Source organism: Coregonus lavaretus (genome assembly GCF_964263955.1).
Source record: "Coregonus lavaretus genome assembly, contig: HAP1_SCAFFOLD_487, whole genome shotgun sequence".
In the NCBI taxonomy this organism is placed as follows: domain Eukaryota; kingdom Metazoa; phylum Chordata; class Actinopteri; order Salmoniformes; family Salmonidae; genus Coregonus; species Coregonus lavaretus.
This window is the reverse complement of record NW_028165751.1, coordinates 287955-360043: the sequence shown is the minus strand read 5'-3', so window position 1 is coordinate 360043 and position 72089 is coordinate 287955. Positions and strand designations below refer to the sequence as shown.

General features: G+C 41.1%; 3 protein-coding genes across 3 annotated transcripts; all 3 read right to left on the bottom strand.

Annotated features, from left to right (window-relative positions):
- Positions 1 to 3884: 3884 nt before the first annotated feature.
- LOC311115521 (NLR family CARD domain-containing protein 3-like) lies at positions 3885 to 11988 on the bottom strand (the record flags this gene model as incomplete). The annotated part of the gene is made up of 5 exons (XM_084190677.1): positions 11787 to 11988; positions 6833 to 6949; positions 6507 to 6700; positions 4356 to 6120; positions 3885 to 4074 (listed from the first exon to the last, which is right to left on the bottom strand). The coding sequence occupies exons 1-5, from the start codon at positions 11912 to 11914 to the stop codon at positions 3885 to 3887; spliced, it is 2394 nt and encodes a 797-aa protein (XP_084046803.1). The 5' UTR covers positions 11915 to 11988.
- Positions 11989 to 26634: 14646 nt separating this feature from the next.
- LOC311115520 (ribonuclease inhibitor-like) lies at positions 26635 to 39232 on the bottom strand (the record flags this gene model as incomplete). The annotated part of the gene is made up of 7 exons (XM_084190676.1): positions 26635 to 27982; positions 31056 to 31229; positions 35137 to 35310; positions 37505 to 37678; positions 38068 to 38241; positions 38651 to 38824; positions 39219 to 39232. 7 exons carry the CDS (start codon positions 39230 to 39232, stop codon positions 27952 to 27954), a joined length of 915 nt encoding a protein of 304 aa, XP_084046802.1. The 3' UTR covers positions 26635 to 27951.
- Positions 39233 to 39293: 61 nt separating this feature from the next.
- Positions 39294 to 54306, bottom strand: LOC311115519 (NLR family CARD domain-containing protein 3-like; the record flags this gene model as incomplete). Its single annotated transcript, XM_084190675.1, has 7 exons — positions 54223 to 54306; positions 49206 to 49310; positions 47404 to 47547; positions 42244 to 42360; positions 41814 to 41898; positions 41456 to 41684; positions 39294 to 41089 (listed from the first exon to the last, which is right to left on the bottom strand). The coding sequence occupies exons 3-7, from the start codon at positions 47529 to 47531 to the stop codon at positions 39294 to 39296; spliced, it is 2355 nt and encodes a 784-aa protein (XP_084046801.1). The 5' UTR covers positions 47532 to 47547; positions 49206 to 49310; positions 54223 to 54306.
- Between the last annotated feature and the right edge of the window lie 17783 nt (positions 54307 to 72089).

The following is a 72089-nucleotide window of genomic DNA, read 5'->3' as shown; positions in this document are numbered from 1 at the left end:
GAGAGAAACATGTATAGTACAAATATTTGAGTAGACTGACCAGAGCAGTTTAAAAAGCAGTATCAGTCAAAAGACAGACAGTGAGGTATCAGATTTAGATTGTATTGAGTATACAGTCCACACCATATCTATTTTGACAGTGAAGATAACATTTTAAATGTGGCTCTATAATCCAGCATTTTGGATTTGAAATCAAATGTTTTATATGAGGTGACAGTATATAATGTCACTTTTTATTTCAGGGTATTTTCATACATATCTGTTTCACCGTTTAGAAATGAAAGCACTTCATGTATCTAGTCCCCTATTTGAAGAAGCCATAAGTATTTTGACCAATTCACTTACAGTGTATTAAAGTAATCAAAAGTTGAATATTTGGTTGTAAACTCGTTGGTTGCATTTGCAGTTTGTTTTGGTTGTGTTTTGGGTTATGTTTTGCCCAATAGTAACTGAATGGTGGATGATGACTGGAGTAATTTTCTGTCTAAGTGAGTAGATAACATGTTTCTAAACACTACTGAATTAATCCTGAGGATGCCATGATTAATACAAATCATGAATGAATCATGAATAATAATGAGTGAGAAAGTTACAGAACCTACAACAAAACATGCTAACCTCTCACCATTACCAATAACAGAGGGGGTATGATCCTTGTTCCTCTGTAACTTTCTCATTCATCATCATTCACAATTCATTTCTGATTATTCATAATCATGGTAGCATCCACATGAATGTAGAAGTGTTCAGAAACATCTTCTATTCTTACTGACAATTAAAGTGAAGTGACTCCAAAATGACAGGACATTATTCACCATTCAGTTTCTACTGTGAATAACATCATCCAAAACACAACCAAGACAAACTGCAAATGCATTAAACCACTGTGGGTAAGGAATATGGGACCAAATACTAAACTTATGACTACTTTAATACAATATAAGTGAATATGTCCAAATTATTAAGACTTTTTCAAATGGGAGAACTAGATACATAAAGTGCTTTCATTTCTAAACAGTAAAACAGATATGTATGAAAATACTCTCAAATAAAAGATGACATTCTGTACTGTTGCCTAATATGAAACATTATATCTCAAATCCAAAATGCTGGAGCATAGCACCAAATGAAAAACTGTAAGCTTCACTGTCCAAACACATATGGTGTGGACTATGTGTGCCTGGTAAACACATGTGGATCTGGTGAACAGTTATCACTTGTTGACCAACTACAGGAATACTGACCTCAGAGTCTCCAGTTTACAGTGGGGATTCCCCAGGACAGCAGAGAGCAGCTTCACTCCTGAATCCTTCAGGTCATTGTTACTCAGGTCCAGCTCTCTCAGGTGTGAGGGGTTTGACTTCAGAGCTGAGACCAGAGAATCACAGCCTTCCTTTGTGACTAGACAGCCTGACAGCCTGCAAAGAGTCAAATCATATTAAAACCACACTGCTATTCTTTGGTGGTGAAAATATATTTTTTCAACATTTTCAGATACATCAGAGTCCTGAAACCTGCCATATCTATTCATATATGTATATATACACTATCAGTCAAAAGTTTGAACACACCTACACATTCAAGTTTTTGTTTAATATTTTTAAAACTATTTTTTTCATTGTAGAATAATAGTGAAGACATCAAAACTATGAAATAACACATATGGAATCATGTAGTAACCAAAAAAGTGTTAAACCAATCAAAATATATTTTAGATTTTAGATTCTTCAAATAGCCACCCTTTGCCTTGATGACAGCTTTGCACACTCTTGCCATTCTCTCAACCAGCTTCATGAGGTAGTCACCTGGAATGCTTTTCAATTAACAGGTGCGCCTTCATTTGAGCCAATCTGTTGTGTTGTGACAAGGTAGGGGGGTATACAGAAGATAGCCCTATTTGGTAAAAGACCAATTCCATATTATGGCAAGAACAGCTCAAATAAGCAAAGAGAAATGACATTCCATCATTACTTTAAGACATGACGGTCATTCAATAAGGAACATTTCAAGAACTTTTAAAGTTTCTTCAAGTGCAGTCGCAAAAAATATCAAGCACTATGATGAAACTGGCTCTCATGAGGACCGCTACAGGAATGGAAGACCCAAAGTTACCTCTGCTGCAGAGGATAAGTTCATCAGAGTTACCAGCCTCATAAATTGCAGCCCAAATCAATTCTTCACAGAGTTCAAGTCACAGACACATCTCTACATCAACTTTTCAGAGGGGACTGTGTGAATCAGGCCTTCATGGTCGAATTGCTGCAAAGAAACCACTACTGAAGGACACCAATAATAAGATGAGACTTGCTTGGGCCAAGAATCAGGAGCAATGGACATTACACAGGTGGACATTTGTCCTTTGGCCTGGAGTCCAAATTTGATATTTTTGGTTCCAACCACCGTGTCTTTGTGAGAAGCTTTGTGGGTGAACGGATGATCTTGACATATGTAGTTCCCACCGTAAAGCATGGAGGAGGAGGTGTTATGATGTGGGGTTGCTTTGCTGGTGACACTGTTTGTGATTTATTTAGAATTCAAGGCACACTTAACCAGCATGGCTACCACAGCATTCTGCAGCGATACGCCATCCCATCTGGTTTGGGCTTAGTGGGACTATCATTTGTTTTTCAACAGGACAATGACCCAACACACTTCCAGACTGTGTAAGGAGAGGGATTGAGTGCTGCATCAGATGACCTGGCCTCCATATTCACCCGACCTCAACCCATGTGAGACGGTTTGGGATGAGTCGGACGGCAGAGTGAAGGAAAAACAGCCAACAAGTGCTCAGCATATGTGGGAACTCCTTCAAGACTGTTGGAAAAGCATTCCAGGTGAAGCTGGTTGAGAGAATGCCAAGAGTGTGCAAAGCTGTCATCAAGGCAAAGGGTGGCTATTTGAAGAATTTCAAATATAAAATATATTTTCATTTGTTTAACACTTTTTTTGTTACTACATTATTCCATATTTGTTATTTCATAGTTTTAATGTCTTCACTATTATTCTACAATGGAAAAAATAGTAAAAATAAAGACAAACCCTTGAATGAGCAGGTGTGTCCAAACTTTTGACTGGTACTGTATATACATGAATTAATGTATCATTATTAACAGTAGATAACATGTTTCTAAACACTACTAAATTAATCCTTGTGTGTGTGTGTGTGTCCAGTGAATGTGTGTATGTGTGTGTGTGTGTGTGTGTGTGTGTGTGTGTGTGTGTGTGTGTGTATGTGTGTGTGTGTGTGTGTGTGTGTGTGTGTGTCCGTGTCCAGTGTGTGTGTGTGTCCAATGAGTGTGTGTTCATTGAGTGATACAGGAATACTGACCTCAGAGTCTCCAGTTTACAGTGGGGATTCCCCAGTCCAGCAGAGAGCAACTTCATTCCTGAATCATTCAGGTCATTGTTACTCAGATCCAGCTCTCTCAGGAGTGAGGGGTTTGACTTCAGAGTTGAGACCAGAGAAGCACAGCCTTCCTCTGTGAATAGACAGCCTGACAGCCTGCAAAGAGTCAAATCATATTAAAACCACACTGCTATTATTTTGTGTTGAGTAATTGTCTTTCTGTGAGTAGATAACATGTTTCTAAACACTACTGAATGAATCCTAATGATGCCATGATTGAGAAAGATCATGAATGAATCATGAATAATAATGAGTGAGAAAGTTACAGAGGCTACAGCAAAACATGCTAACCTCTCACCATTAACATCAAATAAAAGGTGACATTCTATAATGAAACATAACATCTTAAATCCAAAATGCTGGAGCATAGCACCAAATTTAAAACTGTAAGCTTCACTGTCCAAACACATATGGTGTGGAATATGTGTGCCTGGTAAACACATGTGGATCTGGTGAACAGTTATCACTTGTTGACCAACTACAGGAATACTGACCTCAGAGTCTCCAGTTTACAGTGGGGATTCCCCAGGACAGCAGAGAGCAGCTTCACTCCTGAATCCTTCATGACATTGTTACTCAGATCCAGCTCTCTCAGGTGTGAGGGGTTTGACTTCAGAGCTGAGACCAGAGAAGCACAGCCTTTCTCTGTGAGTCCACAGAATGAAAGCCTGCAAAGAGATCATCATGATTTCACAAACACACTGTTAATTTAACACCAGTAGTGTAGAAGGACAATGGCAGATGCATTTGGTTTATTCTCTTAAACAACATATAGATTCATCTTCCGTCTCCTAGAATTGTATGGACATATTGTTATACAAATGTGAACACCAATGCACTGATTCAGTAAGTTTTTCAATATAATATAATATATTATAATATATATTTTTCTCTAAACTGAATATTTCTTCCTGATGATCAGTACTTAAATGTAATTTGATGTACTCACAGAGCAGCTCTGGAGGCTTTGACCACTGGCAGCAGCCTCAGAAGACCTTCCTCTGATCTGGAGTATTTCTTCAGGTCAAACACATCCAGCTCCTTTTCTGAAGTCAGCAACACAAAGACCAGAGCTGACCACTGTGCAGGTGACAGTTTGGCTTCTGAGAGACTTCCTGATCTAAGGAAGCTTTGGATCTCCTCCACTAGAGAATGGTCATTCAGTTCATTCAGACAGTGGAACAGATTGATGCACCTCTCTGGAGAGGGATTCTCCCTGATCTTCTCCTTGATGTACTTGACTGTTTCTTCATGGCTCTGTGAGCTGCTTCTTGTCTTTGTCAGGAGACCTCGTAAGTGCTTCTGATTGGACTCCAGTGAGAGGCCCAGAAGGAAGCGGAGGAAAAGGTCCAGGTTTCCCGTCTCACTTCGTAAGGCTTTATCCACAGCACTCTTGTAGACAGTAACTTCAGTAACTTGCGGTTCGGCCATTAGATTCTCATTGTTGTTGATGAATGAGAGGAACACATATACAGCAGCAAGAAACTCCTGAATGCTCAGATGCACGAAGCAGTACACCTTGACCTGGTACAGCACACATTCCTCTTTAAAGAGCTGTGTGCACAATCCTGAGTACACAGAGGCTTCATTAACATCAATGCCAGCCTCTTTCAGGTCTTCTTCATAGAAAATCAGATTGCCCTTCATAAGCTGTTGAAAAGCCAGTTTTCCCAGTGACAGAATGCTCTCTTTATTCCAGTGTGGACCTGTCTCTTCTTTCCCAAGATACTTTTCATTCTTCTGTTTGGTATGAAACACCACAAGGTGTGTGTACATCTCAGTCAGAGTCTTGGGCATCTCTTCTGTCTTGTCTGTACTCAACATGTGCTCAAGGACTATTGCAGAAATCCAACAGAAGACTGGAATGTGGCACATGATGTGGAGGCTCCTTGATGTCTTTATGTGTGAGATGATTCTGCTGGCCAGGTCCTCATCACTGAATCTCTTCCTGAAGTACTCCTCCTTCTGTGGGTCATTGAACCCTCGTACCTCTGTCACCTGGTCAACACACCCTGAAGGGATCTTATTGGCTGCTGCAGGTCGGGTAGTTATCCAAAGGAGAGCAGAGGGAAGCAGATTTCCCTTGATGAGGTTTGTCAGCAGAACATCCACTGAGGTTGACTCTGTGACGTCACAACAAATCTTGTTCTTCTGGAAGTCTAGGGGCAGTCGGCACTCATCCAGACCATCAAAGATGAACAGAACTTTGTACTTGTCGTAGTTGGAGATTCTTGATTCTTTGGTGTCCATTGAGAAGTGATTGAGAAGTTTAATCAAAGTGTTTTTTTCCCCGTTCATCAAATTCAGCTCCCGAAAAGGGAATGAAAATACAAATTGGACATCCTGATTTGCTTTTCCTTCAGCCCAGTCCAGAATGAACTTCTGCACAGAGACTGTTTTTCCAATGCCAGCGACTCCCTTTGTCAGCACAGTTCTGATAAGTTTGTCTTGTCCAGTTAAGGGTTTGAAGATGTCGTTACATTTGATTGCAGTCTCTGGTCTTGCTTGTTTCCTGGTTGTTGTCTCAATCTGTCTCAGCTCATGTTCATTATTGACCTCTCCTGTTCCACCCTCTGTGATGTAGAGCTCTGTGTAGATCTTATTGAGAAGTGTTGGGTTTCCTTGTTTAGCGATCCCCTCAAATACACATTGAAACTTCTTCTTTAGATTAGATTTGAGTTCACGTTGGCAAATTACAGCAAGCTCATCTGAATCTAGAAATAACACAGAGGATATTAATATTACATCTGATTTAATGCCTACAGTTTTGTAAAACTGTGTTATAAAGTTTAAATTATAATAATTTATTCTCTTAACTGGAGTGACTTATTATATTATTATTATTATTATTATTATTATTATTTGGTATTACTGATGGTATCATTAATGTTGTCTCTCTCTCTCTCTCTCCTCTGTCTCTCCTCTTCTCTCTGTCTAAATGAATCAAAACAACACATTCTGCTGCTACCTGATGAGGTCACTAGGTGTTGTGTTAAGGCTGCTACAATATCACTGAGTTACACAGCTACTTTAGCTGTACTTTAGCTACAGCTTTTAAATGTTCTAAAACAGCATTCAACATGAGGCAGACAGCTCTTACTTTTCTCCAGTGCGTCAGCAAGCTCCTTCTGGTTCATTTTCCTCAGGACGTGCAGTGTGATCTTCAGAGCCCCTTCTCTGGCACTGCTCTCCTGCCTCTCATCTTCAGCATCCACCACTTCCTTATCCTGCTTCTGACTCTCAAAGCCTTCTGGGAGTTCTGGACTAAGAACCCTCTTTAATATTGTTTTAGGACTATTAAAATGGAAAAAAGGTTTAGCCTATGGATTATGAAAACAACAAAAATAAATGGTAAAATGGGAGAGGAGAAATGACTAGAGACAGTGTTGTTTAACTCACTGACCATGACACATGAGTTCTTCTTACCTTTGTCCACTAGAAAAGTCTCCCTCTCTAAAATCTATAGGTTGACCCATAGACTTGTCACTCTTCATGGACTCACAGCTGGGTACAGGGGAGGCTGGTCTCTCCTGCTTGATTGGACTTCAACACAACAGAGACAAACATTACATCTCTCATCTACTCTGAGCTCAGATGGAGAAACATAAGAAGAGTTTCATTCCAAAACGCTATATATTTCCATTTTCAGAAATATTCGTAAATTAGCTTTTATTGTTTGAAGAAATTCTGAAAGAGATTGGTGTGTTTTTTCACTAGCTAATCATGGTATGGGGTTGTTCAATGACAGACATGTATTTGTTTAAAATCTATCACTTGATGGTTTCATTTCATAGAGACAAATAATCATGTTTTTTTGCAAAATGCTATATATCTGCCTCACTCTCAGAGAAATAAGTAGTACTACTAGGTTTTACACAGTAATAATATATCTGCCTCACTCTCAGAAAATAAGTAGTACTGCTAGGTTTTACACAGTAATAATATATATATCTGCCTCACTCTCAGAGAAATAATTAGTAATACTAGGTTTTACACAGTAATAATATCTATCTGCCTCACTCTCAGAGAAATAAGTAGTACTACTAGGTTTTACACAGTAATAATATATCTGCCTCACTCTCAGAGAAATAAGTTGTAACACACAATAACACACAACTACAAAACTTAACACAGGGAAACTTATAGGTGACATAATCATGATAGAATACGAAACAGGTGCACTTAACTAGACATGACAAAACAAACATCGAAAACATCAAACGGTGGCAGCTAGTACTCCGGGGACGACGAACGCCGAAGCCTGCCCGAACAAGGAGGAGGAGCAGCCTCAGCGGTATTCGTGACATAAATAGTATTGCTAGGTTTTACACAGTCAAATGTGGCCGACCGGCTCGATTCGATCTTATGTAGCAAAATTTGAAATGGTATTGGAAATATTTAGCAATTAAAAGTTATTAATTCACGTACAGACATTGGTGAGGCAGCTGAGAAATAAAGTGCATTAGATCAGTCTCAAACCTGCCCCACGCCAATTGCTGGACTTTCACACAGAGGTTACTAGGTCACCCAATTCAAACCACATTTGAAAAATAAAACAAATGTGTCTTATTTATCAAGTGTTCTGTCTTGCAATTATACATATAATAAAATAACAACAAAATAATCAAAATGCTATTTAATACTATAATTGTATTTACTAAGATAATATTATTACTAAAATAGTTTCTAAAAGTGTTCTAGGCTACCCTACCCTAGAATTAGGGGTTAGGGTTACGGCTAAAATAAGTTATAAGTAGGGTAAGAGTTTCTGTATAGCACTTTGTGACATCTGCTGGTGTAAAAAGGGCTTTATAAATACATTTGATTGATTGTTAGGTTTATGGTTTATATGGCAAAAACAGTATGGGTTTATGGCACTCTTGCTCCTCCTTGTGGCCGTATGTGGGTACTATATAACTCATTCATGACACTTGCTAGGCTCATAATCTGTGGTAGCAACTGCGTCAGATCTACAAATCCATTAGCTAGACCACCCGAATAGACAACAATCACCCCATTATACCCATTTGATTTGAAACTTAGTGAACCTGCGCAGCATTCGCTCAATTTGATGCCTACGAACAAAGATTTCGATGCATATCAAATTACCCGGCAGCCATTTAGAAACCACAAGTCGTCCAAAAATGTGTTATTTCTTAATTAAAAAATGCTTTCTGGCTGTTTAAATCGGCCACATCTTGAAAAAGAGGACAGGGTCATGCGTTTTGTTTAGATTGTACACTTTTTCTTAAAACAAATATGGTTAACCATGACCAGAAAATGTTTAATGTTTGATGGCTATCTGCCAGCCATCGCCTCTTAAACTTTGTCTCACCTCATTATAGCTGACCACAACATGCACTCAGATGAACAGTGCGTGCACTCACCAAGTAGCCGTAACCTTGTTAATAATAAGTTACCTGAGTCGGTGTCACAGAGCTCAATAGAACTAATAGGAGCTGGTAGGGTGAAAAATGCCCTAAAATAAGGTATGTTGTTTCTAGATTACTTCATAACCAGGGACAGAAGGTAATATTATGAAACTGGGCTCCATGGCGGATGCAATAAACTAATTTTATCAGAAATAAACGTTGTAAAAAAGGTCACTTGAGGCGCCCCGAAAATAATATTCAAAAGTTCAGTCCTTGGACACAGAGGGGTTAAACACTAAAGTTACCGTCCATCTAGTGAAGAGGAGAACCGGACAGAGGGAGCGTAGGAAGCCAGCATCCGTCAACGAGAGAGGGAGAAGCCCTCCACGGTATTTAACAGGTGGAAGAAACAACCAGGGAGCTCCATCGGTCCACAAGAAATGCAGGCAGCCGGTGATGATGTAGTGGTAGCTAGGATAACTAGGATGCTGCTGGTAGAGTAGCTAGCTTAGCTAGCTGTACCGACCATCTTGGCTAGCTAGCAGGTCGTTTGTCTGTCCCTTGAGGATGATGACGAATCCGGTGAACCACACAATTAAACAAGGATAGCGAGTGAAAAGGATCTGGCTACACTCATACTGTCACTGACCATTACGCAAAAAAGCAAATTGAACAATAAACTTCTGCGTCTCAACACTGTAACGAACTCCGTTGTTGTTCCCCAAGATCACCTCAGTCCACTCTGCGCGTAACTGGACAATATGCTTGGCGCCAAACCGTACGTGGACGCTGACAGTTCTGTACGTGGACGTGGACAGTTTCAGAACGTGGACATGAGCAGTGCAACACAATAAACTAAACTAAGGCTTTACAGTGGCTTACATTAGTAAAATTCATTTTTTATTATGTAAAACAAAAATGATTTGTTTTTTAAAACAATGTTGAGATCTGGGCCCATATCCAAAAAGCGTCTCAGAGTAGAAAATGTGTCATATACAGTTGAAGTCGAAAGTTTACATACACTTAGGTTGGAGTCATTAAAACTTAAACTTAAACTTCCGACTTCAACTGTAAGTGCTGAGAATAAATACATTTTAGTCCTACTCTTATGGGTATAAATTAAAGCTATGCATGAAGCCTCTTTATTCATAAGTGTCCCACCTAGTTGGCAGATATTTAGGACACCTCATGAGCTGTACTAACCAGTTAAGAGGTACCAGCAGGTGTCTTGATAATAGAAACATGCAGCGAGTCCGTGGTTCCTGTGCCACATGTAATTGCTTTGGAGCAGAGCCCCACCTGTTTAGCTTTTTGTTGTTGTCTGTTTTGCATGTTATTTTGACATTAATAGGTGTCACACATCAGTTTGCAAACAATGTCAAAAAATTAAATCGTTGAGTTAATAAAGCTGCATACAAACATGGTCTCTTTTTTGTTTTCTTGAGTAAGGCAGCTCCAAAATGCAGGTGTTTCAGCCTAGCTCAGTGCTTTCTGTGGTGGTGGGGCAGCCAGCGGAAAATACAGAGCGTAGGGGTTGGTAATGTTCTCTAGTTGCGCCGTGATTGGCTCAGTGTTCTGTCACTCATGGAGACTCTACGTCACCGTAACATCTACAGGGAGAGCTCGAACATTCAAGCCTCTTGGGTGCTGCCATAGAGTTATATTAGAAGTGCCCATCCAAAAGGCTCAAGGTCATTGGCCACAGATAAAATGACGTCAAGTCACGTTATATCTACCGCAGATTTGATTGGACTGATCGTGTCAACGTCATACTTTCAAAATCTTAGGTGCAAGCTAGACAAGCAGTCAGCATGAATTAAGTCGACAATCTACTGGCGAATCCTTTTCAATCCTTGTCATATGAAGAGAAATGATAGATAGAACGTATCAGTGCTCATCGGCCATTGGACATAAACATTAAACAACAAGTTGGAAATAGCTAATTCAACAATGAGTGGTTTGGAAGGAATCAGTGGCTAACTGCAAGCGTTGCAAAGCAATCACTAGCCTGCTATTCAGTGGAGAGGGTGTGTGGTCCAAGTCTGTGTTTAAGATTCTCTTTTCCAAGCTTAAAAGGATAAACATTCACATGCAACACCATGGTCCAGAAAAGGTTGAATACATTGGCCATGCTGTTAATCCAGCATGACTTCTGCTGCTTTCAAAAAAACTGGAAACTGGGAAATCTCAGACTTCAGTGAGTTCGAGACAACTGGGAACTCTGAAAAAAACGAGCTCTGACTGAGAAAATGCATTTTGAACAGTCATTCAATTCAACATTCCAAGTCGGGAACTCAGGCCTCTTTCTAGAGCTCCGACATGAAGATCACTGACATCCATGTTTCGACTTTGTTTTTTTCTGAGTTCCCAGTTGTCATGAAAGCACCATAAATCCAGAGAATGCCAGACTTAGATGACAAAGTTTGATGACAAAATTTGTCCACAAGAACTGCCGCGCCACCCCACCCTACACGAAACACAGCCCTTATTTTATGTGTTTCTACAATTCCCTCTGGGAAAAATGTATGGTGGAAAAACTAGTGGAACCATTTCCCTGTTTGACCACTAGGTTTTCTGGGTATTATGACACCTCCACTGTGGGGCAAATGAAATGAGAGAATCTAAAGAATGCAACAATATTTGTTTCATCTTGCTGTGATATTCTAAGCTGGATTTAGAGCCCCCAAAATGAAAAAAATACGATATAATTTCATAGAATTTAACTAAGACAACTTTCTCTTGGTCACAGATGGACAAAATCACTTTGTGTTTACAGCTGAAGTTGTAACGAGTCTGCACACATTTGAATGGTGACTGCGCTGCTCAGTGGACGTTTAGGAGAAAATGTCATACACTAAAATCTATGAATTAAAAATCTTAGAACAGTAATATTTTACACACCCATAAGCCTTCATTTCTGATGGAAAAACACAAACGTGAAGAAATGGTGGATATAGCATTTTGGATATAAACTCTTCATAAATTCTTAAACAAAATTGTCATCTCACCTCTTAGATTTGGTGTCATGTTCCCCAGAGAGACTCATTTCAGAGGCAGGGCCTCCCTCCTCTCTCTCTCCAGAGAGACTCATTTTAGAGGCAGGGCCCCCCTCCTCTCTCTCTCCAGAGAGACTCATTTTAGACCACTGACCCCTAAACAGAGATCCAGCATGTTGGTTGTGGTGAACACAGTGACAACTAATTATTGAAGGTCAATTGTTCTCTTTTATTCATGATCTCTTACAAATAAAATATTTACTAACATTCTAGTGTGTTGCTTTGTTCAACATTCTAGTGTGTTGCTTTGTTCAACAGGTCTGCAATTATTATGCTATTATTGAATTCAGTTCATAATATCAATGTTAAGAAAAGTATGTTCAGTGGTTTCATCCCAAATTACACAGGAAGCAGGAGCTCATTGTAATTTTGAAAACAACAATTTTTCCGATATTCTGAAAGACGATTTATGACGAACAATGATACATAAAAAAATATACAAATTGTAAAATAACCACAATATACGAATATATGAACAACATGTTTTTGAATTTGACTTGCCTACGCCCAGTTAGCGCCATTTTGTATGATTGAACTGTCACGTAGCTGTCCCGGTGAAATGGACTGTTAGATTTGAGTGTTTTACTTCCATTCACTATACTAAAATTACACAGTGGTGTAAAGTACTTAAGTAAAAATACTTTAAAGTACTACTTAAGTCGTTTTTTGGGGTATCTGTACTTTACTATTCATATTTTTGACAACTTTTACTTATACTTCACTACATTCCTAAAGGAAATAATATACTTTTTACTCCATACATTTTCCCTGACACCCAAAAGTACTCGTTACATTTTGAATGCTTAGCAGAACAAGAAAATGGTCTAATTCACAAATTTACCAAGAGAACATCCCTGGTCATCCCTACTGCGTCTGATCTGGGGGACTCACTAAACACATGCTTCGTTTGTAAATTTGATAAATAAATGTTTTACTTTTGATACTTAAGTACATTTTAGCAATTACATTTACTTTTGATACTTAAGTATATTTAAAACCAAATACTTTTAGACTTTTACTCAAGTAGTATTTTACTTGGTGACGTTCACTTTTACTTGAGTCATTTTCTATTAAGGTATCTTTACTTTTACTCAAGTATGACAATTGGGTACTTTTTCCACCACTGAAATTACACCATACATTTAATTTCTCTACACACTTAATCCCAATCACAATAATCCCTGTGAAGAGTCTTACCTCGTAGCCTGAATTCACAACCAGAACATGTCAAGTCATTGAAATATTTTCCGTTGTGCTGAGAGAGCACCTACCTGATGACAAGTGGCTCTGTATCTATGTTGTAGGTACAGTTGATCTTTGGATGCAATAATATCTGGTCAAAGTCTAGTTGCACAACACCATAGTATAGCATTAACAGAACAGTAGTTTAACCTTTTACTTATTTTCTCAAAAAGGTAGGGGTCAAAATTGGTACTCCCTTTCAATACCTCCCTTGCGAGGATAATGGCACTGAGCCTTTTTCTAAAGTGTTTTCTGAGTTGGAGTGATCTTAGACCATTCCTCCATTCAGAATCCTTCCAAATGACCAACTACAGGAAGGTAAAGGTACAACTAAACACACAATAAAGAAACAAATCTCCCTAATTGACAGGAGGCTTGAATTTTAGTAATTTACCCACCGGCCTCTTACTACTATCCCAATGTATACATTCTACCAACATCATACATAAATAATCCCTGGTAGGATCCTTACTACCATCCCAATGTATACATTCTACCAACATTATACATAAATAATCCCTGGTAGGATCCTTACTACTATCCCAATGTATACATTCTACCAACATCATACATAAATAATCCCTGGTAGGATCCTTACTACTATCCCAATTTATACATTCTACCAACATCATACATAAATAATCCCTGGTAGGATCCTTACTACTATCCCAATGTATACATTCTACCAACATCATACATAAATAATCCCTGGTAGGATCCTTACTACTATCCCAATGTATACATTCTACCAACATCATACATAAATAATCCCTGGTAGGATCCTTACCTTGCAGCCTGAATTCAAAAACCAGAACATGTCAAGTCAGTGAGATGAATATAAAGTGTAATATTGGGACGCAAATCAAAATGTAATACATTTCAACTCTATATCTGACATGGTACATGTGTCTTCTTTTTTTAAAGCCCGTAACCATGTGTGTGAGGTGTGTAATTTTGCTTCAAAGTAGATTTGTTTAAGAATACCAAGAAACACTGTGTGACCCTGATTTAGCCCACTGCAGGACAAGGTTAATCATTAAAAACAATACGGTATGAACAACTGGCAGTGTCCAGGACCAGTGATTCAAGTCTGAAGCACCGTCCCAAGCACCGACCCTCTCTCTCTCTCTCTCTCTCTCTCTCTCTCTCTCTCTCTCTCTCTCTCTCTCTCTCTCTCTCTCTCTCTCTCTCTCTCTCTCTCTCTCTCTCTCTCTCTCTCTCTCTCTCTCTCTCTCTCTCTCTCTCTCTCTCTCTCTCTCTCTCTCTCTCTCTCTCTCTCTCTCCCTCCCTCCCTCCCTCCCTGCCAGGCTGTTAGGTTAATGGACTATGGAAACCTACTGAGAATCTGCCATACAGAGAGACCTACAAATTAACATGACTAAACAATTTTAGTAAAAGGAAATTGCATTAAACCGTGTTAAACACATTTCCATGTATGTTGTTCTCTCTCTCTCTGTTTGCAGGACTAGAAATGGGGTTTAAATCAGTTCAATACAGCCAGAGAATGAATTATATATCATCAAACCGTAGACTCATGTCCGTCCACATGCTGGCTCAAACCTAACCCTAACCCTAACCCAACCCTGTCCCTAACCCTGTCCCTGTCCCTAACCCTAACCCTAACCCTAACCCTAACCCTAACCCAACCCTGTCCCTAACCCTAACCCTAACCCAACCCTGTCCCTAACCCTATCCCTAACTCCAAGCAGCAGCACTGTGGAAAGGACTTATGCCAAGTTGTTTGGATGAATTGTGATCTGCATGATTTTTAACAAGCAACTCCACTCTACTACAAAGTTAATATTCAATGTGATAAAAACAACTTGTTCCTTACTTTTTATTTTGTTTTTAGAAACCACTTTTCAGACCTTGTTTTTCCATTACCACATTTAAATGTACCCCTTGATTTCTGTTGAAATATTTAGTGTTTGTGTGTGTATCTTGTTGCCACGTTTCCAGCAGAAGGGTATCCAGGTGGGTATCTGAAGTTCAATTGATCCTGATTGTTTACAGGTTTGATGCCAGGAACAACTAGTGAAGATATCGACACACAAGAGCTTTCATTCGTTCTATGGTTGGTTCAACTAGATATATGTATATATGTATTCTGTACCTCATTATAGATCCATCTGTGGTTGGTTCAGCTAGATATGTATTCTGTACCTCATTATAGATCCATCTGTGGTTGGTTCAGCTAGATATGTATTCTGTACCTCATTATAGATCCATCTGTCAGCATCGTAAACAATGTCATGTCTAGAGTGTAACACACACAAATCTGTAGGCTCTGATCAGTCCCTACACCCATTCCTCTGCAGAAGCACAGTTCCAGCTCAGCCCAGTTAAAACTGTTCGCTGCTCTGGCACCCCAATGGTGGAACAAGCTCCCTCACGACGCCAGGACAGCGGAGTCACTGACCACCTTCCGGAGACACTTGAAACCCTACCTCTTTAAGGAATACCTGGGATAGTAAAAAAGTAATCATTCTACCCCCCCCCCCCCCCACTACCCCACTTCCACACAAAAAATAAAATAAAAAATAATAATAAAAAATAATTTGAAAAAAATAACATTTTTTATTTATTTATTACTAAAACAATTTTTAAAAAACTATATATATATAAAACAAATGAACATAAAAAATATACTTTACAAACCAAACATTTGAAAAAATAAAATTAAAATAAAAAATGTAAAGTGGTTGTCCCACTGGCTATAAGGTGAATGCACCAATTTGTAAATTGCTCTGGATTACAGCGTCTGCTAAATGATGTAAATGTAAATTACATTTGACATTTAAGTCATTTAGCAGACGCTCTTATCCAGAGCGACTTACAGTTAGTGCATACATTATTTTTTTAAAAAATCATACTGGCCCACCATGGGAATCGAACCCACAACCCTGGCTTTGCAAACGCCATGCTCTATCAACTGAGCTACATCCCTGCCGGCCATTCCCTCCCCTACCCTGGACGACGCTGGGCCAATTGTGCGCCACCCCATGGGTCTAATGTATGCTGTACCTCATTATAGATCCATCTGTGGTTGGTTCAACTAGATATGTATTCTGTACCTCATTATAGATCCATCTGTGGTTGGTTCAACTAGATATATCTATTCTGTACTTCATTATAGATCCATCTGTGGTTGGTTCAGCTAGATATGTATTCTGTACCTCATTATAGATCCATCTGTGGTTGGTTCAGCTAGATATGTATTCTGTACCTCAGTATAGATCCATCTGTGAATGGTTCAGCTAGATATGTATTCTGTACCTCATTATAGATCCATCTGTGGTTGGTTCAGCTAGATAGGTATTCTGTACCTCATTATAGATCCATCTGTCAGCATTGTAAACAATGTCACGTCTAGAGTGTAACACACACACACACACAAATCTGTAGGAATGTCACACACACACACTTCATGGAACCACGACTGTCTCACAAAAGTTCCTCTGCATTACAGCCCCCCCTTGTGGTCAAGATCAGTACTGCAGATGTGTCATTCAGGCCAGTTTGGAGTGAATGAATGAATTATTATTTCAAGGGTTTTTATTTATCTAAACTTTTATTTTATTTTTTTTGCTGCAAAATTGTCTTTGTACAGAAAGGGCACACGTACAAGACACACGTAACTAGTATTGATAAAATCATTTAATAACACAACACTAACAACCAGGCTATACAGTAGAAGAACAGCAGAGACAAAACACAATTTTCATTTCAGAATCCTAGTAGACAATACAGTAGTTGCTATTTGGCGTATCACAAAGATTTAAAACAGTAATGCTCATTCGTTCATTAACACAATTATAATTAGTTGGATCCTAAACATATCCCCATTTTCCTTCATCAAGAAAACTGTTGTTGTTTATGAATAAACTTTGTCTGAAGGAGATGACTAGCCTGATGGCCAGTCTGTTCTTGCTTTCTTGACAACTCTTTATGGAATTGTCATGTTTGGCTTGACAATGACAAGCTAGGAGTTGCCACTACTCTATAATAAAGCAAAATAAACATTTAAAAGCAACTCAACTCCACTATGTACTAAAGGTGCTTTAACAATGAACTGAGCTCAACAAAGCAACTCAACCCCACTATGTACTAAAGGTGCTCTAACAATGAACTGAGCTCAACAAAGCAACTCAACCCCACTATCTACTAAAGGTGCTTTAACAATGAACTGAGCTCAACAAAGCAACTCAACCCCACTATGTACTAAAGGTGCTTTAATAATGAACTGAGCTCAACAAAGCAACTCAACCCCACTATGTACTAAAGGTGCTTTAACAATGAACTGAGCTCAACAAAGCAACTCAACCCCACTATGTACTAAAGGTGCTTTAACAATGAACTGAGCTCAACAAAGCAACTCAACCCCACTATGTACTAAAGGTGCTTTAACAATGAACTGAGCTCAACAAAGCAACTCCACCTCACTATGTACTAAAGGTGCTCTAACAATGAACTGAGCTCAACAAAGCAACTCAACCCCACTATGTACTAAAGGTGCTTTAACAATGAACTGAGCTCAACAAAGCAACTCAACCCCACTATGTACTAAAGGTGCTTTAACAATGAACTGAGCTCAACAAAGCAACTCAACCCCACTATGTACTAAAGGTGCTTTAACAATGAACTGAGCTCAACAAAGCAACTCAACCCCACTATGTACTAAAGGTGCTCTAACAATGAACTGAGCTCAACAAAGCAACTCAACCCCACTATGTACTAAAGGTGCTTTAACAATGAACTGAGCTCAACAAAGCAACTCAACCCCACTATGTACTAAAGGTGCTTTAACAATGAACTGAGCTCAACAAAGCAACTCAACCCCACTATGTACTAAAGGTGCTTTAACAATGAACTGAGCTCAACAAAGCAACTCAACCCCACTATGTACTAAAGGTGCTTTAACAATGAACTGAGCTCAACAAAGCAACTCAACCCCACTATGTACTAAAGGTGCTCTAACAATGAACTGAGCTCAACAAAGCAACTCAACCCCACTATGTACTAAAGGTATGTAGACATGTAATAAACATTCAACAGCAAACACTATGTACATCTTTCCACTGGAACCTTGGATTGTCTGTTCTTCTCTGTAGTTTACTCACACATGGGTATGTATAATGTAGACCTGGGTTCAAATAGGATTTGTTTTCTTACAAATATCTTAGCTGGGCTTGATTGAGCTTGCCTGGCACAATGAAACCAATGGAATATTGCCAAAAGTGCAAACACAAATATAATCAAATGCTCAAAGTGTTTGACGGAAAACAAATACTATTTGAACCCAGGTCAGGTATGTGGTCCTATTAGTTTCCTGATTCAGATCTGTGTGGTTCAAACCAACTCTTAGTTTCCTGATTCAGATCTGTTTAATCCAACTCTTAGTTTCCTGATTCAGATCTGTTGAAACCAACTCTTAGTTTCCTGATTCAGATCTGTTGAAACCAACTCTTAGTTTCCTGATTCAGATCTGTTGAAACCAACTCTTAGTTTCCTGATTCAGATCTGTGTGGTTCAAACCAACTCTTAGTTTCCTGATTCAGATCTGTTGAAACCAACTCTTAGTTTCCTGATTCAGATCTGTTGAAACCAACTCTTAGTTTCCTGATTCAGATCTGTTGAAACCAACTCTTAGTTTCCTGATTCGGATCTGTTGAAACCAACTCTTAGTTTCCTGATTCAGATCTGTTGAAACCAACTCTTAGTTTCCTGATTCAGATCTGTGTGGTTCAAACCAACTCTTAGTTTCCTGATTCAGATCTGTTGAAACCAACTCTTAGTTTCCTGATTCAGATCTGTTGAAACCAACTCTTAGTTTCCTGATTCAGATCTGTTGAAACCAACTCTTAGTTTCCTGATTCAGATCTGTTGAAACCAACTCTTAGTTTCCTGATTCAGATCTGTTTAAACCAACTCTTAGTTTCCTGATTCAGATCTGTTTAAACCAACTCTTAGTGTCCTGATTGAGATCTGTTTAAACCAACTCTTAGTTTCCTGATTCAAATCTGTTTAAACCAACTCTTAGTGTCCTGATTCAGATCTGTTTAAACCAACTCTTCTGACTCATTGTCATTACATGTATATCTAAAGGAGTTGGCTAAAGCACACACAGATCTGGGACCAGACTAATGTGTCCGTGGGTTGCCAGTTAGACTGTTTGTCTGGTCTCTGGTCTGTGGTCAGCAGTGGTGGCTGGTGGCATGGAGGACAGGATCATAATAATGTCTGGAATAAAATGAATGGAATGGTATCAAACGCATCAAACACATACGTGCAATTCCATTCACTTCATTCCAGTCCTTATTATGAGCCGTTCATCCTCCCCTCACCAGCCTCCTCTGGTGGTCAGTGGGCACAGTATGGTTGGGCTCAATTCCATTTAAATTTCAATCAATTCAGAAGGTAAACCTCATTAAGAAGCATTGAAGAGAATTGTAACGTTAGTGTACTTCCTGAATTGACTCCAACCCTGGGGCAAAGTGCTGTGTTCTGCTGGTGGTGGTGGTGTGAGGCCTTAACCTCAGCCTCCCTCCCTCTCTCATTCCCTCTTCCTCAGTACCATGTAGATGAGACCACTGACCAGACACAGAGGGAAGGACACCCAGGCCAGGACGTAGGCAAAGCCCAACGCAGCATCCACCTCCCCATCCGGACACATCACCGTGTAGATTATTGAGCCACACATCACAAAGACCTGGAGAGAGGAGGATGAAGAGAGAGGAAGGGGGAGGAAAGGAGAGAGAGACAGAGAGACAGAGAGAGAGACAGAGAAGAGAGAGAGACAGAGAAGAGAGAGAGAAGAGAGAGAGAGAGAGAGAGACAGAGAGAGAGAGAGACAGAGACAGAGAGAGACAGAGAGACAGAGACAGAGAGACAGAGAGAGACAGAGAGAGACAGAGAGAGACAAACGTGCCTTGAGTGCCTGTTCAGTAAAATATATATTAAAATATATCCGGCTATAAACTGAAATAAATAAAGTAAATAAGTTAAGCAAGAGAAGAAATGCTTTCTCATTAACACATTAATTAATGATTAACAGATCAACTTTACTTGAGGTAAACAAAAACAAATGTACATAACAGGACCTCATACACTGAATATGGAGGCCAGGTCTGTTTGATGACTCTGGGAAGACTGACCCCTGAGAATCTCTGACTCTGATCTCTCCTGTTGGTTTCTGTGGACAAAACATCCAAGGATTGCACATACACACAAACACACACTAAAATGAGGGAATTTTGTGTTTTAGGACTATGAAAATGGAAAAAATTATTAGCCTATGGATTATGAAAACAACAAAAATAAATGGGAAAATGGAAGAGGAGAAATGACTAGAGACAGTGTTGTTTAACTCACTGACCATGACTCATGAGTTCTTCTTACCTTTGTTCAGTAGAAAAGTCTCCCTCTCTCTAGGTTGAACCATAGACCAGTCACTCTTTATGGACACACAGATGGGTACAGGGGAGGCTGGTCTCTCCTGCTTGATTGGACTTCAACACAACAGAGACAAACATTAAGTATCTCATCTACTCTGAGCTCAGATGGGGAAACATAAGAAGAGTTTCATTCCAAAATGCTATATAACAATTTTCAGAAACCCAGGTAAATTACCTTTTTTTGTTTAAAGAAATTATGAAAGAGATTGGTGTGTTTTTTCACCATCTAGTCATGGCATGGGATTGTTTCATGACAGAAATGTATTTGTTTAAAATCTATCACTTGATGGTTTCATTTCAGATAGACAAATAATCAATTTTTTTTCTCCAAAATGCTATATATCTGCCTCACTCTCAGAGAAATAAGTAGTACTGCTAGGTTTTACACAGTAATAATATATATATCTGCCTCACTCTCAGATAAATAAGTAGTACTGCTAGGTTTTACACAGTAATAATATATCTGCCTCACTCTCAGAGAAATAAGTAGTACTGCTAGGTTTTACACTGTCAAATGTAACAAACTCATGTAACGACATAAAAAATCTGTACAATTGATACATTTGTGACATCAATATTTAAATAAAAAATAAATAATTATATACAGTCCAATTTTATGAGATTTTAATCTCCAGGCCATCAGACTAGCTGGCCTCCGCCCAGTACACTGCCCTGAACTTAGTCACTGTTTCTAGCTGGCCTCCGCCCAGTACACTGCCCTGAACTTAGTCACTGTTTCTAGCTGGCCTCCGCCCAGTACACTGCCCTGAACTTAGTCACTGTTTCTAGCTGGCCTCCGCCCAGTACACTGCCCTGAACTTAGTCACTGTTTCTAGCTGGCCTCCGCCCAGTACACTGCCCTGAACTTAGTCACTGTTTCTAGCTGGCCTCCGCCCAGTACACTGCCCTGAACTTAGTCACTGTTTCTAGCTGGCCTCCGTCCAGTACACTGCCCTGAACTTAGTCACTGTTTCTAGCTGGCTATCACCCAGTACTCTACCCTGCACCTTAGTGACTGCTGCCCTATGTACCTAGTCATTGAACACTGTTCACGTTAATAGTGTTTACATACTGCTTACCCTCTTTATATGTATATACTGTATTCTAGTCAAGGCGTTGTTTTTTCCTGATATTTCTTAATTTCTTCTTTTTATTTTGGGGATTTGTGGGTATTGTTTTTCAAATATGTGTATGTGACCAATACAATTTGATAGATTTTTGGTATAAAACATTTACCTTTAACATTTTAGTAATTTAGCAGTTGCTCTTATCCAGGGCCCGGTTTCCGGTGTCACTTTATACACAGAAGATCTCCGCTAAGCATAGAATTACATGATCTATCCGTATCTCTGTGACTTCCAATAACTTCAGAACAAAGTTGACTACAAATACATAGTTGCCAATGTCTTCGCAATCGATACAAAGAAGTGATGTATACAATTATGCTTCAAATGAAAACTGAGATGACTGCATTAAAATATAAACATTAGGCTATAGGCCTATTTCAATCATATTGAAATACATTTCATGTTCAATTAATTGAGTTCTATTTTGCTACTTGTAGGCTACTGTCTGTAATTTGTCTCAATATACGCTACATGGTCAAAGGTATGTGGACACCCCTTCAAATTAGTGGATTCGGCTATATCAGCCACACCTGTTGCTGACAGGTGTATAAAAACGAACAGACAGCCATGCAATCTCCATAGACAAACACTGGAATTAGAATGGCCTTACTAAAGAGCAAAGTGACTTTCAATGTGGCACCATCATAGGATACCACCTTTCCAACAAGTCAGTTCGTCAAAATTCTGAGACATCACATTTCTGCCCTGCTAGAGCTGACCCGGTCAACTGTGTGCTGTTATTGTGAAGTGAAAATGTCTAGGAGCAACCGTAAAGTGGTAGGCCACACAAGCTCACAGAACTGGACTGCCGAGTGCTGAAGTGTGTAAAACCGTCTGTCCTCGGTTGCAACTGTCATGGACACAAGGACACTCAAAGTCAATCTTAAATGAATCATTCTTTATTGTCAGCAAGCTAGAGAGGTCACAGTCAAACGTAGATGCATAAAGTGCCGGTCTGAAGTGATGGTCCTTTCATAATGCCTTATACGGCTACACAAAAACCTACATAAACATGATTCATACGATTGGTTCCTGCATGTGACTGGCACCATCTCCTATCTTAACTTATTGAACATATTCTGGGCATTCTGCCAGATGGTCTTAAGGAAGGGGTCATGACGTCCCCCCCCCCCCCCCCCCCCCCTTATATCTTTCCCCAGCACAGGCAGGAACCAATGATTGTTTATGACAGAGTGGACAATATGAACATTTTCAAGGCTGTCCCGCCAGACTATACATTTTTCCTCCACATTCCCCCCTCTTATCACTTCTATGATAATAATTGTTCAAATGTAATGCGTATGACTTAAATCAAAGGAGGCTCTATCAAAATACATTACATAATTTCATTAATGATAATACTATCATCATAATAAAGGTTATCCTTCTATTAACATGAGCTAATCTAATTTAATTCATAATCATCATCATAAAGCTCAAATCTACAATAAGGTTATACTTTTATCAACGGGAGTGGATCTATCAAAAATACACAAACATACACAAGGGATCTGTAGATTCCGAGGTGAATAACTCTCTCAAGGTTTAACAATTTTTTCCATAGTTACTTACCACAATTGGGTTGTATTAACATATGTTCTGCATTAACATGTCACGGCAACTGGTTTGATACATTCACCTCTGAAGATAAATAATATACTTACATTCAGTAATCTTGCTCTGATTTGTCATCCTAAGGGTCCCAGAGATAAAATGTAACATAGTTTTGTTTGATAAAATCCATTTTTATATTGAAATGTAGGAACTGGGTTCTACAGTTTGAACCCCTGCTGTCTCTGGCTCTACACCCTCTACGCCCAGCCATCTAGATGTGTGAAAGTTAGTGTATAAGCTAATGATCCATCATTTATGACATTCCTGGGAGTGTGTAAACTTACATTTTGTATTACCATATATTTTTTGTATGTTCTCTATAGTTATGTACTTGAAAATGTATCAATTGACCAATTCGGCACATTTGGGCAGACTTGATACAAAATAGTCCAGTATTGCAATGCTTCACTGGATCAATCTGAAACTTTGCACAAACACTGCTGCCATCTAGTGGCCAACATCTAAACTGCACCTAAACTGCAATATTATATTGTGGCCTTTCTCTTGCATTTCAAAGTTGATGGAAAAAAAAAAAAAAAAGAAAACACATGACAGCTGCTGAGATCTTATTAGCCCTGGAGACACTGATAGCCTTATAGCAATTGATACAATTGATACTACTGTGCTAATACAGAGGAGGGCCACACTGCACCACCGGAACTGGCCAGGCCCCATCTTCTTCTGGATCAGGAACTCGTCTGCAGTGCGACAGGTGGGTCCAGGTGTCTCTCTCAGCAACCTTCACCGCAGTGGGGGGTGGTCAGAAGAACTTGGTACGGGCCTCTCCACGGGGGTCCTTCCAACTATTTCTCCTGAAGTCTTTCACCACCATGAAATCACCTGGGTTCAAACAGTGTTCAGCTCCATCTGCTAGATTTAGCAAAGACGCCTTCAACCGGGGGAAAATAGTCTTAAGAACACTGTTAAGGGTGACACAACACTCAACCACGCCTTCCTCCATTTCTTGCAGGGACAACCTGTTCTGGGAAAAAGGTGTATTTGTCATCCACATGGGACGGCCAGTCAGCACCTCATGTGGAGAGAGACCAGTGACTGTAGGGGATCAGCCTCTCATCGTAATCAGTGACAATGGAAGCACGTTCACCCATGTCAGGCTTGTTTCACCAATTCATTTGGTTAATTTAGTTTTCAAAGATTCGTTCGTCCTTTCGACTGCACCCCCAGATTGGGGATGATAGGCACAATGTCTTCTCAAATCAATCTGCAAAGCCTCTGACAGGGACTGAACAATCTCATTCACAAACTGTCAACCATTGTCAGAATACATTTTTGATGGTAGTCCCCACCTAGGTATGATCTCTCTCTCGCTGTGGCTCTCCTGCAAGAGAAAGTTTCAATTCATTTAGAAAACATGTCAACAGTCACCAAACAATACTTATTCCCCACACAAGGGGTCAACTCAATGAACTCCATCATTAACTGCTCAAAAGGTCCTTCAGGCCTTGGATGGGATGTGGGAGATACTGAAATGCCGCGTCCAACATTGTTAGTCATACAAATCAAGCGTGTCTTACTGAAATTTCCTGCAAACACAGTAAAACCTACTGTACCCCAATATTTATTTACAAGATCCACCATCCCTCCTTTTGACACATGGTCTTGACCATGTGACAATTTTGCGATGAACTGGAATGTACAATGGGGCATGGCAGGTCTGCTCCACACATCAAGCCATACACACGAGGTGTCCTTATGACAGCACCCCGCCCACTTGAGTTTCTGAAAGCATCAGCCATGGCCTGTAAAGCAGTGATATCATTAACAGAGAAAGGGTTGGTGGGAGCTGGAACTGCTGCCATCTGTAGGAAGGGGGAAACAGAAGAAGAAGCAGACAATTTAGCAGCACAGTCAGCCTTGGCATTCCCCAGAGAAATGTTATCCATAGAGGGAGTATGGGCCTGACACTTCATCACCGAGATTGACGAGGGGAGTTGAACAGCCTCCAACAGAGAGGACACAAGTTTACCGTGAGCAATTTGTTTTTGTAGCTTTCCAGTGATGGTCTGCAAGCAAAACCGGTGGCGCATTTTATGAAGCATGAGGGAAATTCCAGTCTGACCAAAAGACGACGAGGACCCGCTCACAACAGACCCTTACTGTGAGCTGCCCAGGAGGAGACACATCATCCGTAAACAACTGAGGGACACGGCGAAGAATTTCAGTAAGTCAATTTAAAGGAATTTGTATATAGAAATAATTATAATTATAAAACCAATAAAACTAAAACATAAAAAGGTACCACTAGTCTTAAAAGAGCTAGTCTTATAGAGAAGACTAGAGCGAGGGCAAGAAACGGTACCATGGGAAAGCCAAATGACAGCTGTCTGTTTGAAGTGTCCAGGTGGTCTGCAGCCACTACTAATATCACAACTTTCTACAAAGTGTCTAAGTATATCCTTGCATCCTTGATTCTTTGACACCCTAGAAACTCATCATAACAGATTGGCGTCTTCACGAACAGGATACGGTTTGCAGCTCAACTAACAGGTAAGCAGACTTTCATTCTATTATTATGTTAAAATCTGCTTATCTGTGGTAAAGCTGAACTGTAACGAACGTTTAGAATTCTATATTTTAAAGGGGGAAGATGAGTGGTGTTGATCGATTTGAAGGGATGTAAGGACAATATCAAATTAGGACTATTACATGGTGTTATGATTCAAAATAAAAATAGGGTATGGTCGAAGTAGAGAGATAAGGCGCAGTGCACCTTTAATGGTAAATACATTATAAAGAGAGATAAGGCGCAGAGCACCCTTAATATGATTTAAAAGATTATATTATAAAGAGAGTGGGATAGATACCCTTGGTGTAAGCTTAACTACATCATAAAATGAGTGGGCGGACGGCACCCTTAATGTAAAATACATTATAAAGATAGTGGGTTTTTTAGTCCCGTAGTGTGTAAGAAATTATAAAAGGATAGGTTACGGACCTTTAGATGTGAAAGTACGTCATAAAATGAAATAAGATACTGAAATACTCAAAACGGTCAGGAGAGGGAGCCGATGACATGAAAACATTTGAATCATGACACCAAACACTAAATAAGGTAACATAATTTTGATAAGATCAAGGTAGAAAATTGATGCAAAACATTTAATTACTAACATTGTATAAACTAATATACATGAGAATGGGGAGTCATTTCAGTATACCGAATACGGGCAAGACAGTGACAATAAAGAATAAATCAGAGCTAGATTTACCCAGGAGGGAAAGGAAGGCTATGACAAAATTGTTACAAACGAATCCGCATCTCAAACATATCACTTTAAAAAATATAGAGAATCAAACACGGCGTGATTGGATGTTAATTAAATTAGTTTTTTTTTTATGTGGAACCATATCTTAGTGATTTATCAGCATGGACAGATAATGATTATCCTCTAGATGGTAGTTTTAGAACGGATAAATTACAAATAGCACGGAAATATATAGTAGATAATACAGCGATAAGCAACCTGAAATGGGATTTAGATTACATGAAAGAAGTATGTACAGCATGGGATTTAATGAGTGCACAATGGCCGGTAAATATAATGAGGAAGGAGGAAAAATCTGTAAGGAAATTACGTAATTTGGCAATGGAGCAACGTAATTGAACTTATGAAAAGGCTCAGTCCATAGAGGCTATTAAAGGATCGGAAAGTATTAAAGGAATTTATCCACAATTAGCGACCTCTATTGAGTCTATACAGCCTCCAGCGTATAGTATTAACGTAGAAGAGGATAGCGATATATATGATTGGTTATTCATAGAATCTTATGAAAGTCAGGATAAAAAAATTTGTATTCCTAAAATCAGGTCAATATATATGTTTCCCAAAGTCAAAAGAGATAATTTGGAAATTAAACGGTGGCGAGAGGAATGCAGAGAGTTGTGGTTAAAACGTTTTGGTAAAGCTTGTGAGACAGCAGAAAGAAGGTTTAAAGGTCAGACAGGACGAATAAACATTGAAAAAATTAGATATACTAGAGAGTGTTTAGAAAGTGAATATAAAATGATATTTACAATAATCAAACAAAAGCGTGAGGTTGATTGCAGCGACAGATTAGCAAATACAATTATGGAATTCCTCATTGAAGCAATAGAAGCAATAGAAGCAATAGAACGGTACCAAATACAGAAAAAGATTACACTGAACCCAAACTCAGCCGTACAACCAAAAGATATTAAAGGGGTTTTGTCTTGTATTTTAGAAAGAGAGATAGAAAATATTTGTAAAAGAGTTGAATGGAGGGTGGATGATTTAGCAAGTAGAGATAGCACGATTGCCAACATCATAATTCCTCTCTGCCTGAGAAAGTTTCCTTGAGAGAAAAGCACAGGGATGCAGTTTGTTATCTTCAGGAGAACGTTGTGACAACACCGCACCTACCCCAGTGTCGGATGCATCCACCTCCACGACAAACTGGCGGTCGGGGTCCGGCTGCATCAGAATGGGAGCCGAGGCGAAGCGATGTTTCAGTTCTTCGAACGCTGATTCGGCCCCTTCATTCCAAGCGAACGGTCGTGAGATGGAGGTGAGAGCGGTGAGTGGCGCCGCAATGCGGCTGTAGTCCTTGATGAACCTCCTATAGAAGTTCGCAAACCCCAGGAATCGTTGAAGTTGTTTGCGGGTAGAGGGGGCTGGCCAGTCCGTGACAGCAGAGATCTTAGCTGGGTCCATCCGCAACTCCCCCTGAGCTATGATGTAACCCAAAAAAGAGGTCTCAGACACATGAAATTCACATTTCTCCATCTTCACAAACAGTTTGTTCTCCAACAACCTTTGCAACACCTGGCGCACATGCAGTTCATGTTCCTGGGAGGACTCTGAGAAAATCAAGATATCATCCAGATAGACAAAAACAAACTGATTCAACATGTCCCGAAGGACATCATTGACTAGTGCCTGAAAAACAGCAGGGGCATTGGACAACCCAAAAGGCATAACCAGATACTCAAAATGTCCCAAGGGTGTGTTGAAGGCAGTCTTCCATTCATCACCTTTACGAATGCGCACCAGGTGATACGCATTTCGTAGATCCAGTTTCGTAAAGATGGTAGCACCATGAAGGAGGGGAAAAGCAGAATTAATCAAAGGCAGAGAATACTTGTTCTTAATGGTGATGTTGTTAAGTCCACGGTAATCAATACAGGGTCTGAGGGTCTTATCCTTCTTAGCAACAAAAAAGAATCCCGCTCCTACAGGTGACGAGGAAGGACGCATAATACCTGCCGCCAAGGAGTCCCGAATGTAGTTCTCCATAGCCTCCGTCTCCGGCCGGGAGAGATTGTACAGGCGACTGCTGGGGAGCGGGGCTCCTGGCTGGAGGTCAATGGCGCAGTCGTAAGGCCGGTGAGGAGGAAGAGAAGTAGCTCTGTGTTTGCAGAAAACGGATGCCAGGTCATGATACACGTCAGGAACAGCAGAAAGATCCATGGACTCCAGTTGAGGTTGAGGCACAGTACTGGCAGGAGTCTGAGCAGAACACAAACAATTCACATGACAAAATGTGCTCCATGAAACAATGCTACCTGTCACCCAATCAATGTGTGGATTGTGTCTTATGAGCCAGGGGATACCAAGGACCAGGGGTGTCTGTGGGCAGTCGATAATATGGAATTGAATGTTCTCCTGATGATTTCCCGACACTCTAAGACAAACAGGAACAGTCTGATGGGTAATACGGGTCAACAATTGTCCATTTAGACCCTTAGCCTGCAGCGGACAGTCCATAGGAACAGTCTCCAAATCCATTTGTTGAGCCCACTCTCTATCCAAAAAGCTTTCGTCGGCACCAGAGTCAATCAGCGCACTAACAGAGAAATTCTGGGACTGCCACTGGAGGGATGCCTGGAGCAGAATGCGGGGAGAAGAGGAAGAATCCGCTGCTCGGCTCACCAAAACTTCTCCCATTAATGATGAGCCGGCCCTTTTCCCGGACGAACTGGGCAGGAAGGAACGAAATGACCAGCTTCTCCACAATACAGGCAGACCCGAGCCTGAATACGACGTGCACGCTCCTCTGAGGACAACCGTGCACGACCCACCTCCATGGCTTCGGGTTCAGTGCTCCTCGTATCTACTTGGGAAGACACGGCTTTCTCCGTAGGGAAGATGCAGGGAGGAGTTTGTTGATGACAGACAGGTTGCTTGGAACTAACACTCCTCTCCCGGCGGCGCTCCCGAATCCGATTATCCAACCTGATAGTGAGTGAAATAAGATTATCCAGCGTAGGCGATTCATCATATGACACCAATTCATCTTTTAAAGTCTCAGACAAAGCATTGATGAACACTCCTTGTAATGCCTCGTCATTCCAACCACTCACTGCTGCTAAAGTCCGAAACTCCACTGCCATCTCCGCCACACTGCGAGCCCCCTGCCGAAGAGAAAACAACCGTTTCGCAGCCTCCTTGCCTCGTACGGGGTGGTCAAAAACCTTCCTCATCTCCGTGGTGAAGGCAACGTAAGCGTTGCAAATGTCCGACTGACTCTCCCAGACCGCGGATCCCCAGGCACGAGCGGAACCGCTAGTAGAGTTGATAAGGTAGGCAATACGGGCTCTTTCTGAGGCGTAGGTGAGGGGCTGTTGTTCAAACACTAACGAGCATTGAGTCAAAAAATCGCCACAGGTTCCCATGTTCCCGTCATAGCGCTCTGGAGCAGGAACAAAAGGCTCTCTGATCTGGGCTGAAGGGGTAGTAAGGGCAGACACTTGATTGGTGAGTAATTGAACCTGATTAAGCAGCACCTGACTGTCCTCAGCAATCGTCTTAAACAGGGTATCATGTTGGCCAAGTAAAATGCCCTGATTGCCTATGGCAGTCCAAATTTGAGTGCACTCTGGGGTGGTATCCGAGCTACTGTCTGCTGGGTTCATGTTGGTCAGATCATACTGTTATGATTTAACTGGATTAGAACCCAAATGCAGACAAGTACACCAAGCCAGAGAAGGTTTAACAGGTTTATTTACAATGTTCAATAGTCCAGGTTTCCAAATATAGGGGAAGAGCAAGTCCAGGTTACAGGGAGGGTAACAGATCCAGGTCAGGGCAGGTGTGGTACCGTAATGTCCTAGTGTCCGTGGTGAGTCCAAAAGAGAGGTCCGGTAGTGGAGAGCAGGATGGTGGTGGCAGGAGTGAAGCGGAGGCAGGAGTCAGGTTCCAAATATATGGTCGTCTTGACTATGATCTGACGATGAGTGGTAAGTTTGACCGGGTCTTAAAGGCTGAGGTGATTATGGTGAATGAGCTGCAGCTGGAACCCTGACTCCCGCACACCAGACTTCACTCCTGCAATCAAGGACAGACAGAGGGGAGGGAGAGAGCAGAGAGAGAGCTACCTAGCAGCAGTAGGCCTAACAGTTTCCAGTGTGTGTGTGTGTGTGTGTCCAGTGTGTGTGTGTCCAGTGTGTGGGTCCAGTGTGTGTGCGTGTGTCCAGTGTTTGTGTGTGTGTGTGTGTGCATGTGTGTGTGTGTGTGTTCTGTGTGTGTACTGATACACGTGCACACACACACACAAACACACACACAAACACACACACACACACACACACACACACACTGGACCCACACACACATACAAACTGGACCCCCCCCCCCCCACACACACACACACTGGACCCACACACACTGGACACACACACACTGGACACACACACACACAGTCAGCATATAACTTAGTCCAAGTGGTGGTCAGAATGTTTGTCTTAACTAGCCTGAGAACTCCAACATGTCTGATATGAACATTGACATAAACCCTCTACATACTTGAGTTTCTCCAGTCTGCAGTGTGGATTTTCCAGTCTAGCAGAGAGCAGTCTGACTCCTGAGTCTCCTGGGTGATTGTAGCTCAGGTCCAGCTCTCTCAGGTGTGAGGGGTTTGACTTCAGAGCTGAGACCAGAGAAGCACAGCCTTCCTCTGTGATTAGACAGCCTGACAGCCTGCAAAGAGTCAAATGATATTAAAACCACACTGCTATTCTTTGGTGGTGAAAATAGTGGCAGTATATTTTTTCAAAATGTTCAGATATATCAGTGTCCTGAAACCTGCCATATCTATTAATAAATGAATGTATCATTATTATAAATTATCATAATATTGCTTGTATCATTATTATAAATTATCATAATATTGCTTGTAGATAGAAACATGCATCGTACAAATATTTGAGTAGACTGACCAGAGCAGTTGAAAAAGCAGTATCAGTCAAAAGACAGACAGTGAGGTATCAGATTTAGATTGTATTGAGTATACAGTCCACATTATATATATTTTGACAGTGAAGCTAACATTTTAAATGTGGCTCTATACTCCCAACATTTTGGATTTCAGATTAAATGTTTCATATGAGGTGACAGTATATAATGTCACCTTTTATTTGAGGGTATTTTCATATATATCTGTTTCACTGTTCAGAAAAATAAAAGCACTTTATGTATCTAGTCCCCCTATTTGAAAAAGTCACAAGTATTCTGACCAATTCACTTATAGTGTATTAAAGTAGTCAAAAGTTGAGTATTTGGTCCCAAACTCGTTGGATGCATTTGCAGTTTGTTTTGGTTGTGTTTTGGGTTATGTTTTTCCCAATAGCAACTGAATGGTGGATGATGACTGGATTAATCTTTTGTCTAAGTGAGTAGATAACATGTTTCTAAACACTACTAAATTAATCCTGATGATGCCATGATTAGGAAAAATTATGAATGAATCATGAAAAATTATGAATGAGAAAATTACAGAGGCTACAACAAAACATGCTAACCTCTCACCATTACCAATAACAGAGGGGGAATGATCCTTGTTCCTCTGTAACTTCCTCATTCATCATCATTCACGATTCATTCATGATTATTCATAATCATGGTAGCATCCACATGAATGTAGAAGTGTTCAGAAACATATTCTATTCTTACTGACAATACAAGTGAAGTGACTCCAAAATGACATGACATTATTCACCATTCAGTTTCTGTTGGGGAAAATATATATTTATTTATTTATTTCACCTTTATTTAACCAGGTAAGCCAGTTGAGAACAGGTTCTCATTTACAACTGCGACCTGGCTAAGATAAAGCAAAGTAGTGCAATAAAAACAACACAGAGTTACATATGGGGTAAAAAACATAAAGTCAGAAATACAACAGAAAATATATATACAGTGTGTGCAAATGTAGCAAGTTATGGAGGTAAGGCAATAAATAGGCTATAGTGCAGAATAATTACAATAGTATTAACACTGGAATGCTAGATGTGCAAGAGATTATGTGCAAATAGAGATACTGGGGTGCAAAAGAGCAAAATAAATAACAATATAGGGATGAGGTAGTTGGGTGGGCTAATTTCAGATGGGCTGTGTACAGGTGCAGTGATCGGTAAGGTGCTCTGACAACTGATGCTTAAAGTTATTGAGGGAGATAAGAGTCTCCAGCTTCAGAGATTTTTGCAATTCGTTCCAGTCATTGGCAGCAGAGAACTGGAAGGAATGGCGGCCAAAGGAGGTGTTGGCTTTGGGAATGACCAGTGAGATATACCTGCTGGAGCGCAGACTACGGGTGGGTGCTGCTATGGTGACCAATGAGCTAAGATAAGGCGGGGATTTGCCTAGCAGTGATTTATAGATGGCCTGGAGCCAGTGGGTTTGACAACGAACATATAGTGAGGACCAGCCAACAAGAGCGTACAGGTCACAGTGGTGGGTAGTGTATGGGGCTTTGGAGACAAAACGGATGGCACTGTGATAGACTACATCCAATTTGCTGAGTAGAGTGTTGGAGGCTATTTTGTAAATGACATCGCCGAAGTCAAGGATCGGTAGGATAGTCAGTTTTACGAGGGCATGTTTGGCAGCATGAGTGAAGGAGGCTTTATTGCGAAATAGGAAGCCCATTCTAGATTTAACTTTGGATTGGAGATTCTTTATGTGAGTCTGGAAGTTGAGTTTACAGTCTAACCAGACACCTAGGTATTTGTAGTTGTCCACATACTCTAGGTCAGACCCGTCGAGAGTGGTGATTCTAGTCGGGTGGGCGGGTGCCAGCAGCGTTCGATTGAAAAGCATGCATTTAGTTTTACTAGTGTTTAAGAGCAGTTGGAGGCTACTGAAGGATTGTTGTATGGCATTGAAGCTCGTTTGGAGGTTTGTTAACACAGTGTCCAATGAAGGGCCAGATGTATACAAAATGGTGTCGTCTGCGTAGAGGTGGATCTGAGAGTCACCAGCAGCAAGAGCGACATCATTGATATACACGGAGAAAAGTGTCGGCCCAAGAATTGAACCCTGTGGCACCCCCATAGAGACTGCCATAGGTCCAGACAACAGGCCCTGCGATTTGACACACTGAACTATTTCTGAGAAGTAGTTGGTGAACCAGGCGAGGCAGTCATTTGAGAAACCAAGGCTATTTAGTCTGCCAATAAGAATGCGGTGGTTGACAGAGTCGAAAGCCTTGGCCAGGTCGATGAAGACGGCTGCACAGTACTGTCTATTATCAATCGCGGTTATAATATCGTTTAGGACCTTGAGCGTGGCTGAAGTGCACCCGTGACCAGCTCGGAAACCGGATTGCATAGCGGAGAAGGTACGGTGGTATTCGAAATGGTCGATGATCTGTTTGTTAACTTGGCTTTCGAATACTTTCGAAAGGCAGGGCAGGATGGATATAGGTCTGTAGCAGTTTGGATCTAGAGTGTCACCCCCTTTGAAGAGGGGGATGACCGCGGCAGCTTTCCAATCTCTGGGGATCTCAGACGTTATGAAAGAGAGGTTGAACAGACTAGTAATAGGGGTTGCGACAATTTCGGCGGCTAGTTTTAGAAAGAAAGGGTCCAGATTGTCTAGCCCAGCTGATTTGTAGGGGTCCAGATTTTGCAGCGCTTTCAAAACATCAGCTGTCTGAATTTGTGTGAAGGAGAAGCGGGGGGGGCATGGGCAAGTTGCAGCAGAGGGTGCAGAGTTGGTGGCCGGGTTAGTGGTAGCCAGATGGAAAGCATGGCCAGCTGTAGCAAAATGCTTGTTGAAATTCTCGATTATTGTAGATTTATCGGTGGTGATAGTGTTTCCTAGCCTCAGTGCAGTGGGCAGCTGGGAGGAAGTGCTCTTATTCTCCATGGACTTTACAGTGTCCCAAAACTTTTTGGAGTTAGTGCTACAGGATGCAAATTTCTGTTTGAAAAAGTTAGCCTTTGCTTTCCTGACTGCTTGTGTATATTGGTTCCTAACTTCCCTGAAAAGTTGCATATCGCGGGGGCTATTTGATGCTAATGCTGTACGCCACAGGATGTTTTTGTGCTGGTCAAGGGCAGTCAAGTCTGAGGAGAATCAGGGGCTATATCGGTTCTTAGTTCTGTATTTTTTGAATGGGGCATGTTTATTTAAGATTGAGATCAAGATCAAGATCATCCAAAACACAACCAAAACAAACTGCATATGCATTCAACAAGTTTGTAGAATCACAAGCTTCATGTAATCACTGTGGGTAAGGAATATGGGACCAAATACTAAACTTATGACTACTTTAATACAATATAAGTGAATATGTCCAAATTATTACGACTTTTTCAAATGGGAGAACAAGACACATAAAGTGCTTTCATTTCTAAACAGTAACACAGATATGTATGAAAATATATATATATTCATGAATACCTTTAAATAAAAGGTGACATTCTGTAATGTTGCCTAATACGAAGCATTCTATCTCAAATCCAAAATGCTGGAGCATAGCACCAAATGTAAAACTGTAAACTTCACTGTCCAATCACATATGGTGTGGACTATGTGTGCCTGGTAAACACATGTGGATCTGGTGAACAGTTATCACTTGTTGACCAACTACAGGAATACTGACCTCAGAGTCTCCAGTTTACAGTGGGGATTCCCCAGTCCAGCAGAGAGCAGCTTCACTCCTGAATCCTTCAGGTCATTGTTACTCAGATCCAGCTCTCTCAGGTGTGAGGGGTTTGACTTCAGAGCTGAGACCAGAGAAGCACAGCCTTCCTCTGTGACTAGACAGCCTGGCAGCCTGTAAAGAGTCAAATCATATTAAAACCACACTGCTATTCTTTGGTGGTGAAAATAGTGGCAGTATATTTTTTCAACATATTCAGATTCATCAGAGTCCTGAAACCTGCAATATCTATTCATAAATGTATATATACACTACCAGTCAAAAGGTTGAACACACCTACTCATTCAAGTTTTTGTTTTTTTAAAGCTATTTTTTACATTGTAGAATAATAGTGAAGACATCAAAACTATGAAATAACACATATGGAATCATGTAGTAACCAAAAAAGTGTTAAACAAATCAAAATATATTTTATATTTGAGATTTTTCAAATAGCCACCCTTTGCCTTGATGACAGGTTTGCACACTCTTGGCATTCTCTCAACCAGCTTCATGAGGTAGTCACCAGGAATGCATTTCAATTAACTGGTGTGCCTTCTTACAAGTTAATTTTATTGAATTTATTTCCTTCTTAATGCGTTTGAGCCAATCAGTTGTGTTGTGACAAGGTAGGGGGGGTATACAGAAGATAGCCCTATTTGGTAAAAGACCAAGTCCATCTTATGGCAAGAACAGCTCAAATAAGCAAAGAGAAACCACAGTCCATCATTACTTTGAGACATGATGGTTAGTCAATACGGATCATTTCAATAACTTTTAAAGTTTCTTCAAGTGCAGTCGCAAAAAATATCAAGCGCTATGACGAAACTGGCTCTCATGAGGACCACCACGGGAATGGAAGACACAAAGTTACCTCTGCTGCAGAAATTGAATCCCAAATAAATGCTTCACAGAGTTCAAGTCAGAGACACATCTCTACAGCAACTGTTCAGAGGGCCTTCATTACATTTTACATTTTAGTCATTTAGCAGACACTCTTATCCAGAGCAACTTACAGGTAGTGAGTGCATACATTATTATTTTTTAAATATTTTTTCATACTGGCCCCCCGTGGGAATCGACCCCACAACCCTGGCGTTGCAAACGCCATGCTCTACCAACTGAGCTACATCCCTGCCGGCCATTCCCTCCCATACCCTGGATGACGCTGGGCCAATTGTGCGTCGCCCCATGGGTCTCTCAGTCGCGGCCGGCTACGACAGAGCCTGGATTCGAACCATGATATCTAGTGGCACAGCTAGTGCCTTTGACCACTGCGCCACTCGGGAGACCTGAGTGGTCGAATTGCTGCAAAAAACCTAAAACTAAAGGACACCAATAATAAGAAGAGACCTGCTTGGGCCAAGAAACACGAGCAATGGACATTACACCTTTGGTTTGGAGTCCAAATTGGAGATTTATGGTTCCAACCGCTGTGTCTTTGTGAGAAGCGGTGTGGGTGAACGGATGATTTCCGCATGTGTATTTCCCACCGTAAAGCATGGAGGAGGAGGTGTTATGGTGTGGAGTTACCAGCATGGCTACCACAGCATTCTGCAGCGATATGCCATCCCATCTGGTTTGAGCTTAGTGGGACTGTCATTTGTTTTTTAACAGGACAATGACGCAAAACAATTCCAGGCTGTGTAAGGGCTATTTGACCAAGAAAGAGAGTGATTGAGTGCTGCATCAGATGACCTGGCCTCCACAATCCCCCGACCTCAACCCAATTGAGATGGTTTGGGATGAGTTGGACCGCAGAGTGAAGGAAAAGCAACTAACAAGTGCTCAGCATATGTGGGAACTCCTTCAAGAATGTTGGAAAAGCATTCCAGGTGAAGCTGGTTGAGAGAATACCAAGAGTGTGCAAAGCTGTCCTCAAGACAAAGGGTGGCTATTTGAAGAATTTCAAATATTAAATATATTTTCACTTTTTTGGTTACTACATGATTCCATATGTGTTATTTCATAGCTTTAATGTCTTATAGTAAAATAGTAAAAATAAAGAAAAACTCTTGAATCATGTCCAAACTTTTGACAGGTAATATATATATATGAATTAATGTATTATAATTAACAGTAGATAACATGTTTCTAAACACTACTAAATTAATCATTGTGTGTGTGTATGTGTCCCGTGTATGTGTCCAGTGTGTGTGTGTGTGTGTGTGTGTGTGTGTGTGTGTGTGTGTGTGTGTGTGTGTGTGTGTGTGTGTGTGTGTGTGTGTGTGTGTCCAGTGTGTGTGTGTCCAGTGTGTGTGTGTCCAGTGTGTGTCTGTGTGTGTCCAGTGTGTGTCCAGTGTGTGTGTGTTCATTGAGGAATACTGACCTCAGAGTCTCCAGTTTACAGTGGGGATCCCCCAGTCCATCAGAGAGCAGCTTCATTCCTGAATCCTTCAGGTCATTGTTACTCAGATCCAGCTCTCTCAGGTGTGAGGGGTTTGACTTCAGAGCTGAGACCAGAGAAGCATAGCCTTCCTCTGTGACTAGACAGCCTGACAGCCTGCAGAGTCAAATCATATTAAAACCACACTAGTATTCGTTGGTGTTGAGTCATTTTCTTTCTAAGTGAGTAGAAAACATGTTTCTAAACACTACTAAAGTAATCCTGATGATGCCATGATTGAGAATAATCATGAATGAGAAAGTTACAGAGGCTACAACAAAACATGCTAACCTCTCACCATTACCTTCAAATAAAAGGCGACATTCTGAACTGTCACCTAATATGAAACATTTTATCTGAAATCCAAAATGCTGGAACATAGCACCAAATGTAAAACTGTAAGCTTCACTGTCCAAACACATATGGTGTGGACTATGTGTGCCTGGTAAACACATGTGGATCTGGTGAACAGTTATCACTTGTTGACCAACTACAGGAATACTGACCTCAATGTCTCCAGTTTACAGTGGGGATTCCCCAGTCCAGCAGAGAGCAGCTTCACTCCTGAATCCTTCAGGTCATTGTTACTCAGGTCCAGCTCTCTCAGGTGTGAGGGGTTTGACTTCAGAGCTGAGACCAGAGAAGTACAGCCTTCCTCTGTGAATAGACAGCCTGACAGCCTGCAAAGTGTCAAATCATATTAAAACCACACTACTATTCTTTGGTGATGAGTCATTTTCTTTCTAAGTGAGTAGATAACATGTTTCTAAACACTACTAAAGTAATCCTGATGATGCCATGATTGAGAATAATCATGAATGAATCATGAATAATAATGAGTGAGAAAGTTACAGAGGCTACAACAAATGCTAACCTCTCACCATTAACCTCAAATAAAAGGTGACATTCTGTAATGTCACTTAATATGAAACATTATATCTTAAATCCAAAATGATGGAGCATAGCACCAAATGTAAAACTGTAAGCTTCACAGTCCAAACACATATGGTGTGGACTATGTGTGCCTGGTAAACACATGTGGATCTGGTGAACAGTTATCAATTGTTGACCAACTACAGGAATACTGACCTCAGAGTCTCCAGTTTACAGTGGGGATCCCCCAGTCCAGCAGAGAGCAGCTTCACTCCTGAATCCTTCAGGTCATTGTTACTCAGATCCAGCTCTCTCAGGTGTGAGGGGTTTGACTTCAGAGCTGAGACCAGAGAAGCACAGCCTTCCTCTGTGAGTCCACAGAATGACAGCCTGCAAAGAGATCATCATGATTTCACAAACACACTGTTAATTTAACACCAGTAATGTAGAAGGACAATGGCAGATGCATTTGGTTTATTCTCTTAAACAACATATAGATTTATCTTCCGTCTCCTTGAATTGTATGGTCATATTGTTATACTAATAATAATAATAATAATAATAATAATAATAATATGCCATTTAGCAGACACTTTTATCCAAAGCGACTTACAGTCATGCGTGCATACATTTTTTTTTGTGTATGGGTGGTCCCGGGGATCGAACCCACTACCTTGGCGTTACAAGCGCCGTGCTCTACCAGCTGAGCTACAGAGGACCACTAATGTGAACACCAATGTACTGATTCAGTAAGTTTTTCAATTTAATATTATATATTATATACATATTATAATACATGTTTTTCTCTAAACCTAATATTTCTTCCTGATGATTAGAACTTAAATATAATTGTATTTACTCATAGAGCAGCTCTGGAGGCTTTGACCACTGGTAGCAGCCTCAGAAGACCTTCCTCTGATCTGGAGTATTTCTTCAGGTCAAACACATCCAGCTCCTTTTCTGAAGTCAGCAACACAAAGACCAGAGCTGACCACTGTGCAGGTGACAGTTCTTCTTCTGAGAGACTTCCTGATCTCAGGTAGCTTTGGATCTCCTCCACTAGAGAATGGTCATCCAGTTCATTCAGACAGTGGAACAGATTGATGCACCTCTCTGGAGAGGAATTCTCCCTGATCTTCTCCTTGATGTACTTGACTGTTTCTTCATGGCTCTGTGAGCTGCTTCTTGTCTTTGTCAGTAGACCTCGTAAGTGCTTCTGATTGGACTCCAGTGAGAGGCCCAGAAGGAAGCGGAGGAACAGGTCCAGGTTTCCTGTCTCACTTTGTAAGGCTTTATCCACAGCACTCTTGTAGACAGTAACTTTACGCTTGTGTCTGATCCTCACAGAAAAGTGGCTGGCCGTTGATTGAGATTCATCCATTAGATTCTCATTGTTGTTGATGAATGAGAGGAACACATATACAGCAGCCAGAAACTCCTGAATGCTCAGATGCACAAAGCAGTACACCTTGTCCTGGTACAGCCCACATTCCTCTTTAAAGAGCTGTGTGCACAATCCTGAGTACACTGAGGCTTCTTTGACATCAATGCCAGCCTCTTTCAGGTCTTCTTCATAGAAAATCAGATTGCCCTTCATAAGCTGTTGAAAAGCCAGTTTTCCCAGTGACAGAATGCTCTCTTTATTCCAGTGTGGACCTGTCTCTTCTTTCCCAAGATACTTTTCATTCTTCTGTTTGGTATGAAACTCCACAAGGTGTGAGTACATCTCAGTCAGAGTCTTGGGCATCTCTTCTCTCTTATGTTTCAGCATGAGTTCAAGGACGATTGCAGAAATCCAACAGAAGACTGGAATGTGGCACATGATGTGGAGGCTCCTTGATGTCTTTATGTGTGAGATGATTCTGCTGGCCAGGTCCTCATCACTGAATCTCTTCCTGAAGTACTCCTCCTTCTGTGGGTCATTGAACCCTCGTACCTCTGTCACCTGGTCAACACACCCTGAAGGGATCTTATTGGCTGCTGCAGGTCGGGTAGTTATCCAGAGGAGAGCAGAGTGAAGCAGATTTCCCTTGATGAGATTTGTCAGCAGAACATCCACTGAGGTTGACTCTGTGACGTCACAACATATCTTGTTCTTCTGGAAGTCTAGGGGCAGTCGGCACTCATCCAGACCATCAAAGATGAACAGAACTTTGTACTTGTCGTAGTTGGAGATTCTTGATTCTTTGGTTTCCATTGAGAAGTGATTGAGAAGTTCAATCAAAGTGTGTTTTTCCATTTTCATCATATTCAGCTCCCGAAAAGGGAATGAAAATACAAATTGGACATCCTGATTTGCTTTTCCTTCAGCCCAGTCCAGAATGAACTTCTGCACAGAGACTGTTTTTCCAATGCCAGCGACTCCCTTTGTCAGCACAGTTCTGATAAGTTTGTCTTGTCCAGTTAAGGGTTTGAAGATGTCGTTACATTTGATTGCAGTCTCTGGTCTTGCTTGTTTCCTGGTTGTTGTTTCAATCTGTCTCAGCTCATGTTCATTATTGACCTCTCCTGTTCCACCCTCTGTGATATAGAGCTCTGTGTAGATCTTATTGAGAAGTGTTGGGTTTCCTTGTTTAGCGATCCCCTCAAATACACATTGAAACTTCTTCTTTAGATTAGATTTGAGTTCACGTTGGCAAATCACAGCAAGCTCATCTGAATGAAGAAATAATATTAATATTATGTCTGTTTTAATGGCTACACTATTGTAAGAATGTTTTATAAAGTTGAAATTGTAATAATTTATTCTCTTAACTGTCTGTATAAATCTGTAAATGTTTTCATAATACATTACAGATCTCTCTCTCTCTCTCTCTCTCTCTCTCTCTCTCTCTCTCTCTCTCTCTCTCTCTCTCTCAATTAATCAACACAACACATCCCTGCTGCTACTTGATGAGGTCACTAGGTCTTGTGTTAAGGCTGCTACAATATCATTGAGTTACACAGCTACTTTAGCTGTACTTTAGCTACAGCTTTTAAATGTTCTAAAACAGCATTCAACATGAGGCAGACAGCTCTTACTTTTCTCCAGTGTGTCAGCAAGCTCCTTCTGGTTCATTTTCCTCAGGACGTGCAGTGTGATCTTCAGAGCCCCCTCTCTGGCACTGCTCTCCTGCTTCTCATCTTCAGCATCCACCACTTCCTTATCCTGCTTCTGACTCTCAAAGCCTTCTGGGAGTTCTGGACTAAGAATCCTCTTGAACATCTTCAGCTCGTTCTTCACAAATGTCATAATATTCTCTTCAAGCAACTGAAATAAATCAAGTAAATAAGTTAAGCAAGAGACTAAATGCTTTCTCATTAACACATGAATGAATGATTGACAGATCAACTTTACTTGAGGTAAACAAAAACAAATGTACATAACAGGACCACATACACTGAATATGGAGGCCAGGTCTGTTTGATGACTCTGGGAAGACTGACCACTGAGAATCTCTGACTCTGATCTCTCCTGTTGGTGTCTGTGGACAAAACATCAGATTACATCTCCTCATCCAGGGAGTGCACACACACACACACACACACACACACACACACACACACACACACCCACACACACACACACACACACCCACACACACACACACACACACACACACACACCCACACCCACACCCACACCCACACACCCACACAGGGAGGGAATGTTGTGTTTGTGTAATATTGTTTCAGGACTATGAAAATGGAAAAAAGGATTGGCCTATGGATTATGAAAACAACAAAAATAAATGGGAAAATGGGAGAGGAGAAATGACTACAGACAGTGTTGTTTAACTCACTGACCATGACCCATGAGTTCTTCTTACCTTTGTTCAGTAGAAAAGTCTCCCTCTCTAAACCATATAGGATGAGCCATAGACCGGTCACTCTTCATGGACACACAGCTGGGTACAGGGGAGGCTGGTCTCTCCTGCTTGATTGGGCTTCAACACAACAGAGACAAACATTACATCTCTCATCTACTCTGAGATCAGATGGGGAAACATAAGCAGAGTTTCATTCAAAAACGCTACATATCCATTTTCAGAAATGTTCGTAAATTAGCTTTTATTGTTTAAAGAAATTATGAAAGAGATTGGTGTGTTTTTTCACTATCTAATCATGGCATGGGGTTGTTCAATGACAGACATGTATTTGTTTAAAATGTATCACTTGATGGTTTCATTTCAGAGAGACAAACAATCATGTTTTTTGCAAAATGCTATATATATCTGCCTCACTCACAGAGAAATAAGTAGTACTGCTAGGTTTTACATTTTACATTTACATTTTAGTCATTTAGCAGACGCTCTTATCCAGAGCGACTTACAATTAGTGCATACATATTTTTTTTTTTTTTTTCATACCCCCTGTGGAAATCGAACCCACAACCCTGACGTTGCAAACGCCATGCTCTATCAACTGAGCTACATCCCTGCCGGCCATTCCCTCCCCTACCCTGGACGACGCTGGGCCAATTGCACGCCGCCCCATGGGTCTCCCGGTCGCGGCCGGCTACGACAGAGCCTGGATTCGAACCAGGATCTCTAGTGGCACAGCTAGCACTGCGATGCAGTGCCTTAGACCACTACACAGTAATAATATATATCTGCCTCACTATCAGAGAAATAAGTAGTACTGCTAGGTTTTACACAGTCAAATGTGACCGACCGGCTCGATTCGATCTTATGTAGCAAAATTTGAAATTGTGTTGTTTACATTGGATAAAAGTAGAGACTCAGCTAGAAAAAGGTATATCATACACTACAGTTGAGGAACAATGGGAAAGCAATTATGCTTTGAAAGATGATAAACTTGTAACCTCATGTTTGAGAAAATGGCCTTTAAATGTTTTGGTTCACCTACTGGAGAGCTCTTCTTTATCTACAGTGGTGTTACTTTGGCAGATAATGTCACCCATCTAAATATATATATATATATATATATATATATATATATATATATATATATATATATATATATATATATATAGTTAACTAAATGTATGGTGTTTTTGGTTTTTGTCAGTTTCATTGTTTGTTATGCTATAAATTGTTATTTTATGTTTTTAAGTGGTAAAATGAACTAGAAATTGTCATATTTTGTAATTCTGAGTAATTACTACTTTAGTAAGGATATACTTTATTCAGTACTACTGCAGTTGCTAAATAATTCCAATAGATGGCAGCATAAGACCATGAATGATATTTCAGAAGGTTAGTTTAGTTTTCTCCCTGGATACACCACCACTCCCCCTCACAGGAAAACTCCTGCACACGCTTTTTACTGTCCCTTTCCACACTGCTAACGCAAGAGGAACGACTGAAAAAGCATTTAACAGATTACTGTGAAATAATATAATGATGATTCATGTTTATTATTAGCTGTTTTTATGCTCATGTTTTGAAATTATACTTCATTACTATAACGATTATCAATAAGCCTGAACATTAATTTAGTCACCTCTGGTCGAGAAAAACGTATTTTCCTAGTACATTCATTGTCAGATTCATCAACCAGCAGCAAGCACTCTGCCTTCTAGCACAAGCGAGGGGCATGTTGAGGTACATTTGCTAACCGGGAGGGTTGCATGATGTAATTTATTGGTGGGCTGGAAGACGGACTCTTGTCTTATCTATTCCGAGGTTGTTTAATCGCAATATTAGATATATAAAAATGCATGTATACTAGGGTTGAGGTTGGAGCATCTGACTAGTGATTATTTACCCGGGGTTCAACACCTGCTATGGTCACTATTTAATTGCTCTTCCAAAAGCACCACAGGCCTAATACGAGATATATAGCTAGCTAAAGTAATGAGTGACCATTTTAGAAAATCATGGGACATTTAGTATTTGGTTGCATAATATTTTATGTCAATCATATTGCTGCTTGTAGCCTATAACTGATGCTTCGTGGTCTTATGCTGCCATCTATTGGAAATATTTAACAATTAAAAGTTATTAATTCACGTACAGACATTGGTGAGGCAGCTGAGAAATAAAGTGTATTAGATCAGTCTCAAACCTGCCCCACGCCAATTGCTGGACTTTCACACAGAGGTTACTAGGTCAAACAAATGTGTCTTATTTATCAAGTGTTCTGTCTTGCAATTATACATATAATAAAATAACAACAAAATAATCAAAACGCTATTTAATACTATAATTGTATTTACTAAGATAATATTATTACTAAAATAGTTTCTAAAAGTGTTCTAGGCTACCCTACCCTAGAATTAGGGGTTACGGCTAAAATAGGTTATAAGTAGGGTAAGAGTTTCTGTATAGCACTTTGTGACATCTGCTGGTGTAAAAAGGACTTTATAAATACATTTGATTGATTGTTGGGTTTAGGGTTTATATGGCAAAAAACAGTATGGGTTTATGTCACTCTTGCTCTTCCTTGTGGCCGTATGTGGGTACTACATAACTCATTCATGACACTTGCTAGGCTCATAATCTGAGGTAGCAACTGCGTCAGATCTACAAATCCATTCCCTAGACCACCCGATTAGACAACAATCACCCCATTATACCCATTTGGTTTGCAACTCAGTTAACCTGCGCAGCATTCGGTCAATTTGATGCCTACGAAGGAAGAGTTCGATGCATATCAAATTACCCAGCAGCCACTTAGAAACAACAAGTCATCAAAAAAAAAGGTTATTTCTTAATTAAAAAATGTCTTCTGGCTGTTTAAATCGGCCACATCTTGAAAAAGAGGACAGGGACATGCGTTTTGTTTAGATTGTACACTTTTTTCTTAAAACAAATATGGTTAACCATGATCGGAAAATGTTTAATGTTTGATGGCTATCCGCCAGCCATCGCCTCTAAAACTGTCTCACCTCACTATAGGTGACTACAACATGTACTCAGGTGAACAGTGTACGTGCTGTAACATTGTTAATAATAAGTTACCTGAGGTAAACCTACAGGGTTAACGCTCACCAACTAACCGTAACCTTGTTAATAATCAGTTACCTGAGGTAAACCTACAGGGTTAGCGCTCACCAAGTAGCTGTAACCTTGGTAATAATAAGTTACCTGAGGTAAACCTACAGGGTTAACGCTCACCAAGTAGCCGTAACCTTGGTAATAATAAGTTACCTGAGGTAAACCTACAGGGTTAATGCTCACCAAGTAGCTGTAACCTTGTTAATAATAAGTTACCTGAGGTAAACCTACAGGGTTAACGCTCACCAAGTAGCTGTAACCTTGTTAATAATAAGTTACCTGAGGTAAACCTACAGGGTTAACGCTCACCAAGTAGCCGTAACCTTGGTAATAATAAATTACCTGAGGTAAACCTACAGGGTTAACGCAGGCAGGTCTCATTGATAACAATAGTGAAGCTGGCATTGTGACGCAGAACAATGGGCTGGGAATAGAACGTTCTGAAGGCGAGTCGGTGTCACGGAGCTCAATAGAACTAATAGGAGCTGGTAGGGTGAAAAATGCCCAAATATAAGGCCTGTTGTTTCGAGATTACTTCATAACCAGGGAAAGAAGGTAATATTATGAAACTGGGCTCCATGGCGGATGCAATGAACTAATTTTATATTCAAAAGTTCAGTCCTTGGACACAGAGGGGTTAAACACTAAAGTTACCGTCCATCTAGTGAAGAGAGGAGAACCGGACAGAGGGAGCGTAGGTAGCCAGCATCCGTCAACGAGAGAGGGAGAAGCCCTCCACGGGATTTAACAGGTGGAAGAAACAACCAGGGAGCTCCATCGGTCCACAAGAAATGCAGGCAGCCGGTGATGATGTAGTGGTAGCTAGGATAACTAGGATGCTGCTGGTAAAGAGTAGCTAGCTTAGCTAGCTGTACCGACTAGCTTGGCTAACTAGCAGGTCGTTCGTCTGTCCGTCAAGGATGATGACGAATCCGGTGAACCACACAATTAAACAAGGATAGCGAGTGAAAAGGATCTGGCTACACTCATACTGTCACTGACCATTACGCAAAAAAAGCAAATTGAACAATAAACTTCGGCGTCTCAACACTGTAACGAACTCCGTCGTTATTCCCCAACATCACCTCAGACCACTCTGCGCGTAACTGGACAATATGCTTGGCGCCAAACCGTACGTGGACGCGGACAGTTCTGTACGGGGACGCGGACAGTTCCAGAACGCGGACATGAGCAGTGCCACATAATAAACTACACCCAGTCTTTAAAGTCGGGTACATTAGTAATATTATTTTATTTATTATGTCAAACAAAAGAAAATCGTTTTTTAAAACAAGATTTTGAGATCTGGGCACGTATCCAAAAAGCGTCTCAGAGTAGAAAAATTGGTCCTCTCTCTCCCCAGACAGACTCATTTAATACTGGGTCGTTACAATATTTTGAGATCTGGGCCCATATCCAAAAAGCGTCTCAGAGTAGAAAATGTGTCGTATAAGTGCTGAGAATAAAGCCATTTTAGTCCTACTCTTATGGGTATAAATTAAAGCTATGCATGAAGCCTCTTTATTCATAAGTGTCCCACCTAGTTGGCAGATATTTAGGACACCTCATGAGCTGTCCTAACCAGTTAAGAGGTACCAGCAGGTGTCTTGATAATAGAAACATGCAGCGAGTCAGTGGTTTCTGTACCACATGTAATTGCTTTGGAGCAGTGGCGACCTGTCATTCAGGGCAGTTTAGCAGATGCTTTAGCAGATGCTCTTACCCAGAGCGATTTACAGTAAGTGCATTCATCTTAAGATAGCTAGGTGAGACAACCAGATAATACAGTCAAATATACAGGATACGAACATTCAATTTCAGCTAAACAATGGATATATAGCGTTTTGCAATAATAATAATAATAATAATGATATACATTTAAAATCTATTAATTAAACATCTGAGAACAGTAATATTGAAGGTACCCATAAGCAACCATTTCTGACTAAAAAACACATGTGAAAAATTGTGGAAATAGCATTTAGGAAATAAACTCTTAATAATTCTTAAACAAAATTGTCATCTCACCTCTTAGCTTTGGTGTCATGTTCCCCAGAGAGACTCATTTTAGAGGCAGGACCCCCCTCCTCTCTCTCCCCAGAGAGACTCATTTTAGAGGCAGGGCCCCCCTCCTCTCTCTCCCCAGAGAGACTCATTTTAGACCACTGACCCCTAAACAGAGATCCAACATGTTGGTTGTAGTTAACACAGTAATTCTTGAATGTGAATTGTTATAATTTATTAATTATCTCTTACACAACATTTACTAACAGACATATCGAAACAGTCAGGTGATTTAATGCAATCACATGAATATGTAGTTGTGACCTCTCTTCACCATGGCCATGTCACACACTTATTTGTATTCATTAAAAGTCGGCCATTTATTATTTTTGAATCTGTTCTTTTCTAAACGTATCTGAGAATGTAGACAGAAGGGCTAAAACAGGCTTGATTGATCTGGGGGGGATCAGTGATCTATACAGAAAGGTTTTTTGCAACAATTAAGAGATTCTTTATAATTTAAAGTCGGCTAGGTTATAATGTATAACAGTTTATTTTTTTGTTTAAAGCAGATCAAGGTCTATACCTCAGCCAGTGGCGGCCCGTCATTCAGGGCAGGTGGCCTTTCCTGTTTTGCATGTTATTGTGGCATTAATACATGTCACATATCAGTTCGCTAACAACGTAAAAAATATATACACTACCGGTCAAAAGTTTTAGAACACACACTCATTCAAGGGTTTGTCTTTATTTTTACTATGTTCTACATTGTAGAATAATAGTGAAGACATCAAAACTATGAAATAACACATATAGAATCATGTAGTAACCAAAAAAGTGTTAAACAAATCAAAATATATTTAATATTTGAGATTCTTCAAATAGCCACCCTTTGCCTTGATGACAGCTTTGCACACTCTTGGCATTCTCTCAACCAGCAACCCGTTATTCAGGGCAGGTGGCCTTTCCTGTTTTGCATGTTATTTTGGCATTAATACATGTCACATATCAGTTTGCAAAAAATGTAAAAATAAATAAATATATATATCATTGAGTTAATAAAGCCGCATACAAACATGGTCTCCTTTTTGTTTTCTTGAGTAAGGCAGCTCCAAAATGCCGGTGTTTCAGCCTAGCTCAGTGCTTTCTGTGGTGGTGGGGTAAGACAGAAGAAAATACGGAGCGCTGTGCCGTGATTGGCTCAGTGTTCTGTCATTCATGGGGACACTACGTCACCGCCAAGTCTAAGGGTAGAGCTAGAAAATGCAAGCCCCTTGGGTGCTGCCATAGAGTTACATTAGAAGTGCCCATCCAAGAAGGTCATTGGCCAACAGATAAAATGACCTCAAATCACATTATATCTACAGTAGCTTTGATTGGACTGATCATGTCAACATCATACTTTCAAAATCTTAGCCAGCAGTCATCATCATGAATCAAGTCGACAATCTACAGGCAAATCCTTTTTAATCCTTGTCATATGAAGATAAATAATGAAGAGAAATGATAGGACAGCTGTTGGGACTCTGCTGTTGGGACTCTGCTGTTGGGACTCTGCTGTTGGGACTCTGCTGTTGGGACTCTGCTGTTGGGACTCTGCTGTTGGGACTCTGCTGTTGGGACTCTGCTGTTGGGACTCTGCTGTTGGGACTCTGCTGTTGGGCCAGCTTTATGTAGGCCCTAATAGTTTGTAGTTTAGCCTAGACCTACGAGAGTCTGCCCGTCTTTCCTACATATCAACACATTCATCCGACTTCTAATGTTACCGAGAAATACGTGCCACAGTTTCAACAGCCATTGTGTAACTGCGTAGGCTACACACTTACTTTCACGTTCATATGGGGAAATCACATAACTTCTTACAGTCGCTGGTGCAGCCGCCTGTTCTCTTGCAGATGAAGTAGCTTTTATAGGCGACTCATTCAACCAGCCTAAACAACAGTAAATAAAAGATGTCAAATGGTCAAAAGTCAATCCTGATATAGCCATGTACATCAAAGAGTGGTGTATTGCTACAGATGTAGGATCTTAATTTTAGCCAGTTTGCTACAGCAGGAAAAGAATCCTGCAGCAACAGGACATTTGAATTATTATGTGGATTATAATTAATGAACAATTCTTTTAATAGAAAAGTGGAATTGATCATCTTCAGAAACCTTTTTTAAAGCTTAATACACTCAAATACACTACAAGTTTCAGTTCTCCTGCAACTGGGTGATCACATTAAGATCCTACATCTGTACAGAGATTATGTCTTTATCTAAATAAGGCAGTTTGAGTTATTAGCAAAAACGTTGCAACGGTCAGCTGCTGTAAACCTATGTGATTGGATGTTATAGACCCATCTGAACAGTTTCTTTCCCCATGTTGTGTTCCTGACAAACCGACCATCTGGCCCAGTGAGACTAAAGGACTATACACTCTATGCTGCACACCACATCAAGCCATCTCTGAACTGTACACTACCATCTGGCCCATAGAGACTAAAGGACTATACACTCTATGCTGCTCACCACATCAAGCCATCTCTGAACTGTACACTACCATCTGGCCCATAGAGACTAAAGGACTATACACTCTACGCTGCTCACCACATCAAGCCATCTCTGAACTGTACACTACCATCTGGTCCATAGAGACTAAGGGACTATACACTCTATGCTGCACACCACATCAAGCCATCTCTGAACTGTACACTAAATAACTGAACTATACTGCATTAGCACTCTGTTAATCTCTCTTAGATATATTTATTCTGGTCCTGTATATGTATACCCACTGTACTGTATATCTATATATCAACTGTATTCCCACTGTACTGTATATCTGTATATCAACTGTATTCCCACTGTACTGTATATCTGTATATCAACTGTATTCCCACTGTACTGTATATCTGTATATCAACTGTATTCCCACTGTACTGTATATCTGTATACCAACTGTATTCCCACTGTACTGTATATCTGTATATCAACTGTATACCCACTGTACTGTATATCTGTATATCAACTGTATTCCCACTGTACTGTATATCTGTATACCAACTGTATTCGCACTGTACTGTATATCTGTATATCCACTGTTCATTCTCTTATAGCTCTATGCTCACTCTTCCTAGTTGTGTATAATGTTGTACAGACATTTGTGTAAACTCTACTGTCTGTATTCTGTCTCTAAATGTTGTCTGTCACTATCACCATGTAGATTTATGTGTACAGATGTAGGATCTTAATTTGATCACCCCCCACTGCAGAATAACTTTCCAGCAATGCAGTAAATGTAAAACTTGTAGTGTATTTGAGGTTTTAAAAGGCTTCTGAAGTTTGTAATTTCCACTTAGAAATGTCAGACTTGCGTTTCCCTTAATAGAAATGTATCAACCGCTACAAAAATATCCATTAATTATAATTCACATAATAATTCACATTTCCTGTTGCTGCAGGAATATTTTCCTGCTGTAGCAAACTGGCTCAAATTAAGATCCTACATATGTATGTGCAAATGTACTTGGCGAATAAAGGTGATTCTGATTCTGCAAAGGTTGAGTCTATAGATTCCCTTGCTGCTCTGGGGAAATAATGAAATGGTTGTCATAGTGATTTAAACTGTGACTGGTTATCTCCCAACTCTGAGGCCGTGTCATTTGTTATATTTCACCCAATTGATAAAGGAAGCTAGAAGGCTGAACCCAGAAGACATCTTTAAATCAACACTTACTGATATTATCCTAAAATCCTTTCACTCATATTGTTGTGTCTCTTTGTTCAACGGACGTTGGGTAGCCTGTGATATTAATATTGTAGAAAACAGTGGGGCAGGGCAGTGAACCCAGGTCACTGGCGAAAAAGGCAAACACCCAAAGCATCGCGGCAATAGGGTTAAACCTATTGCTGCGATGGGAATTGTAACCTGGCTCACACTGCCCCCTATAAAAGCAAGTCCTGTGCTTCGACTACTCAGACCCCTCACACATCCGGGCCGTGCATTCTGATGGCCTCACAGACACCATACTACTTCTGACACCAATGTAGCAAACAGCGGGTCAGGGAAGCGAACCCAGGTTGCACGTGTAAAAGGCAAACAACCTACGCATCGCACCAATAGGGTTAACCCACATGGTGGGAATTGGAATGTGGCAAACACTGCCCCCTCCGACCAGGAAGTCGACAACTCACATGTCCGGGCCGTGCGTTCTGATGACCTCACAACCGCCATTCCACTTCTGACACCAATGTAATTCTCTGGCAACAGCTCTGGTGGACATTCCTGCAGTCAGCATGCCAATGGCACGCTCCCTCAAAACCTGAGACATCTGTGGCATTGTGTTTTTTGACAAAACTGCACATTTCCGAGTGGCCTTTTATTGTCACCAGCACAAGGTGTACCTGTGTAATGATCATGCTGTTTAATCTGCTGCTTGATATTCCACCCCTGTCTGGTGGATGCATTATCTTGGCAACGGATAAATGCTCACTAACAAGGATGTTAACAAAATTGTGCACAAAATCTGAGAGAAATGTGTTTTTATGTTCATATGGAACATTTCTGGAATATTTTATTTCAGCTCATGAAACATGGGACCAACACTTTACATGTTGTGTTTATATTTTTGTTCTGTATAGATAAAAACACAAAGCTTCCAGCAGAGGTCAGTGCTCTTCTGACATCTGTCAGATGGTAGTGTGATGTCCGAAGCTTCGACCGTCATCATCACGTAGTATTGTTACTTTGATACAAGCATTGATACGTTGTGTCGAATCAGTAGTGCTTTGAAAACTGCAACGGTGCATCGTAGCTCCGGTATTAATCGTCCAATCCCTAGTGTCCACTGAATGTTGACTAGCAACAAGAAAGTGGTACCTAAAGGACTCCCACCATGAGTGCCCATTGAAGTGGCTCCAGACGAGGACATCTGAAATAAAAACCCTCCAACTTACAATATGGAGTAAAAAAACAAGTGGAGCAAACCAGACCAAACCAGACCAAACCAGACCAAACCAGACCAAACCAGACCAAACCAAACCAAACCAGACCAGACCAAACCAGACCAAACCAAACCAGACCAAACCAAACCAGACCAGACCAAACCAAACCAAACCAAACCAAACCAGACCAAACCAAACCAGACCAGACCAAACCAAATCCTGGGAGATACAAGACAGAAAGACTTTGTTCATCAACTTAAAGAAGCAGAGCTACAAAGAGGTGCCAGTCTTCTAACATCTCTAAGGCCAGCCAGAACACTGGACCAGCTGCTCTTCAATATCACATAACAGATGGAAACCTTCTGACTAAAGAGATGACAAGCCAGCACAGGCATAAGCTTACTGTCTATTGAGGTGGCGCCAAGAGGTGCGGCCAACGTGCTAACGTCCAACCTCAAAATATAAATGGAAATACCAAAGCCTGTAACAACATGTAGTCGTGACTGATATCTTTCACCTCATCTCCCTGTTACTGTTTGTTTAGGTAGTTATAGACAGTGCAGCAACACAAGGCCACATTCCTCTCAGCCCTTCCACTCTCTTAGGCTAATGTGTATTTATTAAAAGTAGACTATTTCTTTCAATCTGTTCTTTTCTAAACGTATCTGAGAATGTAGACAGAAGGGCTAAAATGGACATGATTGATCTGAGGGGGATCAGATCCGTACAGAAATGTTTTTTGCAACAAGAGATTTATATTATGTAAAGTAGGCTAGGTTATAATATATAATAGTGGTTTGTTAGTGATATGCAGATGGAGGTCTATACCTCAGCTATAGCCTACATATCCTAGATGACCAGCCTAAACCGGTTCAGATCAGTTCACAGTGGTTATCAGTAGCAGGATTGATCACCTACAAATCGGTTTTAACCAGTATATCTAGCTTGCATCATAGTCCACCCCTCAGGCTAAGTTCAAGTTTCAGCATGAGGCAGGCATCAACAGCCGAGTTGTAGGCTACTACCTGGGTTGTATTCATTAGTTGACTCCGCAGCCAACAGTTTTAAAATGTTGCATAAACAGTTTACTCCAAACGCTGTCCAACGTGACCTAAACGGTTTCTGTTGCCAAACGTTTTGCTACGGTGGGCACTAATGAACACACACAACCTGTTTCGAGGAAGTGTAAGTTGTTGTTAGTCTTTCCACAGTATTTATTTGTCTCTCTTTCACACAACATACCTTCCTGAGTGAAAAGAGTTAACAGTAGATTAGAAAGAGAAAATGTTGTTGCTTGTTGTGTTTTAAGCCTGTTTTGAGAAGACAAGTCTATAGACCTATGAAACAGTACACTCTTAGAAAAAAGAGTTCCAAAAGGGTCCTCTGGCTGTCCCCATAGGAGAACGCTTTTGGGTTCCAGGTAGAACCCTCTGTGGAAAGGATTCTTCATGGAACCCAAAAGGGTTCTACCTAGGACCAAAAAGGGTTCTACAAAGGGTTCTCCTATGGGGACAGCCAAAGAACCCTTTTAGATTCTAGATAGTGTAGGAGTGATCACCCTGGGGCACACAGATGGAAACAGAACAAATTCACCCCACGCATCTAATTTATATCCAAAACATGTTAAGGAGAGTAGGCCTATTATAACACAGTCCACAAAACATATCATCAACTATATAAATACACATAACAATATCATCAACTATATTAATAAACATAACAATATCATCAACTATATTAATACATATAACAATATCATCAACTATATGAATACACATAACAATATCATCAACTATATTAATAAACATAACAATATCATCAACTATTTTAATACACATAACAATATCATCAACTATATGAATACACATAACAATATCATCAACTATATTAATACACATAACAATCATCATCTTACCTTTTATTTCTCTCTCAACAGAAACAGAGTCTAGAATGATCATTCGGTGGTGGAAAGTTACTGCTGAATACATTTGCATATCATACATTTGCATATCAGGTTCTACCTGTTCTCTCTCTCTCTCTCTCTCTCTCTCTCTCTCTCTCTCTCTCTCTCTCTCTCTCTCTCTCTCTCTCTCTCTCTCTCTCTCTCTCTCTCTCTCTCTCTCTCTCTCTCTCTCTCTCTCTCTCTCTCTCTCTCTCTCTCTCTCTCTCTCTCTCTCTCTCTCTCTCTCTCTCTCTCTCTCTCTCTCTCTCTCTCTCTCTCACACACACACACACCAAAAACAAAAAAAATCACATCAAACAAAACAGTATCGTGCTTTTAAAACTCACATCACTGTGATTGATCCATTTGAAGAAAGAAGTTCAACAGGTTGAAACTGAGTGAAAAACATGGTTGTTGTGGATGTTGTATATTATGTATACACATAGGCTATATATGAGCCCAAGCACCAAAAAAACTAATGATAAAATAATGATTGAACCATTATCCAATACATAGCCTACTACATATTACACACGGCAGAAAAACATTAAAAACTGAAAAAAGATTGAAGATGTCTTCGGTACATAATTGGTCTAGCCTTGACTCCAAAATTAAACAAATTCTAGTAATGGCCTTTGAGTGATGACTGTATTATTATACATACTGGATGGACTGGTTACCTTATGTTACACTCCACACTTCCTATCCATGAGTCTGGGAGAGAACATATTGGCCTAGGCCATGCTGTTGGTTCATTGATTGTGCAGGGCAGCTTACAGAGTTAGCCTTCCGGTTTACAGAATTAGATTTTAATATAGTCTAGTAATAGGAAGAAAACAAATATGTTCATAATTAATAGGATGACATATTACTTTTAGCTACAGAATATCTCACCACCTTGCGTTTCCATCTCCTCCCCTCTATCCTTCATTCATTTTTCGAGCGCGCAGAGAGAAGGGCTGTCAACAGTTTAGTGAAATACGTTTCCTTGTGAAAACATGTTACTATTGATGATCCAAAACAGATTCCACCTGGTTTCCCAAATGAAGCACTGGGTAGCTGCAGGAACAGGGTTGGAGAGCCCATGGCATACAGAGTTTGGGCGGAATATCACCTGTCGCGCAGCGAGAGGCTGCATGCTCCTCAAACAGTTGTGGATGTTTGGAGTGAAATAACCAGAGTATACACAGCATATGATTGAAAAACTAAAAACAAACAGGCAGGAAAGCAGCCTCCATTCGCTAGTCTCAGCTGTTCCCCTGACCCTGTTCATGCCCATTTGATAATCGGACATTATAAATCGAAACCAATTGTAAAATATTAAGGCCAGGCACCACAGGCAAAACATTGTGATTTTGCTTCCATCTGTCAATGTTCCGATTTTGGGATATTTTGGAACTATAACTTCCATACTTTCATAAAATGTACAATTACATCGGCAATAATGTATATAAATACTTGACGTGTATCATTTTATCCCAACTCCGTCAACTACACCTAGCATAAATGTCGTTTTTGTTAGCATGTTTCACGTAGAACTTCAACCGCTATTTTTCAAACTCTCCATGTTGAATCATATATCATTCAACAGCTATTTTTCAAACTCTCCATGTTGAATCATATATAATTCAACCGCTATTTTTCAAACTCTCCATGTTGAATCATATATAATTCAACCGCTATTTTTCAAACTCTCCATGTTGAATCATATATAATTCAACCGCTATATTTCAAACTCTCCATGTTGAATCATATATAATTCAACAGCTATTTTTCAAACTCTCCATGTTGAATCATATATAATTCAACCGCTATTTTTCAAACTCTCCATGTTGAATCATATATAATTCAACAGCTATTTTTCAAACTCTCCATGTTGAATCATATATAATTCAACAGCTTGTTTTCCGGAGCTGATCGTTACTAGTCCATATATGGCTATATCCTTTGTGACGTAGTGCTGAAAGAGGAGGCGTTTACTGACATCCGATTGGTTACTGACATTTTAATGGCACTTTCCGGCAACCTGATTGGTTACTGGCATTTTAATGGCACTTTCCGGCAACCTGATTGGTTAAAAGGCCTCACGTGCCGCACAGCGCTTCCTTGTTTGAAAATATATCCCGCGAGGAATCCACGTAAAGAGAGACAAAATGAGAAAATCTCGAAGAATATACCTACAGTATGTGGATAAAAAATAGGCGATCTCAGTTAGCCAATGCGAGAAAAGCAGTGAATGAAAGAAAACATGAGCCTGATCAGCCGGTCCAGGCAGTGGCAGTACAGGTAGAGGAGGAAAAGGAGGAGGCCGGCAGCAGCGCGTCGAGACGCACATTAGTTGAGATGAAGATGACAGCTAGCAGCGATCAACCAGACAGCAGATCGTACATGATTTGTACATGATTTGATTTGCCCTAAGTGTCTAAACACTGGACTGAAAATCACCATAGACCTCCACCAACCAGGGATTCTGTAATTCTGTCATGATAGAATCTGCACCCTGAGAAGGTGATCGTGATGCATTTAGGAGGAGTGTTTACACTTCCTCCAGGCTGCAGGAGGGCTCCAGGGGAGATGTGGCATTTTATATAAATGTGAGGATGGTTCTTCTAGCACACGAACTTGGACTTGGTTATGCAGCTCTAAAGACAATAAACAAAGTCCTAGGGATTCCTTCCCTGAGTCTCAGCTCATATCAGAGACATGACAGGAGAGTGACAGGTCAATAAAAAGGGAGAGTAGCCCATTATTGTCAGGTGACTTGCTGTGTATAAATAATATTTAGTAGCCAACTGTGATTACTGAGAAATTAGCTTTACATAAAGTAAATGCATGCTGATATGCTAATATATACACAGGGTAACATGCTGATATGCTAATATGTACACAGGGTAACATGCTGATATGCTAATATTTACATAGGGTAACATGCTGATATGCTAATATGTACATAGGGTAACATGCTGATATGCTAATATGTACATAGGGTAACATGCTGATATGCTAATATGTACATAGGGTAACATGCTGATATGCTAATATGTACATAGGGTAACATGCTGATATGCTAATATGTACATAGGGTAACATGCTGATATGCTAATATGTACATAGGGTAACATGCTGATATGCTAATATGTACACAGGGTAACATGCTGATATGCTAATATGTACATAGGGTAACATGCTGATATTTAGTCCTGCAGTTATGACTGTAATGTCGACAGACATCATAATAAGTACTTTTTCCCCCCACTTTAGTAGCAGAGATTCAGAGAGGGCAACAGCCAATGGGGAGTGCTGCAAAGCTAATTAGAATACGCAGATATAGACCCAGACATGGCAGAGTTGCTGAAGGAGGATGAGGATGCCATCATAGACATTCATGGATCCTTTGATGGCTCTTGGCACAAGAGAGGATTCACTTCCAACTACATTGGTGCTGGTACCAGCCAGCCCTAGAAAATGGTGAAGATCCACCTAGTCGCAAAAAACATGGAGGCCATACATTCTTTAATTGAGAGGATACACAGAAAATGGTACCTGTATATCACAGGATGTCAAATGATAACGTCCTCAAAAGAATGTAGCACGGAGGAACCCAGAATGCAAATGAATGTCTGAACTCTAATATGGTCGCGATGCCCCAAAACTGTCTTCTTGGGCAAAAGCCTCATTGCCAGTATGGCAGTAGCCACGTTCAATGAGGGAGCCACTGCTATATCAAATGTGATGGACTAATTGTGTATTGGCAGCACTTTGGTGACACTGGAAGCAATCAGAGAGGAGTTGTGAGAGCTGATGCTGCTTCAATGGAGTGTGACAAGGGGAGGCGCAGGTCACATGACACAGTCAAGAAAGTAAAGCAGCACCAGCAACAACTCAAAGAGGGCCGTACATATGGGGCAGGCATAGCTGATTACTGTTCTGCACATTTCAACAGCCATACAAAAGCCTTGGATGTGACAAATTGAGCAAAGTGATATGAGAATTTGGCCAAAAATTCAAAGCATATGCTCTATTGCTTGAAACAAATGTATTAAACGTGCTGATGTATTTGTAAAAGGTATATTTGATGTTTATTTGACAGTTTAGAAGTGATATATGAAAAAGAGATACATTTAATGTGACGTAAATGGTCATATTTATAGAAAGTCCATTTGAATTGCATTAGCCTATTTTTATCAGCCATGTTCTCTAAATGACATGTTCCCCGTGTGACAATTAATTTTTCTCAGTCTTCAGAGGACATTAACATTATTCCACACACAGGTTCTTAGGTCTTTTAGTCAGACTTTTACCGTGGCTTTTTTTGATATCTTGTGTCGTTTTTATTGTAAGTGTCATTTTATCTGTAAATATATGCAAAATATGCATCCGTCATACATGTGAATAGAGGTTTTTTTTTTATTCCATGAAATGACAATATTTTGATAAACTGTTCTGTAAAAGTCTGACCAGTGAGTGTCTGGAAGCAATGTGTTGAAAAAACAGATTCTCGTAATATGCAAATTAGTGCATATTTAAGGAGGTTTTGCCTTATTTGCATATTTTACTTTTATAACAAATACAACTTGTAATTCAAAAATATATTGTATTTATGTATACTTTCAACTGGAAAAGTTTCAGTCTGATGAGAGTAAAGGAAAAACAATCCCTTTTAGTCTGTGGTGCTTGGCTTTAAGAGCAGGTAGGATTTAGTTTATCCCTGTCTCTGGCCCACACTCCAGTACAGTAGGTGGCGGTAATGCAGCATAACGTTGGATGCCAACTGCTGTTAAACCCCTACGTCATTTTACTTGACTGGAGACTCTGGCATAATCTTTATTACTGCCGTGCTCAAAACAACTGGAAACTCTGAGCTGGGAAATCTTAGACTTCCGACTTCAATGAGTTCAAGACAACTGGGAAATGGGGAAAAAATTAGCTCCGACTGGAAACATTTGTTTTAAACGGTCATCCAACTCGGAATTCTGGTGTCTTTCTAGAGCTCCGACTGGAAACATTTGTTTTAAACGGTCATGCAACTGGGAATTTTGGTCTCTTTCTAGAGCTCCGACTGGAAACATTTGTTTTAAACGGTCATCCAACTGGGAATTCTGGTCTCTTTCTAGAGCTCCGACTGGAAACATTAGTTTTAAACGGTCATCCGTCTCAAAATTCTGGCCTCTTTCTAGAGCTCCGACTGGAAACATTTGTTTTAAACGGTCATCCAACTGGGAATTCTGGTCTCTTTCTAGAGCTCCGACTGGAAACATTTGTTTTAAACGGTCATCAAACTGGGAATTCTGGCCTCTTTCTAGAGCTCCGACTGGAAACATTTGTTTTAAACGGTCATCCTACTGGGAATTCTGGCCTCTTTCTAGAGCTTCGACTGGAAACATTTGTTTTAAACGGTCATCCAACTGGGAATTCTGGTCTCTTTCTAGAGCTCAGACTGGAAACATTTGTTTTAAACGGTCATCCTACTGGGAATTCTGGCCTCTTTCTAGAGCTCCGACTGGAAACATTTGTTTAAACGGTCATCCAACTGGGAATTCTGGTCTCTTTCTAGAGCTCCGACTGGAAACATTTGTTTTAAACGGTCATCCAACTCAAAATTCTGGCCTCTTTCTAGAGCTCCGACTGGAAACATTTGTTTTAAACAGTCATCCAACTGGGAATTCTGGTCTCTTTCTAGAGCTCCGACTGGAAACATTTGTTTTAAACGGTCATCCAACTGGGAATTCTGGTCTCTTTCTAGAGCTCCGACTGGAAACATTTGTTTTAAACGGTCATCCAACTGGGAATTCTGGTCTCTTTCTAGAGCTCCGACTGGAAACATTTGTTTAAACGGTCATCCAACTGGGAATTCTGGTCTATTTCTAGAGCTCCGACTGGAAACATCTGTTTTAAACGGTCATCCAACTTAAAATTCTGGCCTCTTTCTAGAGCTCCGACTGGAAACATTTGTTTTAAACAGTCATCCAACTGGGAATTCTGGTCTCTTTCTAGAGCTCCGACTGGAAACATTTGTTTTAAACGGTCATCCAACTGGGAATTCTGGTCTCTTTCTAGAGCTCCGACTGGAAACATTTGTTTTAAACGGTCATCCAACTTGGAATTCTGTTCTCTTTCTAGAGCTCCGACTGGAAACTTTGTTTTAAACGGTCATTCAACTCGGAATTATGGTCTCTTTCTAGAGTTTCGACTGGAAACATTTGTTTAAACGGTCATCCAACTCAAAATTCTGGCCTCTTTCTAGAGCTCCGACTTTCCTGTAGAACTGTGACCATGGTGACACTTGATAACTTCCAATTGAATTAACTAAACACGGCCATTATTAATTACATAATAACACTAGGCTACAACAACAATAAACTGAAGTTAAAGGCTATTTATTACATCTGTTTGCCAGCTACAGGTTGGCTACACAAGTGGCACAAAATGATTTGCAATGACTCCAGTCATTTCAACATATTTATAGTATAAAATGGCAGACTACAGTAGCCTAGACAGGCATAACAATTAATAGGCTACTTGATGGCCAACAGATCTATCATTCTCCACATTTAATGTCTGTTTCATTGTGGAGGTTTTCTCATAACAGAAGCACATGATGGAGTTCCATAACTTCCATTTCAAATTTCCACTCGAGACCCAAGAACAAAACCCAAGAACAGAGCATGTGTAAAAACCTTCGCATGATATGGTTTTCCATAAGCAAAGTAGAATGCAGTTTAAACCACCTCCGACACAATGTATCTAACGTGCTCTAGAGAGCCTAAAGTAGTTTTCCTGTGATTTGTCACCTTATTTCTTGATGTGCATCAGTTCTACAGCGTTAATATGTTTTATGGAATAAGGGTTGTAAAATAGGTGTCTCCATAATGACAATGATAATAGCCTACCTGATAACACATAGACCTACTGATTAGTTTCCACTTTGAAAACTGCTGTCTGTCAGCAACTAAGCTCAAGTAGCAGTTCTACTAACTAGTAATATCTCATTCCAGGTATTCATTCTCTTACTCTGTCCATTAGAATAGACTATTGTTCGGAAATACTTACTTTATTTTTCAGTTCTCTCCATATAGTGTTTTCTGCTCTGTCATCTCCAAATCGATCCTGTACATTCAGTTTCAGCTCAACCGTCTCCCCTTCCTGATAATACAGTGTTTTATTGGTATATTCCACTAGATGGCAGTAAACACCTGCTGTAACTAGACTACGACTATGTGTTCGGTTTCATACATGCAGTTTCCCAGAGGAGGAGTGCTGATCTAGGATCAGGTCCCCCCTGTCCATTTAATCTGTTTCATTATGATCTAAAAGGCTAAACTGATCCCAGATCAGTACTCCTACTCTTTATGAATACTGTCACAGGTGACTCTTCAAGATGAGGCTCATGATTTAAAAGTTATATACTTTTTTATCTTTACAGAAATTGTCTTTATCTAAACCAAGGCAGTTTGAGTTAGTAGCGATGAATTTTCATCTGTCCGCTGCTGTAAACCTATGTGATTGGATGTTATAGACCCCCATCTGAACAGTTTCTTTCCCCATGCTGTGGCCCTCACCAACTGGTCATCTGGCCCATAGAGACTAAAGGACTATACACTCTATGCTGCACACCACATCAAGCCATCTCTGAACTGTACACTACCATCTGGTCCATAGAGACTAAAGGACTATACACTCTATGCTGCACACCACATCAAGTAAAGACCACATAGCTACAGTTATATGCTTTTCTGTTTTTACCCACTTTTACAGCCGACTGGTATCCATATGAATCAGTGGAATATACAGACTAGTTAGCCACCTCCCAATAAGGGTTCAGCAACATCAAGCAAGGACCACTAAACAGACAGCCAATGAATGGACTGGTATCCATATGAATCAGTGGAATATACAGACTAGTTAGCCACCTCCCAATAAGGGTTCAGCAACATCAAGCAAGGACCACTAAACAGACAGCCAATGAATGGACTGGTATCCATATGAATCAGTGGAATATACAGACTAGTTAGCCACCTCCCAATAAGGGTTCAGCAACATCAAGCAAGGACCACTAAACAGACAGCCAATGAATGGACTGGTATCCATATGAATCAGTGGAATATACAGACTAGTTAGCCACCTCCCAATAAGGGTTCAGCAACATCAAGCAAGGAGCACTAAACAGACAGCCAATGAATGGACTGGTATCCATATGAATCAGTGGAATATACAGACTAGTTAGCCATCTCCCAATAAGGGTTCAGCAACATCAAGCAAGGACCACTAAACAGACAGCCAATGAATGGACTGGTATCCATATGAATCAGTGGAATATACAGACTAGTTAGCCACCTCCCAATAAGGGTTCAGCAACATCAAGCAAGGACCACTAAACAGACAGCCAATGAATGGACTGGTATCCATATGAATCAGTGGAATATACAGACTAGTTAGCCACCTCCCAATAAGGGTTCAGCAACATCAAGCAAGGAGCACTAAACAGACAGGCATTAAAATAGTCTTAAAATATTGTTGGCCAACCAAAACGTTAACCCGTAAGCGGATAGGGTGGAATTGTACTGTGAGCTGGCTCAGTCTAAACACATGGCTCTGGGTGGAACCACCTTTTGGCTTTCCACTGAAAAGGGGGTAGCTGCATCCAAATATGGCCAACGGAGTATGGCCGAGTGGGTGTGACGAAAGGAAAGTAGTGGGCGTGTGGAAAAGGAGTGGGTGTGACGAAAGGAAAGTAGTGGGCGTGTGGAAAAGGAGTTGGTGTGACGAAAGGAAAGTAGTGGGCGTGTGGAAAAGGAGTGGGTGTGACGAAAGGAAAGTAGTGGGCGTGTGGAAAAGGAGTGGGTGTGTCGAAAGGAAAGTAGTGGGCGTGTGGAAAAGGAGTGGGTGTGAGGAAAGGAAAGTAGTGGGCGTGTGGAAAAGGAGTGGGTGTGTCGAAAGGAAAGTAGTGGGCGTGTGGAAAATGAGTGGGTGTGTCGAAAGGAAAGTAGTGGGCGTGTGGAAAGGAGTGGGCGTGTGGAAAGGAAAGTAGTGGGCGTGTGGAAAGGAGTGGGTGTGTCAAAGCGCTCTGCTATAGGTTAGATGGTTTTGATTGAGAAGTGTTGTTTTTCTTCTGTGTCTTCCCAGGAATCTACCGTACATTGAGCTACCGTACCACCAGAGTTTGGACTTCTGTTTTTAAGCCAGAGGATAAGTCTGAGTCGTATTTCACTGTTAGTTTTACACAAATAATGGTACATTTTCAGTTCTAAAACTGATGATTGTTTATTTGTGATTAAAAGTATTGATGATGGGTGTAGTTCATGTGTAGAATGCGTGTGCAGCTGTCACCCAGCTACTAGGTAGCTACTTCCCATTGAGTCTGAGTTAGTTTTAGTAGCTACTTCCCATTGAGTCTGAGTTAGTTTTAGTAGCTACTTCCCATTGAGTCTGAGTTAGTTTTAGTAGCTACTTCCCATTGAGTCTGAGTTAGTTTTAGTAGCTACTTCCCATTGAGTCTGAGTTAGTTTTAGTAGCTACTTCCCATTGAGTCTAAGTTAGTTTTAGTAGCTACTTCCAATTGAGTCTGAGTTAGTTTTAGTAGCTACTTCCCATTGAGTCTGAGTTAGTTTTAATAGCTACTTCCCATTGAGTCTGAGTTAGTTTTAGTAGCTACTTCCCATTGAGTCTGAGTTAGTTTTAGTAGCTACTTCCCATTGAGTCTGAGTTAGTTTTAGTAGCTACTTCCCATTGAGTCTGAGTTAGTTTTAGTAGCTACTTCCAATTGAGTCTGAGTTAGTTTTAGTAGCTACTTCCCATTGAGTCTGAGTTAGTTTTAGTAAATACTTCCCATTGAGTCTGAGTTAGTTTTAGTAGCTACTTCCCATTGAGTCTGAGTTAGTTTTAGTAGCTACTTCCCATTGAGTCTGAGTTAGTTTTAGTAGCTACTTCCCATTGAGTCTGAGTTAGTTTTAGTAGCTACTTCCCATTGAGTCTGAGTTAGTTTTAGTAGCTACTTCCCATTGAGTCTGAGTTAGTTTTAGTAGCTACTTTCCATTGATTCTGAGTTAGTTTTAGTAGCTACTTCTCATTGAGTCTGAGTTAGTTTTATCAGCTACTTCCCATTGAGTCTAAGTTAGTTTTAGTGGCTACTTCCCATTGAGTCTGAGTTAGTTTTAGTAGCTACTTCCCATTGAGTCTGAGTTAGTTTTAGCAGCTACTTCCCATTGAGTCTGAGTTAGTTTTAGTAGCTACTTCCCATTGAGTCTGAGTTAGTTTTAATAGCTACTTCCCATTGAGTCTGAGTTAGTTTTAGTAGCTTCTTCCCATTGAGTCTGAGTTAGTTTTAGCAGCTACTTCCCATTGAGTCTGAGTTAGTTTTAGTAGCTACTTCCCATTGAGTCTGAGTTAGTTTTAGTAGCTACTTCCCATTGAGTCTGAGTTAGTTTTAGTAGTTACTTCCCATTGAGTCTGAGTTAGTTTTAGTAGCTACTTCTCATTGAGTCTGAGTTAGTTTTAGTAGCTACTTCCCATTGAGTCTGAGTTAGTTTTAGTAGCTACTTCCCATTGAGTCTGAGTTAGTTTTAGTAGCTACTTCCCATTGAGTCTGAGTTAGTTTTAGTAGCTACTTCTCATTGAGTCTGAGTTAGTTTTAGTAGCTACTTCCCATTGAGTCTGAGTTAGTTTTAGTAGCTACTTCCCATTGAGTCTGAGTTAGTTTTAGTAACTCCTTCCCAGCTTTTGACTGGTAGTGAATATTACAACATTGTATCAACCACCCCCTCATATCTAATATATCAACATTGTATCAACCACCCCCTCATAACTAATATATCAACATTGTATCAACCACCCCCTCATAACACATATATCAACATTGTATCAACCACCCCCTCATAACTAATATATCAACATTGTATCAACCACCCCCTCATAACTAATATATCAACATTGTATCAACCACCCCCTCATAATTAATATATCAACATTGTATCAACCACCCTTCATAACTAATATATCAACATTGTATCAACCACCACCTCATAACTAATATATCAACATTGTATCAACCACCCCTCATAACTAATATATCAACATTGTATCAACCACCCCCTCATAACTATTATATCAACATTGTATCAACCACCCCCTCATATCTAATATATCAAAATTGTATCAACCACCCCTATAACTATTATATCAACATTGTATCAACCACCCCCTCATAAATAATATATAAACATTGTATCAACCACCCCCTCATAACTAATATATAAACATTGTATCAACAGTCCCCTCATAACTAATATATCAACATTGTATCAACCACCCTTCATAACTAATATATCAACATTGTATCAACCACAACCTCATAACTAATATATCAACATTGTATCAACCACCCCTCATAACTACTATATCAACATTGTATCAACCACCCCCTCATAACAAATATATCAACATTGTATCAACCACCCCCTCATAACTAATATATCAACATTGTATCAACCACCCCCTCATAACAAATATATCAACATTGTATAAACCACCCCCTCATAACTAATATATCAACATTGTATCAACCACCCCCTCATAACTAATATATCAACATTGTATCAACAGTCCCATCATAACTAATATATCAACATTGTATCAACCACCCCTCATAACTAATATATCAACATTGTATCAACAGCCCCCTCATAACTAATATATCAACATTGTATCAACCACCCCTCATGACTAATATATAAACATTGTATCAACCACCCCCTCATAACTAATATATCAACATTGTATCAACCACCCCCTCATAACTAATATATCAACATTGTATCAACCACCCCCTTATATCTAAAATATCAACATTGTATCAACCACCCCTCATAACTAATATATCAACATTGTATCAACCACCCCCTCATAACTAATATATCAACATTGTATCAACAGCCCCCTCATAACTAATATATCAACATTGTATCAACCACCCCCTCATAACTAATATATCAACATTGTATCAACAGTCCCCTCATAACTAAAATATCAACATTGTATCAACCACCCCATCATAACTAATATATCAACATTGTATCAACCACTCCCTCATAACTAATATATCAACATTGTATCAACCACCCCCTCATAACTAATATATCAACATTGTATCAACCACCCCATCATAACTAATATATCAACATTGTATCAACCACCCCCTCATAACTAATATATCAACATTGTATGAACCACTCCTTCATAACTAATATATCAACATTGTATCAACCACCCCCTCATAACTAATATATCAACATTGTATCAACCACCCCTCATAACTAATATATCAACATTGTATCAATGTTGTGGAAAATAACCACCATACTTTATTACAAATAAGGTCTTACAGAGTTTTTGTTGCACCAAGAAATGACTTTATTAAAGTTTCCAACAAAGCCAATACCCGTCTGCAGAGGAGCACACATTCTTAAGGTCCCCCTCCATCTTATATAGTCCTCTTCAGTTTTCCCGCTCTTTTATTGCTCCGCCCACTTCCTTTGTCCCTGAGGGCGGCTGAACTATTACTCCAACCAATCACCCGCTCCCCTGTACCTCACCCCCACAAGCTGTAATCAATCAAGAAAATACCAAGGAGACAAAGGTCTAGCCCAAACTCTATTCAACCCTGGTGCCGCTCCCTTCACTGTGTTTGAAGAAACAAAAACAAACGGCCCAATTCAGTTAGCCACAAATAATTTTACCTATATGTTCATGATTAACTCAATTTCATCATATATTACTAATACAATGTTGATATATTAGTTATGAGGGAGTGGTTGATACAATGTTGATATATTACTAATCCCATAAATGTATAAAAGTATATTATGCTTATGCTATCAATCCCAATCTTTGCATTCAAGGTTATACTCATAATAAAAATATCACTATTTCTACTCAAAATAATTCCAACATAAGTGTTAGTCTCCTAACACATTAAAACTAACGTAGCATTGTTTTAACCATACTACCTAGGACATGTTTAAGACTATTTAAGAATAGTGTCAACATCTTTAACTCACATATCTTCATTCAGATCAATCAGTCAGCTTACAATTCATAATCATACTCAAATGAATTACCCAAAACAAATTTAGAATGACAATTCTTAGTCAGTCCCTTGGTTTCATCATTCAAAGTTAAAACTCTCACCTTGGCACATATTGACACTAACAGAATGTACCTTTATATTATCCATAATTTTAGCATTACCCTCCTCATAACGAGAATTACAACAGATCAGTATCTTAATGCATTCTTAGTCTAAATTACTATCAATTTAGCAGTGTATAATACCTCCTTAATCAACATACTACCTCAACTAACACTCCCTTCCTCTACCGGCACTCAATCTTCTGTCGTCTTCATTATGTCCTTCAGATAGCTTCATAGTTCATCTTGGATTGCCCATGGCAATGCCCCAATTCCAATGTCACACCTGAGCCGCCCCACCTCCACCATCATTCTGTTTTGTCCATTTTGCCAACCAGTAACTATGAAGAACGTTGTATTTGCATAGATCTCTCTCTTCCTGCTCACTCCACATGGACTCCTGTCACATTCTTGAGAGAAAAGGCACAAAAGAGAAAGCAATTGATTGCTTTGATTTGATGCTGGATTCAGGTCTCCTGGCAGAGGTGGTGTCGGACAAGACATCCTATTAACATTGACTATATGACAAATCATTATGTTTCACCACTCATTCTTAATACACATTTCTAATACTTGATCCTGCTGCCTGATACATTTTCTTTGAGGGGTCCCTGTATTCCAAAGGCTATCTGTTTAAACGGCCCCTAGTTTTACATACTCCATTCAATTCTCCCAAATTATATAACCCAATTGTTTTATTGTAACTGTCACGAATTCCGCCGAGACTGCTCCTCCTCCTTGCTCGGGCAGGCTTCGGCGTTCGTCGTCCCCGGAGTACTAGCTACTACCGCTTGATGTCTCAATGTGTGTTTGGTCTTGTCTTGTTGGTGCACCTGTTTCGTCTTATGTATTGATTATGTCACCTATAAGTTTCCCTTTGGTTTTGTTTGCAGTTGTGTGTGATTGTCCGCCTGTCCGTTGGGGTCTTTGTGTACTTATTGTTGATAGTGTATTTTACACACTGTTTTGCGTAATCGTTTGCCTCCAGTGTTTCGAGGCCATTTATTTTTGTTCGCTTCTCTAAAGTCTGAGTAAAGTCGTTTTTGGCTTAGCCTCTGTGTCCTGCGCCTGACTCCAACACCGCATCCACATCAGCCTTGTGACAGAATCACACACCATACTATGGAGTCAGCAGGAGCAGCGGCGGCGACCGAGTCGCTGGAGGATCGGGTCAGCTGCCAGGACGCCAGGATCCAGCAACCCGGCTCAGCGATGCAAGAGGTGATGAACACCCTGCGCCGATGGGAAAGGGGAGGCGTGCCCACACCTCCTCCTACCTTACCACCACCATCGGCCAGACCCACCATACCAGCTCCGGAGTCCAGTGGGATTCGGCTCTCGCTCCCGAGGGCGTATGATGGCACCGCAGCCGGGTGTCAGGGGTTCCTCCTTCAGGTGGAACTCTACCTGGCAACCATACACCCGGCGCCCTCGGGATACGAGAGCGTTTCCGCCCTCATCTCCTGTCTCTCCGGCAAGGCGTTGGAGTGGGCCAATGCCGAATGGAGGGGAATAGACGCCGCCACCATCAGCTACGCGGAGTTCTCCCGCCGCTTCAGGGCCGTGTTCGATCATCCACCTGAGGGTAAAGCGGCGGGGGAGCGTCTGTTCCATCTCCGACAGGGGAAGTGGAGCGCACAGGAGTTCGCCCTGGACTTCCGGACTCTAGCGGCGGATGCGGGGTGGAATGAGAGGGCCCTCATCGACCACTATCGGTGTAGCCTGCGTGAGGACGTTCGACGAGAGCTAGCCTGCAGGGACACCAATCTATCCTTCGACCAGTTGGTGGACATGTCAATCCGTCTGGATACCCTGCTGGCCACCCGCGGACGTCCCGAGTTGGGGCCGTCCATTCCATCCCCCAGCACCTCCGAGCCGAGCCCTATGGAGCTAGGGGGTACTGGCGCTAGAGAGAGGAGGAGAGAGAGCCCGAGGGGGGCCGTCCCCTGCACCAACTGTGGCCGTGGAGGACACACTGCGGTTAGGTGCTGGGGAGGGTTTCCAGGGATTTGGGGCAACAGGTCGTGCACTGGGGAGTCATTCCAGGTGAGTAGGCGCCCAACTCACCCAGAACTCTCTGTTGTTCACTTGTGTATACCTGTAGTATTTCCTCAGGTTGCATCTCATTCCCAGCATAAGGCGCTAGTTGATTCAGGCCCAGCTGGGAATTTTATTGATCGGAAATGTTGTGCTAAGTTAGGGATTCCCCTCCTGCCCGTTGATGCACCCTTCCCTGTCCATGCCCTAGATAGCCGTCCGTTGGGATCTGGGTTGATTAGGGAGGTCACAGCACCACTAAAGATGAAGACGCAGGGGGGTCATGAGGAGATCATTCAGTTGTACCTGATCGACTCTCCTGCGTATCCCGTGGTGCTGGGCCTTCCTTGGTTAATCGCCCATGACCCCACCATTTCGTGGCAACAGAGGGCTCTCAAGGAGTGGTCTGACCAGTGTGTTGGGCGATGTCTAGGTGTTTCCGTAGGGGCGACCACGGTGGAGAGTCCGAACCAAGTGCCCGCAATGCACATTCCCCCTGAGTATGAGGATTTGGCACTAGTGTTTAGCAAGACTAGGGCGACGCGATTGCCACCTCATAGACAGGGAGATTGTGCGATAAACCTCCAGGCAGGTGCGGCACTTCCGCGGAGCCATGTATATCCTCTGTCTCAAGAGGAGACGGCGGCTATGGAGACATACATAGCCAAGTCCCTGAGACAAGGATACATACGGTCCTCCACTTCCCCTGCGTCCTCGAGTTTCTTTTTTGTGAAGAAGAAGGATGGAGGGTTGCGCCCGTGTATTGATTATCGTAGTCTCAATCAGATCACTGTTAAATACAGTTATCCTCTTCCTCTGATTGTGAGTATGACGGAATCATTACACGGAGCGCGTTTCTTCACAAAACTGGATCTCAGGAGCGCCTACAACTTGGTGCGCATTAGGGAGGGAGATGAATGGAAGACAGCATTTAGTACCACCTCGGGTCATTATGAGTATCTCGTCATGCCATACGGGTTAATGAATGCTCCTTCGGTCTTCCAATCCTTTGTGGACGAGATCTTCCGGGACCTGCATGGGCAGGGTGTGGTAGTGTACATTGATGACATCCTCGTGTACTCTTCTACACGAGCCGAGCATGTAGCCCTGGTGCGCCGAGTGTTGGGTAGGCTGTTGGAGCATGACTTGTATGTCAAGGCAGAGAAATGTCTGTTTTTCCAGGAATCCATCTCCTTCTTGGGTCATCGGTTGTCCGCGTCAGGGGTGAAGATGGAGGTTGACCGTGTGTCAGCCGTGCATAATTGGCAAACCCCAACCACTGTTAAAGAGGTGCAGCAGTTTTTGGGTTTTGCCAATTACTACCGGAGGTTTATCCGGGGTTTTGGACAGGTAGCAGCTCCCATTACTTCCATGCTGAAGGGGGGCTCGGTGCGTTTGCAGTGGTCGGCTGAAGCGGACAGGGCGTTTGGTAAACTGAAGGACCTGTTCACTTCGGCTCCGGTGCTGGCGCATCCGGACCCCGCTTTACCGTTCCAGGTAGAGGTGGATGCGTCAGAGGCCGGCATTGGGGCAGTGCTGTCGCAACGCTCAGGCACGCCTCCTAAGCTCCGTCCCTGCGCTTTTTATTCTAAGAAGCTCAGCCCGGCGGAACGAAATTATGACATAGGGGACAGGGAGCTGTTAGCCGTGGTTCAAGCTCTAAAGGTGTGGAGGCATTGGCTTGAGGGGGCTCAACACCCTTTTCTCATTCTGACTGATCACCGTAACCTGGAGTACATCCGGGCAGCTAGGAGATTAAACCCTCGTCAGGCTAGGTGGAACATGTTTCTGACCCGGTTCGTGTTTAAGATAACTTACATCCCAGGGTCCCAGAACGGTAAGGCAGACGCCCTGTCCCGGCGGTATGACACAGAGGAGAGGTCCATTGAGCCCACTCCCATACTGCCGGAGTCTTGTCTGGTGGCACCAGTGGTATGGGAGGTCGACGCGGAAATTGAGCGGGCGTTACGCACCGACCCTACTCCCCCAGAGTGTCCAGTGGGTCGGACGTACGTGCTGCTCGAGGTCCGTGATCGTCTCATTTATTGGGCTCATACGTCACCCTCTTCTGGACATCCAGGTATTGGCCGGACAGTGCACTGCCTTAGTGTTAAGTACTGGTGGCCAACATTGGCTAGGGACGTGAGGGTTTATGTCTCCTCCTGCTCGGTGTGCGCTCAGTGTAAGGCGCCTAGACACCTGCCCAGGGGAAAGTTACAACCCCTGCCCGTTCCACAACGGCCGTGGTCTCACCTCTCGGTGGACTTTGTCAAGGACCTTCCCCCCTCTCAGGGGAATACCACTATTATGGTCGTTGTGGATCGGTTCTCTAAGGCCTGTCGTCTCATCCCAATGCCGGGTCTCCCTACTGCCGTACAGACCGCTGAGGCTTTGTTTACCCAAGTCTTCCGGCCCTACGGGGTTACCGAGGATATAGTGTCTGATCGGGGTCCCCAATTCACCTCTAGAGTCTGGAGGGCGTTCATGGAACGCTTGGGGGTCTCGGTTAGCCTTACCGCGGGTTTCCACCCTGAGAGTAATGGGCAGGTGGAGAGAGTGAACCAGGATGTGGGTAGGTTTCTGAGATCATATTGCCAGGGCCGGCAGGAGGAGTGGTCGGG